The following is a 72089-nucleotide window of genomic DNA, read 5'->3' as shown; positions in this document are numbered from 1 at the left end:
ATATACTAGTCTAAACCGAGACCAAATCCCTAATTTCTAGGGATCCTCCTAGCCGCTGCCGCCACTCTCTCCCGCATCTTCATCGGGATCCTCCCAGATCCATCCCCACCACCACCAGCCTCCGACCCTCTCCCTCTATTTCCCCAGCGAGCCAACTACCGCAGCGCAACCGCCCGAATCCCGCAGCGCCCTCCTTCTCCTCCACGAGCCATGCCTCGTCCCTGGCCTCCTACTCGCCTCGCCGTCCGAAGACCAGCGCCGCCGCCGACAACCACCAGGTCGCCACGCCCTGCCTTCTCTTCATTTACCCCCTGCTTCTCTCCCTCTCAACCTCTCTAATCTCTCTTGCCTCTCCCTTCTCTAGCAGGAACCCGACGCCATGGATGCTCGAGTCCCTGATCTTGCAGCGCCACCGCCTGGAGCAGCAGCGCAGCCAGTCATCCCCGTCGTTGCCGTACCTCGCCACCTCGCCGGAGCCCCAAGACCCCGCGTCAAGCTCCTCTGCTTCGAGTTCGACCTCGCCCCTGCCTCGACCTCCACAGCCACTTCGCCGGGTCTCCACCTCTCCTCCCGTGCACCCTTCGGTGAGATCCACGCCGTTGACCCTTCCCTTTCTTTCTCTGTCTCTCTCTCCTCACACATGTCCCTCCCTCTCTTCAAATGCAGCCATGGCCGCCCAGGGCCTTCTCCTGCCTCAATCCGTCAAGCCCGCCGCCGGGAACGACCTCCACCGCCCAGGGCCCCGGCGACCTCACCGTCCTGGCCTCCTCCGTCGCGCCGGCGAGCGCGACATTGGAGCACCGCAGGTCGCCGTGCCTCTGCCCATCCTTCTCCTCCTCTCGTTCCTTCCTGTCTATCGCTCCCTCTAATTTCTCTCTCTCTTGCCCAGGGAGCTGCCACCGTTCGGATCGGCGTGGATGCACGCCAGAACCGTCGCCATCTTCTTCCCGGAGCTCCACGTCACCGGAGTCCTGCGCCCCTGCTTCCCCTGCGTCCCCTGCTTCAGGTCAAGCAGCGCTCGCAGCGCTCGTCCCCTGCCTCAAGGGCGTTGACCGCGACCCGTGCCAAGGCCCAGCGCCTGCGACCAGCCAGCAGGCCAGATCTGGCCTGAGGTGAGAAGCCCACCGAAACCCACCCGCGTGGAGCGCTTGCAGCAGCTGGCCTAGTTCAGTAGATGCGGCCCGATATGTTTTTTCCTGTGCGCTATGATTTTCCTATTAGTCCAAAAACTGCATATTTACAGATTGACCCTCCATGTTCATGCATTTAATATCTCACAAACCGTGCATCAGATTAAAATGATTTTTATATATATAATGCTTAGAATTTCATCTAGTTTCATAATATGCTACTTTCATCCATGTTAAAAATGTTTAACTTGCTGTTTGTTTAATTTTTCATACATGCCATGTTAAAATGATTTATTTCATAACTAATTAACCGTAGATCCGAATTTAATAAACTTTATATGTAAATGGGGTAGAAAAATGCATAGATTAACATGATGCACTTTATTTTCCTGTTTAACAACAATAAAATTTTGTTTATGGCAGAACAGTACCAAATCTAACATATGCAAATGGGGATTTTCCGGAATTGTTGTTTGTTGTTCCGGCCTCATTTAAATTTGCCTAAATAGTTAGTTTTCATATGCTTCACCCCTTGCCATGTTTAATAACATTTAATATTGTTGGGTACATAAACAAGAGAGAACTAAATAATTGATGTGGTGTTTCTTCAATGTGCAACTTGTTGCGTATTGAGCTCCACTTAATTTGTAGTGTTGTTTGTTGCACTTTGCCATGCCATGCCTCATTAAACCGGACATGCATCATACTTGTTTGTGCATCATGCCATGTGTATGTGGTGGTTGTTTACTATGTTGTTTGTTTCTTTCCGGGTTGCTTCTCTCGTTAGCTTCGGTTTCGTTCCGGAGTTGTGAGGATTCGTTCGACTACATCCGTTTGTCTTCTTCATGGATTCGATCTTCTTCCTAGCAGGATTTCAGGCAAGATGACCATACCCTCGAAATCACTTCTATCTCTGCTTGCTAGTTGTTTTCTCTATCGCTATGTTGCGCTACCTACCACTTGTTATATCATGCCTCCCTTATTGCCATGTCAGCCTCTAACCTTTTCACCCTTCCTAGCAAACCGTTGCTTGGCTATGTTACTGCTTTTGCTCAGCCCCTCTTATAGCGTTGCTAGTTGCAGGTGAAGATGAAGTTTGTTCCATGTTGGAACATGGATATGTTGGGATATCACAATATCTCTTATTTAATTAATGCATCTATATACTTGGTAAAGAGTGGAAGGCTGGGCCTTATGCCTGGTGTTTTGTTCCACTCTTGCCGCCCTATTTTCCGTCATACCGGTGTTATGTTCCTTGATTTTGCATTCCCTACGCGGTTGGGTGATTTATGGGACCCCCTTGACAGTTCGCTTTGAATAAAACTCCTCCAGCAAGGCCCAACCTTGGTTTTACCATTTGCCTACCTAAGCCCTTTTCCCTTGGGTTCTGCAGACCCAAGGGTCATCTTTATTTTAACCTCCCCGGGCCAGTGCTCCTCTGAGTGTTGGTCCAAACTAGAGCACCATGCGGGACCATCCCTTGGCAACTTGGGTTACGTCCGTACCTGTACGCTTAGCTTATCCGGTGTGCCCTGAGAACGAGATATGTGCAGCTCCTATCGGGATTTGTCGGCACAGCGGGTGGTCTTGCTGGTCTTGTTTTACCATTGTCGCAATGTCTTGTAAACCGGGATTCCGAGACTGATCGGGTCTTCCCGGGAGAAGGAATATCCTTCGTTGACCGTGAGAGCTTATAATGGGCTAAGTTGGGACACCCCTGTAGGGTATTATCTTTCGAAAGCCGTGCCCGCGGTTATGTGGCAGATGGGAATTTGTTAATATCCGGTTGTAGAGAACTTGACACTCGACTTAATTAAAACGCATCAACCGCGTGTGTAGCCGTGATGGTCTCTTTTCGGCGGAGTCCGGGAAGAGAACACGGCTTTTGGGTTATGTTTGACGTAAGTAGGAGTTCAGGATCACTTCTTGATCATTACTAGTTGACGACCATTCCGTTGTTCCTCTTCTCGCTCTTATTTGCGTATGTTAGCCACCATATATGCTTAGCGCTTGCTGCAGCTCCACCTCACTACCCGTTCCTACCCATAAGCTTAAATAGTCTTGATCTCGCGGGTGTGAGATTGCTGAGTCCTCGTGACTCACAGATTCTACCAAAACAGTTGCAGGTGCCGATGATGCCAGCGCAGTTTACGCAACCGAGCTCAACTGGGAGTTCGACGAGGACCTTGGTCGTTACTATGTTTCGTTTCCTGTTGATCAGTAGTGGAGCCCAGTTGGGACGATCGGGGATCTAGCATTTGGGGTTGTCTTCTTTTATTTTGGTTCCGTAGTCGGACCTATGTGTGTACTCTGAATGATGTATGAATTTATTTATGTATTGTGTGAAGTGGCGATTGTAAGCCAACTCTTTATCCCATTCTTGTTCATTACATGGGATTGTGTGAAGATGACCCTTCTTGCGACAAAACCACAATGCGGTTATGCCTCTTAGTCGTGCCCCGACACGTGGGAGATATAGCCGCATCGTGGGCGTTACAATAGGTGCTTGTGGCTTCTGGTCACTTAGTCTTGTATTGGAGTGAGCAGTGTTGCGCAGAGACTTGGGAGTAGATGGATTGGAGTGGTGGGTCGCCTTTATTATATGAGAGTCCAAACTGTGTTGCATTCACATCGTCCTGGCTCTATTCTGCTTCTCCAATTAATTCCCTCTGCATGTAATTGAGGATGCATCATTGACCGTTCAACGTCTCGGGAACCGCTACCCTCTCCCTCCTTGGCATTGAAGCACCTACGGACCCGTCGATGACGAGGTGCCTATGGTGACTTCGTAAATTTCAAGATGATAGTACCGTGCGTGTGTGCGTTCATAGGGGTGAGTGTATGCGCGTGTATATGAGCGCTTGCGTCTGTACTGTGTAAAAAAACGTAAATGTGTGTCAAAAAGAGACTAGTCAGTATACTCAATATTGTGCACCTCGGAGAGGAAAACGATAGAACTAGTACATATTTATTTACGGTGCAGATTCACTCATTTTGCTCCATATGTACTCCGTCTCGGTGTAGTCTAGTCACTTGTTGAAATCTCTAGAAGGGCAAATACTCCTTTCTGGTTTACAGGGCTATACTAGCAAGTAGTTGTACGTACTAGTACAATAGTGGGCTCACATAGCAATTTTGTCTCATGCAAGAGCCTGGCTATATGCGTGCTCCAATGTTCGCAACTGCAACGTTCGCTTTGCGCTTGGCTCTTCGCCTCTTCGAGAAGACGAACAATGATGTTACTACTACTGCTTCTACAGTGTCGAATCCACTGCTGCATGTCCGTCCACCGCGAGCGAGACGGATAGCTTGTTGTAGAAGTACTACTAAGCAAAAGCATGTCCTCGTTTGCGAGCAACCGCGCGCATGGGTGAGGGAGAAGGCGTGTAGTAAAATCAAGCTTCTCCTCATTGTACGAGTTGACGCGACACATCATAGCACTGGCCCCACATGCTTGCCTCTAAACTTGGCTGAAAGACCCGCAGTGTACAATATATTTGCTGCAACCTCTAACATTTACCCACCACAAATTAAAATATATGTGGCCGTATGCATCGTTCTGATGCAGAGGCCGGGGAGTCCCCCCTTTTCGAAAAAACAAATTAAAATATATATTCCTGTCTTGACCAGATGAGCGTGCAAACTACAATCACCAGGGTGTCAGGTAGGGCGAGAAGACTATTTTAATTTTTTTTAAACTTCGAGACGGCCACATAGCATGGAGCCGACCCCAACGATTTTAAGCTTACAGGCACGGTACACGCTATCCTAGACTACTCTACACATGAAACTACCACACGAGCGTCCGGGCTGCGCTTGGCTCTTCGCCTCTTCGGGAAGTCGAACAATGATGGAGTACTACTGCACTGGAGGAGTACTACAGTACGCTTCTGGCCATCTGACACCGATTGAACTGTTGCATGTCCACCGCGTGCGGGAGGGAGAGCGTGTAGCGAAAACTTCTCCTAGTCTTGCCAGCCACCACGCTCATGGGCGAGGGAGGGACGCTCCTGCCTTTGCGTGTATGACAGGTGGGCCCGACAGATGTGTGGCCAACCTGTCATACAGCCAAAGGCAGGTGCAGTTAAGTCCGCGAGGGAGAGGATAATCAAACTTCTCGTTGATGTACGAGTTGACGCGACACATCAAAGCACTGCACTCGATATATTTCAATAATTTGCGTTTACCGATGCATTAATTACAACGCATGCATGCATGCCGTGACTCTCCTTTTGATACTTGCATGTGTTGATTTAATGCACCTTGAAGTAGTATAAAATATGTGACGGTAAAGCTTTGTAATACCCCGGCCCAAGTCGAGAGATGGTTGTGCACGAGGAGGGCGAGATCATGCAGACCGAACAGGACCCGACGATGGAGCTCTCTAAGGTCTCGATGGACCTCACCATGCTCCACTGCCCCTTGTGCCTCCGCCCCTTGACGCCTCCAGTGTATGAGGTTCGAATACACCTCGTCCGTTCGGCTGATTGAGCAAGGTGCAGGTTTCTTGATTGATGTGTTGTTCGATTGATTTCTGCAGTGCAAGGGAGGGCACCTGGCCTGCGCGGACTGCCACGTCGAGCGCCCCGGGAACCAGCGGCAGTGCCAGAAGTGCGAGCGCGGCGGTGGCTTCGACATGCGGAACACGGCGGTGGACTCCGTCCTTTCGTCGGTGAGGGTGGAGTGCCCGCACGAAGGCTGTGGGCTCTACGTCACTTACCACAAGCTCGGCGATCACCAGAGCGTGTGTCCGCTCGCGCCCTGCAAATGCCCCGTGCCCGTCTGCGGCTACGAAGGCCCGCCGCCGGCGCTCTACCATCACATCAGCACCGCGCATCCCATGCCCGTGCACAGGATCCAGTACGGCAAGGTGCTCCAGCTGCAAGTGCCACTGTCGGAGCCACGGCTCTTGCTGTTCACGGAGGAGGACCGCCGCGCGTTTTTCTTGGTCGGCGGCGTGCTCGACATCGGCGCGCCTATCGCCGTGTCGGTCGTCTGCATCAGAGCGGGGGCGTCCCCACTGCCGCACTACGTGGCCAAGCTGTGGGCAAACGGCCCGCCGGGGGAGCCCAAAGGCCCGACCGACGCTGTCAAGGTGGAAATGGAGGTGACAAGCAGCAAGGATCCTGGCGACGTTGACGTGCAGGAGCTGACCTTCTTGACAGTTCCGCCCAAGCTGCTGGCCGGGGCTAAGCTTGTGTCCCTCCACATTCAGATTGACAAGCTCACGTCCTAAATGTTTCTACAATGCCTTCTGTTTATCTTAGTAATGTGCTAATATAGGGATTACCTTGGTCTACTTTAGCTTAAGAAATGGTGGGTTTTGGTGGCGATGCAGCAATTACTTCGACATCAGATCAGTAATTTAAAACAGTCGAACAGATATTTTGTGTCTGTTGGACATAAAGTTCCTTTGGGTAAGAAGTACTACTTGTCATCAAAATGGATAAAAGGAGATGTATGTAGACGTATTTTAGTTCTAGATACGTCCCTTTTTATCCATTTTGATGACAAGCACTCCATCCATTCCACAATACATGCCTTCCATTTGTCAAAATATAGATGTATCTAGACATGTTTTAGTATATAGGTACATCCATGATAGAGCCAATCGGATGGTTGAGAACACTACAATTCGTAGCTACAGATGCGTGTGTGACTCCCAGATGCAGAGGCCGGGGGTCATCATCCTCCTTTTCGAGAAAAAACAGACGCGTGTGTGAGAGCTCGCCACCCGGCTATTCCTGTCGAACGCCCCATTAACCGTAAGATATGTATACGACGGTGCCAGTTATTGCACGTACACAGCAGTACTCCCTCCTTTCCGGTTTATAGGGCTTAATTCAAAAATCTCACCAACCAAGATGGTGAGTGGTGGAATATTTTTTGTAGTTTGCAAAAGCACCTAATTAATGCTCTTGTTTTTCTCAAAAAATTATGTTTATCAATGCATTAATTGCAATGCATGCATGCATAAAGTACATGCATTGGTTAATTTTCTCTTAATACTTGCATGCAATGATTTAATGCACCTTGGAATCTGAACATGTGTTGGGGAACAACCAAATTGAGCCTTACAAAATGGAAAAAGTAAAATTTTGAGATAAGTCCTAAAACCGGAAAGGAGGGAGTAGAAAAAGAAGTACTCCATCCGGGAATAGTGCCGCACTTCGAAACTAGAACCGTCAATAAATTTTGAGCTTGCGTCTCGTCACATTCCAAATTACTCCACGCTATATTGAATTGCAAACCTGTTCACACCGATCACAACCTAAACAGTTTCCCACTTAGGAGCGTATTAGTACCACACTATATTGAATAGCAAACCTGTTCACACCGATCACAACCTAAACGGTTTCCCACTTAGGAGCGTATTAGTACTCGGTTATAAATACTAGTATGCCAAGATGACTGCTCATTCCTCCTCAACTCCTCATCCACAAAAACAAACAAGTCATTCAGCATCCTTCCCTTGCATCTGCCATGGCCAGCGTAAGTTCTGGGTCGAGAGATTGCCACCAGGGAGAGGCGAGCATGGAAGCGGAAGCACGAGAGATGTCCCGCCTCGCTGCGAGAGCAGCCGACATGTCCCGCCGCGCGGAAGTAGCAGCACAGAGGTCCCGCCGCGCCGTTGAAGCAGCACGGAGGTCCCGCTGCACCGTCGATGCAGCAGACTGGTCCGGCCGCGCCGCGGAAGCAGCAAAGATGTCCCGTCGCGCCACGAATGCAGCAGAGATGTCCCGCCGCGCCGCAGCGGCCTGGGAAAATTTCTCGCGGGCAGGCGACGACTGTTACAGGCGCATGCATGCGATCGTCCATAGCCAGATGGGTCAGATCTCCGGCTGGGCGAGGTTGCAGGACGACATGAAAGCCTCGTTTGAACAGGCTATCGGCGTCATCCGGCAACTAAGGGAGGGCAATGAGAGGCTCCGGGCCGAGCGCGACTTGCTGAGGGAGAAGATCGTCCGAAGTGCAGACCAGCAGGAGGAGACCAGTGCCTTGTTGAAGAGGACCGGCGTCATCGTGAAGAAACTTATGGACGAGAATGACATGCTCCGCAACGAGCGCCAAAGGCTGGTGGAGGAATCCGTGGATGTTCTCAAGCAGCGTCTTGAGGACACAAAAGAGCTCATCGCCGCTCGCCGCGGAGACTAGTTCCCGCGGCCTGCAGCAACGCATCAAGAAAGTAGAGATCAGCGAGCCAGATCCTTGTCTTCCTTCTTCTTTTGCCCTTGTGTATTTCGGGCATAGCCGCATGTGGATTTTTTAATTATCTTTCTAATTATGTAAGACAATTAATCGTCCTTATCTTTCTATGGAAGATCAATGTTGCGAGGCTGGAATGAAGAAAACTCTTGCTGTGGCGCCCTGGCGTTGCTGTTCTTCTAGTTGCTGCTGGGCTTCCTTCAGTTTCCTGGTTTCTTTTGATGTAATAATCGGTTTAGGATGTGGATTGTGTCGTCGGTTGTGAAATGTTGGGTTCTAGCGCGGATGTTTGGCCTTTGCTGGCCTCTTGGGATGTTGCTATTTCAATCTGGTAGCTTTTAGTCCTTCGTGTTAGGCTGGAGTTGTGCTGAACTTCTTGTGAATTGTGGTGGTTTTTAGTAATGAAAATCGGAAGGGGCAAGCCCTTCTTTGATCAAAAAAATTAATCGTCCTTATATATTCATCAGTCTTGCTATAAGTCACAATAGATGCTATATAGGTCCGTCGGATCTTACATCAAGATCCGTGCTTTCAGATTTTCTTTTTTCTCTCTTAAATCTCAGTCGAGTGAGACATAGCCACGCCATTAAACAGAGGCTCGGGCGCCATTAATGGAGACCTTGGGAGAGAGGTGGACGGCAGATGGAGGTCAAAGGGCTCTCCTCCCGATAAGCACGCGCAGGGGTCTGATCGCACGCCTCTCGTACTCAAATAGCTACCCTGCACGGCGCCTCCTAGCTAATAAAAAATGGGGACGCGTGGCGGCACGTAAATGGTACTAGTAAGTAGAACGCCCACGGTTTCAATAATACTTGTGTTTCCGATTGTAACGTGACAGCACTTGTTCCAAAATGACTTTGTTGATTATTAATGTGTGCGCCTTCGCAAATCGGACTGCAAATTTACCACAGCATGTTGGTGCCATGTCATGGCACCAAGCCAAGTTTCATCATTTTCATGCGTGTTTTGGATTTACAGGAATTAAAAAACTAAGTTTCTCAATGTTTCCAACCCAGCCACGACGCCCAGAATTTTGAATTTCATTCCCATTTCTTGCATGGAACCTAGAAATTTACCCGAGGACACACATGTGATTTTTCAACCAACTTTGGTGCACTGGAACATGTGCTTGTATTTCAAATTTGAATTATGCACACAAAGGTGACACGTTCCCTCCCAGAACCACGAGCCTTCTTGAGAGAAGCTCTGATTTACAAGAAGCTTATACCAAAATTTGTTCCTATTCGGCCAATTTTTTTTACCACGGCATGGTACTACCATGACATGATACCATGCCAAGTTTCGTGATTTTAAAACCAAGTTTCTCAATGTTCTTGACCGAGCCACGATGCCCAGATGTTGGAATTTTATTCTCATTTTTTGCATGGGACCTACTCCCTCCTTCCATCTATATAGGGCCTAATGTGTTTTTCAAGACAGCCTTTGACTATTGACAAGATTAATAGCACATGAGATGTATACTATGAAAATTATATTATTGGAAGCTCCTTTGACATACAAATTTGAAGGTATGCTTTGTGTAAGTTGCATGTCATATATTATTGCTCTAATGTTTGGTCAAAGTTAGCCTCGAAAAACGCATTAGGACCTATATAGATGGAAGGAGGGAGTAGAAATTCACCCGAGGACACAAATGTGATTTTTCAACCAACTTTGGTGCACGGGAGCATGTGCTTGTAGTTCAAATTTGAATTATACACATTAAATGACCAAAAACTCAATTAATGTGTAAATAAGGCCAAACGAAGCCGGAATAATTCCAAAATTTAACAGGGCACTCATGTAGTTCTATGTTGCCTTTGTAAATAAACTCAAGAGGGACAACGTATATCGTTTCGCACTCAAAGGTGGCACGTTCCCTCTCAGAACCACGAGCCTTCTTGAGAGAAGCTTCGGTTTGCAAGAAGCTTATACCAAAATCTGTTGCTATTCGGCCAATTTTTTTACCACAACATGGTAGTACCATGACATGACATCCATGCCAAGTTTCATCATTTTCAGACGTGTTTTGGATTTAAAAGAATTTTAAAACCAAGTTTCTCAATGTTCTCGGCCGAGCCACGATGCCCAGATGTTTTAATTTTATTCTCATTTCTTGCATGGGACCTAGAAATTCACCCGAGGACACAAATGTGATTTTTCAACCAACTTTGGTGCACGAGAGCATGTGCTTGTAGTTCAAATTTGACTTATGCACATTAAATGACCAGAAACTCAATTAATGTATAAAAAACGACAAACAAACCCAGAATAATTCCAAAATTTAACAGGGCACTAATGTAGTTCTATGTTGCCTTTGTTAAGAAACTCAAGGGGGGGCAGCGTATATCGTTTCACACTCAAAGGTGGCACGTTCCCTCTTAGAACCACGAGCTTCCAAATCGGCCCAATTTTTTACCACAACATGTTAGTGCCATGACATGACACCATGCCAGTTTCATGATTTCTAGGCGAGTTTTGGATTTACATGAATTTAAAATCAAAGTTCTCGATGTTCTCGGCCGAGTCATGACGCCCAGATGTTTGAATTTCATTCTCATTTCTTCCATGGGACCTAGAAATTCAACCAAGGACACACATGTGATTTTTCAACCCACTTTGGTGCACCGGAGCATGTGCATGCAATTCATATTTATATTATGCACATTAAAATTCCAGAAACTCAATTAATGTATAAAAAGGCCAAATGAACCCAAAATAATTCCAAAATTTAACAGGGCACTCATATAGTTCTATGTTGCCTCTGTAAATAAAATCAGGGGGGAGGCAGCGTATATTGTTTCGCACACAAAGGTGACACGTTCCCTCTCGGAACCACGAGGCTTGTTGAGAGAATCTCCGGTTTTGCAAGAGGCTTATATCAAAACTTGTCCCAATTCAGCCAAAAATTATACGTATCAAAACAGGGTTTTGATTATCCCAAACATCTCGCTACCTAGACCAATAATGTACTATGATTTGAATTCAACATAAAATGGATACAAATATTTGAATTGGAGAGCGTATGGTACATGTAGTTCATAGTGAAATATGATTACTGCTATATGTATGTTTTTTGTTATCAAGATAATATTTAAATTATTGTATAACTTGACAACAATCGTATTCAAATAAGGAAAATTGATTCAAATTTAGTCCATATGGTAGACGACAATATATATGTTCACATGGTGGAGTAAAATGTTCATATATGATGGAAGATCAAAATGTACGACTACATCAATTATAAACCGCAAGGTCACCTAACGATATATTCGAATTCAACATAACGTGGATTCAAAAATTGAAATTCGAGATCATGGTATCTGTAATCATATAAAAAGGGACATTACTCTTTCTTTGGTGGGAATTGATTTGTTTTTTGTTGTTGTTGAGGGAAGTGCGAATCGATTTGGTACTGTGCAGGGTAATCTTGTTCTCCCGATTTTTTTTTACATTTTTCTTGTAGTTTTTTCAATGGCATCTATAGCAATATAGTAAAAGGGGACATGACTCTCTTGTGTCTTGTATGAATTGTTTTTTTACACGTTAAGTTTGTTCTGCCAAACATGGAATCCGCACCTTGTTATCCCGAAATTTTCAAGCTCGAGTATCTTTTGTCTCACCTACTTTGAAACTCCCGCTTCTTCAACCCGCGCCGCGCCTTGTTATCCCGAAATTTGGACGCGCGCGAGAACTCCCTCCTCATCCGAAATCGCTCCCGCAACCCAGACACGCGAAATCCCCTTCTACCCCTCAGCCGGAAATGAAGCTCCACGTCGCGGTGTCAAAATCAGTGGGGGTACGCTGGTAACTTACCCTACATTTCGGACAAGCGCGTCCCAAAGCTTGGCTCCCCCCTCCCCCTTTGCCCCCCTCCCCCACCATTCGTATACCGAGGCCTGCAAAACCCGCGAAACCCCATGCTCCTCCGTCGGCCTCCCGACCGCCGCCCAGCCGGACACTCTTCCCCGACTACGTCGTCCACCGCAACAGCTCGCCGTCCCTCATCCACCGCACCGGATGAGGATCCACTGTCGATCTCGTCGTCCCGCCGGATCAGCAGCCCCGTCCTCCACCTCCAAGGAGCTTCCCCGACGTTTGCCTCGTCTATCGCGCCACCTCAATCCCCACAGCACCGTCTTGACCTGCCCCACCGGAACCGAAGCACCCTCACCAATTCCTTCGATGAAGCCGAGGCCAACTCGGCGCCACCAAGGAGGTTCTGCACTCACCGCTGCATTTTATCTTTTATTCGATCTCACGGGGCTGCCGGTGCTCGATACCGAGCAGACATGGCATGTCTCCATCGACGGCACCGTCGCCGGCCACATCATCCACGGCGTCTCTCCCCCATGTCGTTGCTTCCTCGGCGGCGACTTCCCCAACGGCACTAGCTGCAGCTGCTCCAGCTCTCGCTCGCGCTGCGGCTCTGTTCTTGATGTTGGTCGCGCTGCTGCACTGCTCCTGCTTTTGTTCGTGCTGCTGCTCTGCTCTTGCTCTCGCTTGCGCTGCTGCTGCTGCTGCACGACCTCCGGCAGCTACAGGAGTTGCTGCTTTAGCACTCGCTCGCAGTGCTACTGCACGACTTGCTCTCTGCTAGTGCGTTCCCTGCTCGAGCGTCTGCTGATTTAGATCACTGCTTCTCTGCTACTAGTGCTCGAACGCCCTAAACATCTATTGCAATGCTCTGTTACTAGTTCAATCAGTTTCGACAGTAAAATTCAGTTTCGACTGTGAAGTTCATTTTCTTCAGTTAAGTTCAGAGTGAACAGTACTTACAGCATCTGTCGGAGCGGCCGTGGCGCGGCTGATGCGTTTTACATCTAGCACTTTTTGGTGATGTATTTTACATCATCTATTGCAGATGATATTAGGGTCCCACTTCAGATTAACGTTGTCTGTCTTGTCATGCTTCAGCCTCGTCGCTGTACACCTTAGCGGAGCTGCTCCAACGACGGAACCGTCCATCACAGCGGAGCAGTACCCTCGGCGCCGTTTCTAGAGGCCTCGGATCTTCTTCCCCGCCTCCGACAGTCACACCAGCATCATCACCATCCTCCACGTCCAACCCAATGATGCTGAGGTCCACAAGGCTATGCCAAAGAGGTTGTACACTCGTCGCATCAGTTTGTTTCTCCATTCCTCTGTTCTTCCAATTCATGTGAGCCAAACACCCAGCTTGACTGAAATCCTATGTTTCCAAATGCTCTGTTTTGCACGTGCATTCCTATCCTATTCCTGTGTTTTTCCTGTCCCTGCGTTTATAGAATCCTCCAATTCTAAGGAGCCCTTACAGATTTACTTCATTTTCAGATAGGCGTCAAAGAAAACTCTGTGTGTTAAGTCCTGCTCCTGCCGTGCCATCATCCACCCCACCTGAGGTGCACCATCGACAGAAGCGTTCACTGCAGCAAAGATCCCCCTGCAGACTTCCTTTCGCCGCCTCAGATTATCTTCCCCGTTGCCGGCAGCCACGCCAACTGCATTACCATCATCGACTGAGCAGATGAACCTGAGGACTACCCAGTTCCGGAAGAGAGGTCGCAGTCTTTCGTGTTTGCTTATGTTATACATCGGTTATTATTACCTGCTACTTTATCGTTCAATCTTGAGTTTTGAATTGCCCATGGGTCTCATATCGAGCCAGCAACGAATAGTATCTGTCTACTATCTGGTTCATCTGGGGTCTTCTATGTGGTTCATGTTGGGTGGGCAACAAACAATAGATGATCCATTGTCTATCTTTTTAAACTGAAGCTATAATCTACCTGCTATCATTAGTTTTGGATCCATCCACTCGTTTGCTACCATCAGTCTTGATTTTTGCATGCACCCCTTAGGCCTTACAAAATCTAACTATTTTTTTTATTATGCATGTCAGATATTGTACACAATCGTACTGAACATGTAGAGAAAAAGAGAAGACCGTTGCGTGCGAATATAATGTCATGCAGACGCCGCTCCATGGTGGGCGAAGTGCCCCCCCCCTCCTGCATTTCCAGATTGTATTCCAGAGGAAGATAACTGTTCAGATGGAGATTCAGAAGGAGACGACCACGCCTGTTTACCACCTGAGGTGTTTGCTCTAACCTGGCATGCTGATGTTGGTCATATCATGCATATGGCGCCTTGCATTGCTTACATTATACATCTTATATGTCATCAGCTTAGTTTAGATTTGCTTTGTGTGAATGCCACCTGTTTGGTTTCTATATCATACTCCCACCATTCCTAAATATTTGTCTTTTTAGAGATTTCAACAAGTGACTACATACGGAACAAAATGAGTGAATCTACACTCTAAAATATGTCTATATACATCCGTATGTGGTAGTCCATTTGAAATATCTAAAAAGACAAATATTTAGGAACGGAGGGAGTATATGGGAATTATGCAATGCCATCTTCTTTAGCCAGGCATCATATACGTGAATCATGCAATGCCATCCTGTTTAGCCAGTCATCGTATATGTGAATTTTATTGTGCCATATTTTTTCCATAATGTATTCCATTTGTCAACAATGTTTATACATTCATCTACTCTTCCTGTGCATCAGCCATTTGAGTCGGTCATGGGAAAATCTGGAGTGAAAACAAGGTCTTCTAAGCAGTCCGTGCTACCTGTCGATGCAGATTTCTTGCTGGTTACAGATAGCTCCTCAGAGGAGGATTCAGAGAGAGATGAACAGTCTTATCCCCCCCCCCCGAGGTGCATGCTCTAACTTGGCTGGGTTATATTGCTCATATCATGCATATGGTGTCTTGCATTGCCATGCCATCTGCTTAGATTAGACATGCTTTGTGTGAATGCCTCCTGTTTGCTTTCTATATAAGATATGTGAATTATGCAATGTCATGTTTTTCAGCCAGTTATCATATATGTGAATTATGCACCGCCATGGAGCCAGGCATCATATATGTGAATTATCTCATGCCATCTTTTTTTCATTACGTATTCCATTTGTCGACAATCTGTGTATATTGAACTACTCTTCATGTGTATCAGCCATTTGAGCCGGTTATAGAAAAATCTGGAGTGAAAACAAGGTCTTCAGAGCAGGCAATGGTACCTGTTGAAGCATATATCTCGATGGTTACAGGGAGCTCCTCAGAGGAGGATTCAGAGACAGATGACCAGTCCTATATCCCACCTGAGGTGTATGCTCTAAGTTGCAATGTTTATATTTCTCATATGATGCATATGGTGTCTTGCATTGCTTAGTTTAGACATCATATGCACAATATTGAATTCTATCTGCTTAGTTTAGAGATCATACATGCGAGTGCCAGCTGCTTAGTATATGAATCAATTATGTCAATTATATCATGCCATCCTGTATACTTAGACAACATGTATGTGAATTATTTCATCCCAACCTATTTTAAAAAGACATCATATAGTTTTGTCATGTCATCCTGTTTAGGTACTCATCATATGTTGAATTATGCCATTATATCCTGTTAAGTTATCCATCATATATCTGAAACTGTGTCATGCTATCCTATTTAGTTAGGCATCATATATGTGAAATTGTGTCATGCTGTCCTGTTTAGTTAGACAACATATATGTGAATTAACACATCTGTCTATCATACAATGTATGTACGTTCAATTTCTTTTTTTTTATCAGCCATTTGAATTGGAGGGGGTGATGGCAGTATCTAAGGGAGCAAAAACCCGTTCTTCACAAAAGACAGTGCTACCCGTCGATGCAGATAGAACCATGGTTGTACTGGCCCACAAACTAGCCCCACCACACATAATCGAGACTCTTCCAGATTGCAAACTTACACCGTTGGGCAGAGAACCAGCTACAACCCATCTAACCGCAACCCCAGCGGATAGTAACCCACTTATAGTTGACAAAGCACCATGTCCACCATAGAGTACCCCCACACGAGCAGTTTGTAAAGCTACTACAGTGCCCAAAGCATGAAGACCACCACAGCTAACCCAAACTCCACGTTTAAAGCAAAAGAGCAACTGTTCTCAGGTCAGATTCCATAGCTATGGTCCATACTCCTTTGCTGTTGCATCACTATATTTACTCATACCAACTACTTTCGAATTTGAAGGATCCAATTGAAACTCCAATGGCGCAACAGGTATGTTTTAAACCTATTTCTTTAACTGGATTGCTGTTCTAACTTCTTGCTCTATGTTGATTTCAGTTTAAGTTGTATAAACAGTTATGTTCTCATGTGATGCACATTACAAGTGTTGCCAATGCTGTGTAGTTTCTCACACTTATATTCTGTCTATGCTGCTGTGTCTTAAAAATATATGAGTTGAACTGTGTCTCTATCTTGATTAGGGAACATAAACTAGAATGATATGGACAATACAGTGACCATAGTACATGGATATATGTTTGTTTCATGCTGTTATCCTGTCCACCTTACTACTGAACCGGTTTACCAAAATGAGTTTCGTATACTACAAGCTAAACCTGTGATGTGTCTGCTTGTTTCTCTTGTAGTATGCAAACAGAATATTGGAGAAGAGCACCCCACTATGCAATGGTAGAGAAAGTAATGCAGATAAGGTTCAAGATAGTGAGACAACCCTGTTGGTCTCCAAGAAAGGTGATAAAAACGATCTTGTAGACAGTGAGAAAACCCCACAGTCCTGCGTTGATGTAGTGTTCGAGTTACTAGCCAGTACCGCTGGCACAAGCTCTTCGAAATCGCTGCCTGAATCACTTCGGCTTCTTCAGTCTTAGCTACAAACTGAAAGGCATCAGTCAGCTGTGCTGCGGCAAGAAGCCGAAGGACTGAGGAAGTCCCTGCAGAATTCAGATGCGTACTTTCTTGTGCAACAGCAAGCGCTGGAGGATTTAAGCGCCAAACAAGAGAAAGTTAATAAGCTTGCTAAGCATCTTGCCAGCATTATGGGTACCCAGGATATTGTTTCTTGAACTCTTCTGAAGTGGTTTCAGTTCTGGACTTGTTTTGCTGCGGCGTTTATATGCTGCTTTGTTCCCTATAGTTGCACTGGTGGCGAACTTTGATGCCCAGTGGATGTAATATGTGTAATAGCCTAGATAGCCTAGCATAAGTTGCTTGCTTATTTATCTCCTTGTTGTCTTGTTTATTTGTTTGCTTGTAGTCAGTGCAGTTCTTTTTCCGCGGTTTGCTAGTGGCTGCAATAACCTATTTTTTAAAACTATGCCACAATAACCATGGGCTAATATTTACTGTAGTGACAATGGGCCTCCTACGGGCCGTAGAAACAATGGGCCTTCTACGGGCCGTAGAAACAGTAGGCCTTCTACGGGCCGTAGAAACAATGGGCCTTCTACGGGTCGTATCATCAATGGGCCTTATACGGGCTGTATGATCGATTGGCCAAACATGGGCCAATAACAGGCCGCATTATGGTCGTAAACGGGCTAGAGTTGGAATCGTCCGTTCATGGGCCGACCATAACGTGCCATCGTTAATAGGCCGTATTTGATGACGCTATGAAAACGGCCCAATGTATTAACGGACCACAAACGGGCCGACTGTAACCACGGGCTGAATTTGGCCCACAAGCAGAAAATGACAGTAACGGGCCATAAGTAAACGAATGCTGGAAATGAGCCCAAGAATAAATGGGCTCTGAGAAGGCCGAAAGATAACATGGGCTGGAAACGGCCCAACGGAATAACGGGCCATTAATGGGTATAAAGTGATACACTGTTCATTACGGGCCAGTTTCACCACGGGTCGTTAATGGGTATAAAGTGATACACTGTTCATTACGGGCCAGTTTCACCACGGGCCGTTAATGGGTGTAAAGTGATACACTGTTCATTACGGGCCAGTTTCACCACGGGCCGTTAATAGGCCAAGAGTTACATAGGGCCTCATATGGGCCGAAAGACGTCATGGGCCATACATGGGCCAGAAGTGAAAACGGGATGGAACCATATTGGATGGCCCAGATGACGCTACTGGGCCTAATTCGGATAGGGCGTAACGGGCCTTGGGTTAGCGGGCTGTAAATGGGCTATATGCGAACAGGCCGTTAACAGGCTTTCCATGGGCCGGCCCGCCACCTTTTGACCAAGTCAAACGGGCCGGCCTTTTCACAGGAATGGGCCTCTGTTGGGCCGTGCCACATGTCGACGTATCATAGGCGCCTTCCATCCAATGAGTGGATGACATCTGTCTCAACGATGAGCCAACATGTGTTTCCTCCAGCCAATGATGATTTTACACGTGGAAAATCCTCATTGGTCGGGGCTGTTAACGGGTTATTGGATCCAAAACCCGACCCGATAGCTTAACGCCGTTCCGTTATGGTGGATGCCACGTGTCGGTCACCCTTGACGAAAGCACTTCTGTGACGCGCGATTTATCGGCATGGAAGTGGACACTTCCGTGATGATAATTTTGGCAATGTCATGGAACACTTCTACGACAGCACAGGTATGACTATCTTGATTCTGTCATAAATTTGTTATGGATGTACATGCATGACAGAAAACGCGACCTACTGTGACAAACACGTATCATCACGGAAGTGTATTTTTTTGTAGTGAACCCTTCTTACTTTCCTTTTTGCAAACCTTGTAATGAAGATCTAAGTGTAGCTCCACCCCCCTCCCTTCCACCCACAAAGTGGGATGGATTTGTAACATAACACTCATGTACAGTTGCTGATTCTTTTATTTAATTAGCAGTAGGAGCCTCTCCTACTGTTTCAGTGGTTCAAAAAAACAGAAGGTTGCGGCGATAGAAATAGGGTTTCGTGGTGCTCTCGGATGTTCTCGGGGTATATGAGTATATATAGGCGAAAGAAGTAGGTCGGTGGAGCCACGAGGGGCCCACGAGGGTGGGGGCGTGCCTACCCCCCTGGGCGCGCCCTCCTACCTCGTGGCCGCCTCGTTTCTTCCTTGACGTCCACTCCAAGTCTCCTGGATTGCGTTTGTTCCAAAAACGATTCTCCCGAAGGTTTCATTCCATTTGATATTCCTTTTCTGCGAAACACTGAAATAGGCAAAAAAAGCAATTTGCACTGGGCCTTTGGTTAGTAGGTTAGTCCCAAAAATAATATAAAAGTGCATAATAAAGCCCATTAAACATCCAAAACAGATAATATAATAGCATGGAACAATCAAAAATTATAGATACGTTGGAGACGTATCAGATTACTACTCTGTTGCAAGGTTGAAAGCCACATATGTGTATGCATTGCCTGCTATGGAGGGAAAACAACAATGGGACATGGTGGACCCTGGATTCAATCTTTGCGCTCCAGTTCTGAAGAGAGAAGCGGGTAGACCAAGGAAGAGTTGAATCAGACCTCGCAGCGAAGGAGCTGGACTTGGAGCGAGGAAGCGTAAGTGCACAAGGTGTGGTGGGTCTGGTCATTTTGGTAAGTATTGTGATAACATAGTAGATCCAGCGTTCGGAGAGAGTTTCGATGAAGGCTTCGATGAAAATGTTGGTCAACAGCTGGTTGCCTCAACAGATGATGAAAATGATGGTCAACAGCCAGTTGCATCAGATGAGGATTTTGACGAGGTTCCAAATGATGATGGTAACAGCCGCATGATTTTGACGATGATCCAAAATATCCTCCAAATGATGATTCAAGCGAGCCTCCAAATGGTGATCATGGTGATCCAAGTGAGGCTCCAAATGGTGATCCAAGTGAGGCTCCAAATGGTGACCAACCTTCTGTTGTTGTGAGTTCTCCTAGGTATGTTAATCTTGCAAATACTACTGTACATTTATCACTTGACATGATCTCATTACCCTTTATGTTTAGCATAGCTCTGTGGTAGGTTTGAAGAAGATGCGCAAGGTACCGACAACCAAGAGGAGAAGAGAAGAAGCAATGAGCACAAGGTGCACAAGGAGCAAAGTGATGGCAAGAAGCTCAAGGAACAAACCGAAGCCCCAACGCTATTTATGAATAATTATGAAACATTATGAATAATGTTGTATTTCTGTTGAATGATGTTGGACCTATGTTAGAACTATGTTTGAATGATGCTGGACCTATGTTAGAACTTCAAATTTGACATGCTATATGGACGTTGGAATTCTTTCGAAACTTTGGTAAACTCACATTCATGAAAAATGTGCTAAAAAGAGCTCCAAAGGTAGGATAAACGGCCTCATTTCTAAGCAAGATGTTTTTGACCTTGTCTAAATGAGCCAAATAACTTTCCTACACATATATTCTATATACACAGACTATGGCGCTGGTTTTGCTTTTTTTGATTTTTTTTTTGAATTTTGTTTTGCTCATTTGAATTCTGGTCAAACCTAACTTTGACCAAGATTTAAACAAGTCTAAAACATCAAAATGTAAAACTAAGCCTAGATCCTTCTTAGTCACTCCAAAATGAAGCTGTGGTGAGGTTTTTGAAATTTTCATGAAAAATGTGCTAAAAAGTGGGGTCCAAAGGTAGGGTAAACGGCCTCATTTCTAAGCAAGGTTTTTTTGACCTTGTCTAAATCAGCCAAATAACTTTCCTACACATATATTCTATATATACAGACTATGTGCCCTGGTTTTTCCATTTTTTTGATTTTTTTTTAAATTGCTCATTTGAATTCTGGTCAAACTTAACTTTGACCAAGATTTAAACAAGTCTAAAACATCAAAATGAAAAACTAAGCCTGGATCCTTCTTAGTCACTCCAAAATGAAGCTGTGGTGAGTTTTTTGTATTTTCATGTTCATTTCCCCAAAACACTTCTCTTCACTTCATACAAGAGAGTTTGAGATACTTGAGATATCACAGAAGACACATGAACTTTTTGTTTAAATGTATGTAAACCTTGTTTATCAGCTTAAATCGTTAGTATATGACATAAGAAGACTATGTGCGCAGGTTTTTCATTTTTCTGATTTTTATTTAATTTATTATGCTCATTTGAAATCTGGTCAAACCTATCTTTGACTGCTCCAAACCCCTCCCAAACCCCGCTAACCCTAGCGCTGAACAAGGACCGTCCATCTAACCTTAGCGGCGATCAAGGACCATCGACCTAACCCTTCTACAAGGAATCTGTGGGGAGGAGGGGGCGATCCGCGAGATGCAATCTGATTGGCTGGGAGATTGTTTTTTCTCAAGAAGTACCGGGCGCGCTGGATGGACCGTTGGGCCGTCTCGCTGTCTGGGCCTGAGACCGCAGTTAATAGCCCGTCACAGCCTTTCCAGGCCTACATGCATTGGTAGGGCGGCGACATGGGTTTGCATGCGCGGGAGGGAGGCGGACGTGCATGCATGCGAGCTAGGCGAGCTAGGTGGCCATGCACGTATTGATTTAGGGTTAGGCCATTGTTTCAGATTACAGCAGTGGTTCAGATTACGGCAGCGAGTCAGATGCACATGCCCAGTCAAAGAGCTTCCCTATGCAGTGATTCAGATGCACGCACGCGCCTCATGCATCGTTTTCATGCAAAAATTTAAGGGTCCAAAACTTAACGGATAGACACACGCGCCCGGATTCACACACACACCGTTCTCATCCCTTCTCTCTTCCTCTCCCACCCATAGGCCTATAAATGGGGTGCCTCTCTTCCTCTCCCACCCACAAGCCAAATCCGATCCATTCTCTCCAACTTCAAACACCCAAGCGACCGAGCCCTCTCCAAGCGACCAAGTGAAGATGCAGTTCAACGGGCCGACCTTCCTTCGTCCTCCTGTCGTGCCAGAGCTGCGCTACCCACCGGGCGTGCTCGTGGAGAGGGAGCTCCGTGTGTGGGCGACTTCAAGGTGGAGGGGGTCCATCGAACTCACCCGCGCCTTCCTCAAAGCCAGCTATGCCCACCTCCCACGGGGCTCGCCTGGGATGTTCACCCTCAACGAGGTTCATGACCGCGGCGGCATCCTCCCACTGCTTACGGTCACCTTCACCAACCCGTTTGACGCGCGCGAGCTCCTCGGCCAAGTCTTTTGGTGCGGCTGCGAGTCCATCTTCTTCACGGTGTACAACATCTTCACCAACTACGAGAGCATCTTCCCCACTCCAGGCCAGATGCACTCCCTTCCCTACGACGAAGAGGAGGAGGAGGAGGTGTGAAGTTGAAGACAGTGTTGAAGGGGCGCGCGGCGAAGGTGGAAGAAGGAGGTCAACATGAAGATGTTCAAGAAGGGGTGCGAGCCCGGAGTCAAGCTCGTCATGTTTTAGTTTTATCGTTTTTATTTTGTTGCTTTTCTATGTCGTGTGTGCCATGTCGTGTCGTGTCGTGTCCGTGAACTTATGGGTCCAAGTTATTATTGCCAAATGTAAGGGTACAGTGTGTTGCATCTTATCTATCCAAGTTATTATGTGTGTTAAAAATATCTGTGCCCAAACATATCATTCTTCCCTAAACCAAGTCATGAACTAACATGCAAATTTATTCCCTTTAAATCCTAAACCAAGTGCCACTCTAACCAAAATCATGTGGCAGTGCAAACATACGTTTCCAACCCTCCAAAATTTCAGTGCAAAACAAAGGAAAACCACTCTCACGCGTGTGCAAACATTCACGGTCTCACTATGTATACCTTCCTTCCCTACCCATGTCAAAGTCTTTCCATCTGTCCTAGTGGTTATCAGCGCAGCCCTAAACGCCACAAACCCACGCGGTCCTGGGTTCGAGTCCCCAGCCACACCAATTTTTTGTGCATTTTCCACCCTTCATTTTTTTAGACAAATTATTTTTTTCTCAATGTAATGCCCTTAAAAAATGTTCATTAAGTTTGGCACCAGGTGTAAACCTCTACCAGAGCTGAGGCACATTTTCCATGACATTTTGGTCTTTGATTTAAATCACGGTGTATTTGAATTGGAGTAAGTAAATTGCTATTAAATATTTAACAGCTCCAAAAATTCTAAACTTAATTGTTTGGCTCTGGAATAATTCAATTAGCTTCCATAAAAAGTTTCAGCATTATGATTTACTGCCTAAATTAAATCAGAACAGTAAACAGAAAAACACGCAAGAGAACCCCCGAATGGGCCTAATTGGATGCAGTTGGCCCATTAGTCTAGCCGGCACTTGGCTCTACGCTCTGAATTTGGCCCACATAGGAACCTTTTTTTGACAGAAAGGTAGAGCAGAGAGCTGCATTTCAGTGATCAAAAGTTTCTGAATTCCTCATTTCTTCTCCCTTTTTTCAACATATTTAAATGTTGGTCACTTCTTCTCTTTTTTTCAACATTTAAACAACTTTGACCAACATTTAAACTAGGTGAATTTCTCATACAACTTCAAGCTTACAAATTCCTCCATAATTCATGCCTTTCCATACAATTACAACCAGTTGGATTACCATACCTATAAATGCCCTGTAGCGACCCGACCTCAGACGGTCAAGTCTCTGTGCGTAAGTGTCATCCCTGGATCGGTATGCTGACACACACAGTACTCGGGGATTTATAACAGAGGTAAATCACATGTATAAAGTAACATAAATACTATTACCTCAATCCATATAGCGGAAGTAACAACAAGGTTGTGGATTCCCATCAACACCAACGGCAAAGTTGAGTGTAGAAATCCTAACCCTAACGTATCCCTTACTCGTCGTAAGATTCCTGCAACATGAGACGTTGCAGCCACAAAGTGAATGCACAGGCAAATTCACACCATAGGATAATGCTGAATAATGGCTACCACTACATGCATATTTGGCTGGTGGCGGCTCTAAGTTTTATTTTTGCATAAAGCCAATTTTTTCCTACAGCAAAGGAATACATTTTTATTTAACTACAAAGTTCGTTGATAAACATTAGGTTCCTCCAACTCAATTTCAATTAAAAGTTAACAACCCAACAAGTTAATTAAGTAAAGTGATGAGATCAACATGATAATTCAAATACCAGAGACTCAAGATGTCCATAACCGGGGACACGGCTAATCATGATTAGTTTGTACACTCTGCAGAGGTTTGCGCACTTTTCCCCACAAGACTCGATCTCCTCCGTTGGATTTCTCGCACTACATGGTGTTTGAGAAATGGATGACCGAGACACAGTCTTTCGGAAGCATTAACTCTAACCCTGGGTAGACAGTACCAACCTACATCACCTACATCTGCTAGCCTACCACTGGAAGAGGTCAAGCTACATACTCAACTATGCTAGAGCCCATAATAGCTTGTGGCTGCACACGAAAGTTTCTAGCTTGAACAATCTTATGATCCCTTTGAGCCTGGGTGGCATTCCATAGGGTGATCACACGGGTACTCCGGGATCCCGTTGGGCAACCACTGGGTTCTCCAGGTGCCCGGGCAAACCACTGGGTGCTCCAGGGTGCCCCAACCATTCCACCCAGATGTGTATTAAAGTATCCACCTTAAGTTAAACCCTTAATTAACAATATCTCTCGCATCTTTCATGAATTCTCTCAAACCAAACCACGTCTACGAGCATAGCATAGTAGTATAAGCATAACGTAGAAGTAACTCCCAAGGTTTGAATGCAGGACAATAGGTTCCTACCTCATCAACTACTTCCCAATACCCACATGTTATCAATCCCTAACCATGCAATGTTTGAGGGTTTGAAACTAATGCATAAAAACTTGATAATAAAGGGATATGATCAAAGTGTTAACTTGCCTTGTACTGTTGATGAAGATGATTCGCACTCATAACTCCTGATAGTTCTACTCGTCACACTCCGGTCAATCTATCGTAATCAAGCAATAGTAACCACACATAAGCAATCATACAAAAGAATCGAAGAAAAGAACTTGGAAAACTTTGAAAACAAGCAATTAACTCTTGCAACAGAAAACAATATCTAACAGTACCAAAATTGGGTGAATTTGGCCTTATGAGAAAGTTTAGGTCAAGAGCTTCGATTTGCAAAAAGGATCAACTCAAACGGAGTTATAAAACTTAAGTTATGATCAAACGAAGTTCAAATACAAATCTGTTTGAATTGAAATTTTAAAACTTTCAAAAACATGTTTAAGTTGTTTTACTGGATAGAGGGGATCGTAACAAAGAAGTGGGCATTGGTTTCGTTGGATTTGGACAAACGAGCAAAAAGTTGTGATAGATTGAAGATCAGGGACTAATCTGTAAGAAAAGATAATTCCATCTGGGTCCCTGGCTACGTGATAGAAAAGCTAACGGACGAACGTCCACTACAGAAGCATATGCGACGAAAACCGTTCACTGCGAAGACCTACCTAGCGAACGTTCGCTAAATAGCACATAACGTTTCAAAGAGAGAAAAAACAGCTAGATCTAATCCGGGTCCTAGGATCTAGATCGGACGGCTGAGGGGCGAAGCGGCTTACCGCGGCGGTTGACGGCGCCGGCGGGGAGGAAGACGGCGGCGGCGGCTTCGGCCTCGGACGGGGACGGCTGCTTTGGGGTCGGCGGCGACGGGCGAAGGCACGGGGAGGTGCGGCGCGAGACGGTGGACCAAATGGCGGTGGCGGCGTTGGTCGAGGGCGGCGGTGGAGCGCGGGGCAGGGCGACGGAGCTGTGGCGGCGGTGGCGAGATCCAACTGCGGCGGCGGCTTGGGAGAAGAGAGGGGTCTGGGGCGGCTATATTTATGGAGGGGAGGGGCGGCGCGATGCGTGGAGGAGGGGCAAGGCGGCGGGAGGTGGCCGGGTCGGGCACCGCGCGGCGACGACGCGTGCGGCGGCCTGTCTCCTGCTCGGGAGGAGGAAGGCGGCGGCGGGCTGGCTGGGCTGGGCCGGCCCAGTCGGAGGGAGAGTTTTTTTTAACCAATTTCTTTTTTTACAGGAAATAAAACAAAATAGAAATGATAATAAAATACTATAGGCATATAATATATCAAAATTTTCAGAAAAAGATTTTCTATAAAGTGAACATTTTTCTAGCGTCAAATAAATTCCACAAGAATTTAAATAAAACAAAGAGTGCTACTGATTTATTTAAAACCCAATAAAATCATTTTAAAAATACCAAAATGATTTCAAATTTATTTCTCTCCAATTTTCTAATGTAGGGAATCATTTTACCCTATTTTCCATATATTTTATTTGTGGAGAAAATAGTTTGAATAAAAACCAAATAACCCCAAATTGAAAATAATTTCAATGGGACTTTGAATTTAATTCTTTTAAAACTTCCAACTCATATTTCATATGTTTTGAAGAACTCATTTTATCTTCTCTCATGAAAATCATTGAGTTGCTTGAAGTTTCTGAATTTGAAATATTTTCCAAATAAAATTCAAATCTTTTCAAAACCCTTTTCATTTATTTAAATGGAAGAAGTCATGTCATCTTCTCTCTAGGGTTTTGTATTTGAAAAGAATCTGAATTCACAGAGATCATAAAAGCAAGATGAAAGTTTGGGAAAGTCCTTTTATTCCTTCTCATTTAACTTTCGAAAAGTTTCGAATTTCACACAAGCAACCACACCACAATCAAACAATCTATCTTTTTTATATAACATTCCAAAATTTAGAATTTTGGGATGTTACATGCCCAAAAGTAATTGCAAATGGTATTGGTATTTGTGCTTGATCTTCAAGCTTCCTAACCTTCTTCTTCGACATCCTAAGCTCAACAGCTAGCTCTCTGTCAGTGCGTGCTTCGCCCTCCATCTCTTCTTCCGGAGCTCGTGCTGCGGCCACTGCCGTTCGTGGCAGCATGCACAACCATTCTTCATGCTCTTCTTGCAGTTCATTCATCAGAGTCTTGGCCAGAGCATTGACTCAAAGAAAGAAGCATTTCACCTGCATGAATGCCAAACAGATCAACCCATTGCTCAAAGATCCCGACCACAAAAATGGTGCAATTGCCCTGATTCTTACCCCATTCTCGCTGCACACGTAGAACGGACGATTCTGGTTCCTCGGTGTGTGAGAAACCCTCCGATCAACGCCCGCCCGGCACCGCGGACAGACGAAGACAGGCATGTCCACCCGCGCCCAGCTCTGCATCCGCAAGGTGGCGCGGGAGCTTGAGGAAGACATGGATCTCGGAGCCGAAGGGGATCTAAACGCCGCCCGCCCTCCACAACTAGCTTCCCACCGCCGCTCTCTCTCTCTCTCTCTCTCTCTCTCTCTCTCTCTCTCTCGCCGTGGTCACCGCCATGCTCTCTGTCACCGTGGTCACCGCCGCTGTCTGTCGCCCGCTTATATAGCACACCCGCAACGGCTCTCTGCTCAATGGCTCTCTGCTGGGTCCCACAAGCCACGCGTGCAACAGTCTGATCGTCTAGGGCGTCTCTGCCGCCTCGTCCCACCTGTAAGGGCCGAGTCAAAAGGTTGACCTGACGGAGACGGCAGAGTTCACAGAACGAGTTGGTGCGCACGGACTAGGGGCAAAACTGAGCACGATTCGCATCTGAGGGCAATACTGAGCACATGGACACCACTGAGGGCAAAAGGATAATTAACCCTATTAAAAATCTAACGTCAGATGTTTAGACATGACAAATCAAACGTTTTTTATGGCAAATTAGTTGTTGCGGGGATGGCAATTTCTTTTAGCAAGCATGGCAAATCATGGCAAAAAACTAAACTTTGACATGATTTGTCATGCTTGCTAAGGGAATTGCCACCTCACGGCCACTAAATTAGCCATGAAATATTTCAGTTTGTCATGCCTAAAAAACGGACGTCAAATTTGTAGTCATGTTCATGGAGTATGTGTGCCTATGATATCAATTTCTCTATTTGTAATACACCTAAGAAATCATTGTTTCTAGGTCGACCAAGTTGAGCATCTCAGAGACCTAGAGCTGCATAAAAAATGTGAAAAACTATATTTTACATCCTTGACTCTTTTTTTCAAGGATACACCATGGAGAGGTGTATCAATATCATAGAAGGAGAGCCAAACGACTGATACAATGTCTTTCGGTAAACAATTCACAACACCACGACTACAACGACAAGAGATCAAAGACCGCATCTCGACCAGCACTGGACACCTAAAAGCACAACCCCGACCACATCTCAGGTTGGGTCAACGCACTCTTCACCCTTCACACCTAGGAGTCAGCAAGTTAACAGCATGATCCAACCGAAATTGAAGAAGGCATCGTCCAAGAGTACTCAGTGACGATGTACATTGCGCCCTAAGAGCCGGTGACTGGCTCTCACAATAACCTAAAGATCACCACTGTTTGCTAGGCTTGTTGCGGAAGATGCTCCTCCTTGCAATTATACGTTCAATGGTCATGAGTACACGATTGTTAGGGCTGCTGTAGGCCGGTGAGGCTGGCTCGAGTTTAGCCCCACCTTGCTTATGGGGGGAGGCCATGACCAGCTTATAAGGGAGAATATCCCTCCTCCTTTCAGTCCGGGCTTTTGGGATGGAGTGGACTCTCCGCTGAATGCTGGCCCATGTGCGCATAAACGTCCAAAACGTGGGTGAGTGTGGGCTAGGCCGAGTTGAACGCTAACATCTGGTATCAGAGCCAGCATCGTCATGCCTTCCTGAGGGGCTTCTTAGGGGATGGGATGTTAGGTCTGCTGTAGGCCGGTGAGGCTAGCTCGAGCTTGGTCCCACCTTGCTTAAGGGAGGAGGCCATGACCAGCTTATAAGGGAGAGTATCCCTCCTCCTTTCAATCTGGTCTTTTGGGATGGAGTGGGCTCTTCGCTGAATGCTGGCCCATGTGCGCATAAACGTTCAGAAAATGGGTGAGTGTGGGCTAGGGTTGGACGCTAACAATGATGGGCCACTACCTTACAGATAATATCTATCCTCCATGGGCCATATTTGTCAAAATAATTCCACAACCAAAATGTAGCAAAAGTTCTCACTTTGCAACACGTCAAGAGTCTACTAGAAAGGATGTGGAGAGAGGTTTCGGTGTGCTTCAGAAGCGCTTTGCAGTCGTTCGTGGCCCTGCGAGTATTGGAATTACAAGTTTCTATGGTAAATCATGACTTGTTGCATAATCTTGCATAACATGATCATTGAAGATGAGAAAGAAATGTCTAAGAACATTCGGTACATCACCAATGGGAATCCTGTTAAGCTAGAGCATGATCCAAAAGGGATTCAAGCATTCCTTAAAGCGCATCGGAGGATCGAGAACCGAGAAGTTCATACCCAGCTCCAGCATGACCTTGTTGAGCATTAGTGACTCTTTAGAACACAATATTAGCCCTCAAATGGCTTGTAATAGCAAGACTCATTTAGTTGATCACTGTCCTATGCTTTTGAAGCTAGGCAATCTAAACATCAGTCATTGTAAAATTATGGATGTATCATGTTCTTCAGATTAATGAAAGGCGCCATCCCTTTGTTCAAAAAAATCTGCCATCGATGTCCAAATTTAATGGATTTAATGACAGTTAAGACCCCCTTCCAGAATCTGGAGACATTTAGGCTAGAGCTAGTGAAAATATTAGGATGACTTTGTTGGTATCTTGCTTGATGATCACCTGCAGCTCAAGAAACGTGTCAACCCGCGGCTCAAGAAATGCATCGACCTGCTAGATGCTTTGGTCAGGACGGCCCTTAAGTGCGCAAGCACAATCAGATCATGATATGCTTTCAGGCTAGTCCTTGTTCCTCTTCTAGTTTGCCAGTGGTAGTTGTTTGCAGTTGAGTGTCACTGAGCACGCATGTAAATTTGGAGGCTGGGAGAAGAATTCACCATGTCAATATCATCACTAGTTGAGAACAACAGTACACACCGAAATCTGGAGTATAATATTTATGCTGTGTTCGCAAGTCAACGAAGAGGCCCGCTCCGTTCGCAAATTTGGATTTGTCTTTTTTTTCATTGTCCATGGCATGGCTGCTCTTGGGAAAATTCGAGGAAGAATCTAGAAATCAAAATAACTGATGTGATGTTTTGCTGGATCAGGTTGTAGATAGAGGAAATGATGACATCGTGGAATCTAAACTGCATAGAAGCAGCACCCTAGCTTTTCGTTTTCTAGATGATGAGTTAAGAAGTAAATATCAGTAGTATATATATCACAACGTTCAGGTTTTGCATCCTCATTAGAAATGGTGCAGTTCCTCCATAATCTGGTGAAACACCATCCTAGCGCTGCACCATTTCATTTCAAACTCTGCGAAGTATTCATCCATTCTAGAGAAGCTTCAATTCATATCTCATTGCTATTTGGATCCCAGAGCATGTAACACCGGTATCGTCAGTGATGATGCTACCATTTGACCTGGTATACTAGTTATGTGGGCCTGCTACTGGTATTCCGTAGAATCTGATTATTGTTGTGGAGGTGCTTGGAGGGAATGAATATATGTTCTGTACACATGTCGGATTGTAAAAAGGTGTGCATGATGAGTGAGCAAATGGTTCAGGCTGTTTGCTGGCCCTGCACCAATTAAGAGACAAAAAGAAAAACACACACACACACACACACACAGGTCGGCTTTGCTCAGGGTAAGCAAGTCACCACTAGTAAGGCCAAGAGGCCAAAGACCAGCTAACCAAAACCTGTGCAGGCAAGCACCAAGCACAAGCAGTAGAGAATACCATGATATATATTCTGATGCTTGGTGACCCCCCCTTCCTCTCACTCTCTCGCCCCCACACACTTGAGAAGATGTGCTCACATACACGCACACCGTCCATGATGTTTTAGATATAGACATGTCTTACACCGTGCAGCTTTGACCATTAAGCTAGTATTCATAGTATGTTAACTCATGGAGGAAAGATTGTGACTAATAGTTTTCCATTTGTAAACTCACGTACCAAGTTACTCCCTCCGTATCAAAATACTCCCTCCGTCCGGAAATACTTGTCGAAGAAATGGATAAAAATGAATGTATCGAGAACTAAAATATGTCTAGATACATCCATTCCTCCGACAAGTATTTCCGGACGGAGGGAGTATAAGGCATTTTTCTGTGACACTACAGTGTCACAAAACGTCTTTTATTTTGATACAAGGGAATATATATTTGATTTTCTTTCTCTTCTATTCTACTATTAGGGCATGCAGCAGCGTGTCCACATGCATGTATATATGTAGTCTGTGAGTATGTATGTGGTGCTGGCGTGGCATTTGAGACTGAAGTGGTAATAATTAATCCTGTGCATCTCGATCGTCTCGCTTTTTCGAGTAAAGCAGAGCCATGATTGCTCCCGGAATCTCTCTATCTCGCGCGCGCGGCGACTAAAGGTTTTGGAAGAAACATTCGCTTGTGGCTGGGTGAATTCGCTGTCGCCTCTGTGCTCCCTGGCTGCATTCCCGGCCGGCCGCTTTGCATATGCCGTAAGCAATGAGCAAGGCATCTATATATGGATAGATATCGGCGAATGGAACTGCATGCGCAGCAACAGTCTAATGATTAGGAACAATTAATCTCACACCCCCCCACACACACACAGGAGTTCACTCAAAAGTTGGTGCACAAATGAAGCCAAACTGGAATTTTCTCTTTCTTTTACTGAAAAAGGATAATCATTAGACTAAACCCTCGGGAGCACATGTACACGTTAATTTGTGCCCACTTATATATCTCCCTTTTCTGAGTCTGAGCGGCGGCTTACCGCTCCTCTTCCACATGACTAAACCCTCGGGTTGGCGAAGGTTTTTCTTTAGGAGAAAAAAAAAAAGAAGGAAAAATCCTTGAGGACTCGTGATTGTTCTTTGCTCCAATGATACTTTCATTTTTTTAATTTTCTTTTCAGGCCTGTCTTTTTAACCTGCAAAGGAAGTAAACAAATAAAAGAATTCGATTAGATGAGATCACATGCATACAGCACCAGACCAGTTTGTCACTGTCAGGTGTAAATATGTGCCATCATCGCAAAAAGAAAAGGTGTCGATCAATATATGTGCCCTCGTTGCTCGCAAACAAGAACAAGTGTAAATTAATGTGCCGTGGGATGGGTTGAATTCACAGGAGATGAGCTAACCATAGTATGATTTGGGCGCATTGCAGCGGAAGCACTCGGTTCTGTTGGCGTAGTTTTGCACGTTACAATCCAGTCTGCATCGCCAAAACGTTAACAGGTGGTTAATTTTCTTTCTTTTCATGCCTGTTTGCATGCATGCACATTCCTTGGAAAGCTAGCTTTAATCTAGGCAGTGGAGCATGATTAACCGATTAGCTAGCTAGCTAGGTAGGTAGATATATAGGGGCCGGAGGCAGACGACGAACCTGGGGCAAATCCAGTCGCCGGCCTTCCAGCCGGCCTGGCCGGCGGCGTTGAACCCCCAGTTGTGCGCCACGGCGACGGAGTCTGTCTTTGCGGCGCTGCACTTGAAGCAGCTGGCGCGATTGGCGTAGTTGTTGACGCCGCAGCAGCCGCAGTACCAATCGCCGGGCTTGACTTCCCAGCTGCCGCCCATGGCCGCGTAGTCCGGCCGCTCGGCGCCCAGCTTAGCCTCGCCGCACCGCTGGCAAGCGTCCCGTTTGCAGAAGTTGAGGTACTGGCACGACCTGCAACTCCAGTCACCCGGCTTCCTGCTCATCATCACCTTCTCCATCGCTATTAATAATCTTTCTATCTATCTATCTATCTATCTATCAGCTCAGTCAATCTAGCGTGCGTGCGTGTGTCTAGTCTAGTTATCAATCTAACCCAAGGAGAAGGTGATGAGAGGCAGCTTAATTAGCTTGTCTTGTGTTGGATGGCTGGGTTGGTTTGGAGATGGGAGGTGGAGCGGTCTTTTATATACGGTTTGGTGCTGCACCAGGAGGAGAGCTGGCTAGCTTAGGCCAGTTAGTTGGGGCCAAGTAAAGCCGGACGGAAAGATGGATGCATTATTGTTCCTTCCACCTCCACCTCCATGCAGATGCAGGGCAGGCTAGATTAAAGCTGTCTATCTGGCTCATGCATCATGCATCCCCTTTTTTTCATTTCTTGCAGCAACTGGGGAATCCCTACGATTGATGGGCCTCTCCATGCTTTGCAAGCTAGAGATCACTGTGCTGTGTGTCCTCCGGTCTCCAGCTTCATCACGCAATCTCTCGTCCTCTCTTTCCTTAGTTTTATTCTTTTGTGTTTGCCAAAAGGACCAAGGACTTATATTAAATAGTACAAACTCTTTCAAAAATTGAAACAAACATCCAAATTTTGGGGTGCCCAAGTCTTCTTCCATCTGCATCATCCACCCACAGTGCACCGTGAGCAAAACTCGTGGCACGCAACCTCTAAATTTCCGTCTCAACGGAACAAACTTTTTTAAACCCAAGAGCTTGTGAAAGCAGCGTCCGACAAGTTGTTGATGTAAAGCAGAAGACGCTGACGACCGCGTTCTGTGTAGCAAATCGACGCCCTGAAGAAGCAAACGTCGGAGAAGTCCTGTAGAACGGCTCAATTCCGACCGAACGGAGTCCGGAAATACAAATATCACACACTCCGCAACAGGCCGAGAATGGCCAGCCTACGTAGTTGGTCAAGCTATTAAAAGTTTAGTCTTCGCTCATAAGTATTTAGATCCTTATAGATGAAATAAATAGTATAGTATGAAGGAATGCAAAAAACATATGTAGATCTTCAGAAGGGTGTATATATGAGAGTATTGTGCACAATCTGAGATTTAACATTATTTCATAAACATATTTAGGCCTGAACGGCAAGGATTACACGAGATTGGGGAGAAAGGTGCGGGGCCTGTCTGGTAACTGTAATCTAGTACTATTTCAATCGGGAGTGTGGCAAACAAAGAAACACATCGAAAGTGCACACTTAATCCCGAGCTCAAATGCTCCTTCAGAAACAATACCATTAAACAAATTAAAAAATCTGACTTTTTTTTGGCTAGAAACGTTGCTTAGTTTCCTTCGTGCATATTTTAGACGTGAAACCATGTTCGTGGAGGTCTTGTCAAAAATAACAAAATCAGCACTCCAACATGCTTTTAAAAATAGTCTTTTTGGAGTATTGATTTTGTTTTCTCTTGACCAGAGCATTAAATCTGTTTTTTATTTGTGTATTTTTCCACGTAATTAAGTAGAATATTCAACAGTGGTTGTTACCGAAAAAAATCCAGGATGTTTTTTTTTCAATTTTAGTGTTCACGGGGCTGCATTTGAGACGGGAGCGGAAACTCCACGTCCAAAACGCATTCACTTTGAATCTGATAAATAGACGTGCACACATTTTTACAGCACAACTAGCTAGTTGGTTGAGTTTATAAGTTTATTGTAGGTGTATTCCCTTAGATGAAACAAATAGTGTAGTGCAATAACATAAAAAAATACAGTGACTGCCAGAAAGGTGTATGATGTGGGCGAAGTATTGTAGTGCAATATCGAGGTTTAACATTTTATGAACATAAATATATTGGCTCAAGCCTCACAGATTTTGAAAGTTATTTTACGTGAAATTACTATTATTTTAAATAATTTTGGCCAAAATTTGAATTTCGACTGAATTTAGGCTAAAATTTTGATATAAAAATATTTCATAGCAACGAAAATTTCAGCAGGACTTCGTTAAAATTTTCAAGCTAAGACTCCCCAAGTTTCAAGTTATTCTCCAAATCCAACCTCTGTAGGAATTGTTTTATTCTTGTATTCATGGCTTCATAGTTTTGTGCTGAAAGTTGATATCGTCGTACAAGTTAAGTGTTGGTATTATATATAATTTGATAACGATTCCTCAGTTCGGAAGTCGTAATTTCAAAGTTGAAAATCGCGATGCTTGAGCTTAAGGTTCTAGGCTTTGTACTTGAAAGCTCTCTTCATTTGTCAAAGTTGAAAGTTTTAAATTCCTGACTACAAACTCGTGATTTCCTGTTTGAAAGCTTTTGTCAAGACACCCGATGAAAGTGTCACTAGAAGCTTTCACCCTGCTGAAATTAGTAAAGCTTTTATTTCCCATTGAAAACTCATTTTTTCGCGGGTAGGGCATGGGTGGTACCTCTTTGGGAAGTAAATTGCTCAAAACCATCACATTTGTGGCTAGGGTACTCCAAAACTACCTCTTTTGCCAAAAATAACAGAAGATTACCACCTCCATGGCGAATGAGTAACAAATCGCATTAATTCAAAACTGAGCTGCGTCTAACAACAGAACTGACGGGTGGGACCTGTCCGTCGGGTTGATTGGTGAAGACTAATCCTAATCAATGTGTTGACCTGCTGAGGTGGATAGGGTCCCACCTGTCAGCCACACATTTTATTTACCCCTCTTCCTTTTCTTCCTCTCAACATGGACAAGAACGTCGACGCACTGCATGCCGCTCACCGCCCTTGCTGGTCAACGGTCGGCCGAGCCCTAACCGTTCCCGTGCTTGCGGCGCCCGTCGAGAGGCCCTAGCTGCGCCCGTGCTGGTAGCCATGACCTTGGCCGGCGAGGAGCAAGGTCGGCGACGCGGATTGCCCAGAACTAGAGAGAGTCAGGGAATAAAGGGGGAGCAAGCCAGCTTGATGAGGCCGGGAAGGGCGGCAGTGGGGCGTCCCTCCCGTCGTGTCTGCCGACGGCGAAGGCGGTTGGGGGAGGCCAGCGTCGGGAGGGAAGGCGGCTAGGGGAGGCTGACGTCGGGAGGGAAGGCGGCTGGGGGAGCTGGGTCGGGGCCGTGGCGTGGAGGGGAGGCGGCGTGGGAGGTAGCTGTAGGGGCTGCGCGGGTTTGTGGCGCGGACGCCCGGTATACCGGCGCGGAGGCAGAGTCACCGGCGAGGTAGAGGGCTCGAATTGGAGCGGCGAGCATGGATCTAAGGTGCGGAAGGCAGAGGCGGCTCAGTTCTTGCAGGATCCAGGCGAGGGCATGGTAACGGTGGCGGCAGGAGGGCTTGTCGGGGTCACCACGGAGGGGAGGGGGAGAGAGGGCCCACCCTTGGCCACCTCAGCATATTGTCCACATAGATATGCCACGTGGACCCAACAGGTGAGCCAGCCCTGTCAGTTTTTGGGTTAGTCACGGCTCAAGTCTGGACCAGTGCGATTTGCTATCCACTTGGTGCAGAAGCGGTGGTCTTGTGTGGTTTTTGACAAAACCGTGGTAAAGAAGTATCCTAGCCATAAATATGATGGTTTTGAGAAATTTACTCCACTTTGGGTGACATTGCCGGTAGTATAGTGGTGTGGGGAGGGGGAGAAACTACATTGGCATAGCGGTAGTTATTTACTTACGTATTTCTTAAGGAAAGTGGTCGTCATTTCTTAACACCTTGTTACACAAACTCCATACAGTTTTTATAACTGATAACTTTAACTAAACTAAGTTTGTGCAATCGTATATTCGTATTCTGCCAGTTTCAACATGCAGGACGGGACTGCACCGACACACACACCTAAACAAGACCCATTCTTACTAATCTTTGTTAAACTATGAGCCACTTCATTAGCATTTATGCTAATATTAAAAATCCTAAAATCGGCAGAGATCCATACCCACCATCTTGAAGCCCATGTTTCTGATGTAAAGGCAGTACGACTTTTCCAAAATAATAGGAAGCCGAAACTCGGATCGATACAAAATCCTTGGATTGCACGCATGAAGCTCCTCCTCCACTGATGTGCAGATTGGGACAACAGCCCCAACAGATTTTCAAACCCGGCACCACCCCACCAATTGTGCCTGAAGATGAGCGAGGATCGAAGCTAGCATCAAAATTTACCTAAGGCTGGTCGTAATGATAGTATCATAGCTAGTATCATGCATGTCAACTAGATAATTTTGATGAGGTGTCATAGAATTAAATGAAGAAAGAGAGTGTTGAGTATATCATATCATTATGTCATATCATAATAAATGTTATGCTAATATGGGTCATGCATGGCAATAAATAAAGTACTACATGATACTAGTATATGATACTATGCATTAGGGAGGTAGTATCATACACTAGTATCATACGCATGATACTAGTATATGATACTCCCCATTACAATCAGCCTAATTCCATCAGGCTTGAGGGGGCTTCCATACTGCAGCCGATCTTGCATGAGGCTGTATACCACTCCGCACTCTCATAGGCTTTCTATTTCTCTCAACTTTCATGGAGAATGCTTTTTACAGCTGGCAATGTACATCGTAACTCAAAATGTTTATTGACATACATCATAACTCAAAACATCCCAAAAACTTTGAATGGATCCAATTATTCATGCTCGTATTTCATCACATAATGTACAGCTGGCAATGTTTTTTTTGAATGAATATACATACTGTACTTGAGATGTAGTAGTACATTTTATTTGTTTTTAATACCGCGTGCATGCACTTTTGAGCATTATCATTTGTTTTTAATACTTACTCCCTCTGATTCATATTAATTATCAGCGACAATTAATACGGATCGGAGGGAGTGGTTAAGTATATTAATAGCATGTTCATAACCTCCAAGCTTCACATCCAACCATTAGCCACACGAGGACGGTAGAGGCTAAAATGTAGATGTGTTAGAGCCTGCGCATATGGTGCAGCACAACATTGATGCTCAAAGCTAGGCCTGAGACGATGAGCCCCGCCTCAAATTATACCCGTGGGGGATTGCTTTATGTGATTCCCACAACTCCATATCTCATGCCCTTTCCAGGAAAGGGCCCCCCTGACCCTGATGGCGAAGCTCCTCTAGCATCAAAATGTTGTAAGACGGGAAAGCTAGCTAGGCTAGACTATGCAAGGAAGGTCTTATGTGGGGGTTGCATATTCTCTCTGGCCACAATTATGGATGCAGGTCCATCCCCAAGGTTTTGATGCCCCTCCTCCCATCCTGTAATGTCCACACAATCTCACAGGATATAGGTAATACTCGTATTGAGATGTATGCATATTGAGCGCCCACATGTATTGTTAGATGCATGGATTAATATATTGTTATGCGTCGTGTTGCACTTAGATTCATGGATTAATATATTGTTATGAAGTGGACTAGACAATATATACTCTAATTATTTGCTGAATTATACAACGTTTATTTCATATTCCTCACAAACAAGCTGACACTATCTCTGTCCTGATTTATTGGTCTCATTCGTATTTTGTGCCAAATTTTAATCATAGAGTTAACTAAGAAAATGTTAATGCATGTCACGAAAAATTATATCGTGGGGTTCATATTTGAACATGGGTTCCGAAGAAATTTTCTACATTTAACTTATATTTTATTAGTTAAATAATGATCAAAATATGATCCTAAATACAAGGGAGACTAATAAACCATGATTGAGGTAGTACCTCTGAAATTATTGCCCTCCGAACGTATGTACTCCCTTCATCTCAGTTTACAAGCCTTGCACGTGTATCTAGGTCATTAATTTAAGATGGAGGGAGTATATAGACGGCGTGATGTGCATTAATTCATGCATATCGATCTGTCACTTTGGTTAAAGCGCTTCTGCACCAACTCCCATTCGTTTCGCCCACTCGTTCGCCCATGTACACACTGGCATCTCTACATGTCACCATGCCTTGGGCGTGTACGTGTAAGGGAATCAAATCTTTCATCTACCCCTGTCGGAAGGAAGAGATATATCGATGCATCCATCTCCATCTCGTTTTCTCTTTGAGAGCCAATTTGGTTTGCCCCTGCTCCCTGATTTAAAGCTTCAATTCCGAAAATGCCACTTCAGGCTTGATTTTGACTACGCTCTTGTTTCCTCTGGTTCCCCGGTGCCATATGCGTTGGATTCTCTTTGCGGCCAGGAAGCCTGAAAAGATCTTTGAGATGGGTGAGAATAGATAACTAAAGGAAGTTGTTGATATCGGATTGGACATTCTCTTCTGAGGACAGGATTCTAAAGCTCAGTGTATAGTATTATATTGGATGTCCCTCTTGGCAAAAAAATTACATGACTTATGTATAAACTAGATGCCCCGGGCGTTGTTGTAGGAACTTTGTTAAAAGAAATGCATAAATAGTTGCTACAAAATAACTAAAACTAGTACTATAAAGCAAATATATGTTTACAAATAATTAAAAAATATGAAGCATACAAAAAGAGAATTTTTAAACAATTGTGGTCAAATAATGTCAAAATGTGAAGGATGCACTACATAAGTATATGGAGTTGCTCAACACATATACGTTCAATACAAAAATGGAATGGAATATAATAATTTAGGACTAACATGCATGTATTGCTGATGTGACAGCACCGGATGCATAAACTAATTAATGCAAAAGGTGTAATTTGTAACTAACATGCATGACTTGTTTATGTGCCATATATTTGCATGTCTGGCAAAAATAGGTAGTTGGTTATAGAAATTTAGAAGGTGTAACTTGTAGGAGTAACTTACATCCATGACTTGCTTATGTGACATGTTTGCATGTCTAGCAAAAATAGTGTGTTCTAGATATTTAGAAATAGAAGATTGGCTAGCTGCCCGGTGGCCGTAGGTGAAATCTTTGTTAGTTTTATTCTGAATCAATTTGCATGTCTATTTATGGATGAAAAAATAGAACTTTTAAAACACAGTCGGCTCTGCATCTATGAATTCGAGGTGTCTAATAATGGTGAGCCGCGATGGATAATGCATGATGATGTGGTTTGGCGTGCTTAGAACAACTCTAGAGACGTCGTATTTGACCGAATGTTATAGTAACCATCCGTACGATGTTCTTGAACAAAAAGATCAGTCTAGCAGAGTCGTCACCTCGCGCTCCACTGAAACACACTGCAAAAATCGTCCCGAAGTCTCCCCATTTAAGGGTGGTGGAGGGAATATAGAGCTATTGATCCAACAAATCTTGGCGCTAGGGACATTTCAAGACGTGCCCGCTCTCCTGACCGCCAGCGCGCACATTGTCATGCCACTCTCATCACATGGCACTGCTCCTCGCCGCTAATCCTTTCCCAGCCCTAGCACACCTCGCCGCAGCCTCACTTCTACTTTTAGCTATCCGGCCGACTACCACCTCGGCACCACGTGAGCTCTATATGGTATGCCTCTTGCATCATTCCTCATTTCCCTGCTCACACGCCGGCAGTGCACCATCGCCAACTCTATCTCGTGTGACAACCATGACACATCTCGCCATCTGGTCTCAACATATTCGACAATTTTCCCCAAGGCATATATTTGCCACAGATTTCTATATGTTTACTTGTCTAACCTCTCATATATTCGTGTAGATGACATAGGATTCACAATATCTATAGATGATATCGGCGGTAGACAAAGAAAATGATTTGTTGGATTCACAATACTTATAGATATAAGTGCATTACCAATGGCATCCCTCAAACTACTCGCAAACGTCTGGACCACTCAGTCTAGAAGCTTTTTGCCATCCAACACGGTGCCGCAACTTTCCATCGATGCGTCCTCGCCTACAAATTCCCACAAACCGGCCACAAGTTGGCAGGAGGTTTGCAGTAGTTCGGACCTCCATCACATAGGACTCCGACACCCCCGACCCACTCAAATCCCCTCTCCTGGACCACTTTCCCCCCACTCGATCCCTTCTCGCTTTGCTCTGTATCCGCACCCTCCTAGTCCTACGTCCCACTATACTACTCTGCTCGCCTCCCAGGCCTTCTCGGGTGTCTGCCCCAACGCGCCTGCTCGCCTAGGACTACGCCGCCATCCACCCTGAGTCCATCCGCAGCCATGTATCTGACGCCCCCTAGCAACGTCGTCCATGCCGGATACCACGTGCGGCAAGTGTTTCTGCCAAATGTCATTGATCTTTTTTAACATTATCATTGTTTGTTTGGAGAAAACACGATGGCTGGGTAATCGGTGATGGAGGACGAGTTGTTGTGCCATGCATGATTGGCCATAAGTGCGGACTTTGTAGGCATTGAGCAAGGGGACGCGGTGTTTTGGCTATATGTGCAATCTTGGTTTCATGATAAAAATCATTTCGCGCCTACAACTTACACGTGATACACATGATCGCAATGTGAAGTTGCTAGCCCATCATTGGTGCATCGACTCAAACTCCGTCGTGAAGTATTGTTGTGCGATTGCACAAGTGGACAGAAGGTGGTATCGTACTTTTTTACTTCTTGTTGTTCTAAATGTTGATCAATCCATTAATTCACTCAACGTTTTAACTTGAAACTTACCATGTTGTATAGCTCGGATGCGCTATTGTGTTGTACCAAACAACAGGTGCTAAGCAACATTGTTGGATGTTTCTCAAGGGGTACAACGTCTGATGACCAACATTTACGGACACTGGTGCATTGTTGGACTTGGGTAATGTTGAATTTCTATCATGAATTTTAAAAGCTTGTTGAACATCCGATTACTTCGGTCATAATATTTATTTTTGAACTATTGGTATCCTAGAATATTTACATTTTATTTATGGATGAATTGTTCTATTGCTATTTTCTTTAAATATTTTGAGTGCTCTGGACATAGGAAAGTAAATAAATAGAGATAAACATTTGATAAATGGGATTAGATGACAGGCTTCCGTATTCATGTCTCCGAACGAATAGGGCAGGTTTGGTTGCCCACGAAAGCTCAACCAGGCCCACTGTATGCAACATCTTTTCGGTGTTGGGCTGTTTGGTTACATGCAAACACTGTTGGGTTTGCATATCATGGTTCTTAAGGCACCTCGGGCCTGTATCGCTAGAAACGCTCAATTAATCGTTTCGAGTGAGTCAGCCCCGAGCGATACTCTCGAGCCCACGTGGGTGGCTCTCACATGTGTGTATGTGGTTTGTGGGTATTTTCTTCTAAGCAAGTCTTTAATCACACTCATCCCTTCTACACAATCGTGCTTCAATTTGCGATAAGTTGTATACGAAAAATATGCACCTCGATGTTCTGATTCCATTCAGGCAATCCGATTGTAGTTTGCTTCACTCTATATGTTGAATTTTGTATTCATATTTGAAGCTTTGTTGGACGAATTTTGACAAATTCTTACACACGGTCGACCGTTTGAAGTTCCCTTTGAGGAGTAGTTTCACCTCGCTGCTTGACACAACTTTCGTGTTGTGTGTTTTTTGTTTCACTAATCATAGACGAGTAGATCTACATGTGACTAATGTGTTGCCGTCGGTGTAGATTAGGGAGCAACCCTCGCTCCTCCAGATGCCGGCGCGCCTGCTCGCGCCGCAGATGGTGAGCTTCTTGGCGGCCGAGTGAGGCACGCCAGGCAGTGTCTCGGCGCTTGGTCGCCTAGGCAGAGGCCGCCGGTGAATGCCCCACCACTGTCGGACTGTAGGGACGCGAATCCCATCGGCGCGACGACTCCGGGTAGAGCGGCCAGGAGCGGCAGGAGGACAAAGAAGAGGAGGGCAGCGAGGATGGTTATGGTGGTGAGCGCGTAGGCGGGCGCCATGGACGTGCGTGACAGCCCCTCGTGCTGGCGGTGACAGTGATAGTGAGCCAGTGGAGGAGAAGTCACCATAGATCAGACTCGGCTCCGGTCGTAGTGGCAGTGAACATTCGAGTTTAACCTCTCTGTTCAGTGTAGTTGTTAACTCCTAATCATCATGCATGTATGAACCAAACACCGGGTAAGAAATGCTTCCACGATGCAACAACATATATGCAGGTAACCAATCAATATGCAAACGTTATATTTTGACTTGTATCTTCCCAACCAGCCTCTACTCAACCTTGCCTTTTTTTCATTCAATCTCCAAAAAATGGTGCAGGTAACGCGCCCATTGTGAATCTGATTTGCGGCAAGGTATTGGAGATGCCCTAAGAACTATGCTGCACCAGGGCAAAGGCTCAGACAAGGTGCGCCACCTGTCGAATTCCTAGTAGCATTTCGTGCAGATTCCCACTACTTCACGCATGTGGGGCTGTATATGCATCCTTAGAATGGGAGAGATAGAGGAAAACTGAAATATTTTATTTATGGTTCATCATAGGTGTGGGGGCGTGCGGGCTTTGCACTTTTGCAGCGCATGTGATGCGGCTGATCGATCGTGCATGGAAAGCACAAAGGGGAACCGAATAGCTTGTTTATGGCCCCCCGCAAAAAAAGCTTGTTTATGGAAAACAGTGTGTTTATGTTGTTATGTCCAAATTTGAGATTAGCTTGTTTCTCTCGTCCTTTCATGTGTCCATCCATGTTCCACTCCACCATTGATGACTTGCTACTTCTACAACTCTCCAAGATCTCTCGAGAGATGAAGACTGCAGAGAGCAGAGAAGTACAGGGACAGAAAACACCTTGGTAAATGGATAGCCTTAAACATAAACTATTATATTTGAATTGTAAAAGCGTCTTATATTTTGATACGGAGATAGTACTAGTCTGCTACACTGTGTACCATATAGTGCATGAGTATTGAGCAAGAATGGAAATAAATGATGTAAATTGACAATGCATAATAATACAACGAAGCAAAGCTAGGACTCTCATCCAGAACACATGATTAAAGGAATAATCAGCACGGTGTGCATGATGTTGCAAATGAATGCAAAGGCCTTGCGACATCGAATGCGGATGTGGAATTGATCGAGAGGGCAAGAAATGAGATGCCCCTGGCTTTACAGATTGGGAATATATAAGATGCCCATTTGCAAGATCGATCCACCACGTTGGCTCCCTCCAACAGTGGGCTGAATTAAAGTACGGGATGGTTTGTGTGACAGGCGCGTGCGGTCGAGTTGATTTATGCGTGCCTGCGTGTGCGCCCTCGTATGGTATCCTGTGGTGGGTCTGGTTGACCTCTCCCTTGTGGAGCTTTTCTCCTATCGCCTCGATCCCTTCTTCGCTCCATTATTGCTGGACATATCGCTCTTTGATCCGTGGATCGCCATCATGGAGATGCGAAGACGATGAGGGAGACATTGGCTAGGAGAATAATAACCGCCATAGAGACAACACGAAGACATGTGCCCGTGCCTATGAAGTATGAACGCAGCACACTCCACACGCAGATGATTCTGTTACATTTCGCCCTTTCAATATGAATATATTTGCACTGCATAATATGATGATTTTGTTACATTTTCCTTACAGTTAGTTTACAACCATCCTTTCCTGGTCCGGAGCTTCAAATGTCTCTTTTACACCTTATACTGAACTAAGCATGTCTGCCCTTCATGACGAACCAATAGTACGTTTTTATTTATTTTGAATTGGCAGGCAAAGTTTTTTTTTTAGGAGATTGGCAGGCAAAGTTAGTGGACAAACTGTTGGAAACTTAGGCAAGTTCAAAATGAATTCCAGTAAATAATTCATGACTAGAACATTAACAGACGGAGAAGCACTGTAATTAACTGGATACAGTGCTCAAACAGTATTTTTTGTATTTTTGTATGTAAACTGGTTGTCACTTTTTTAAGCATGCTAAAGAAGACGCAAATGCATAGCTTTGTCTGCTATGAACAATGTGTAGCCGATCAATGAGCTTCCGAGCCAGTTCATTCTAGAAAGGTGGAAGAACACGATTAGATTTGGCAAAGAGAAAAAATAGTTCTGAGATACACCAAACACTGAATGATACAATCAGGTTGGACGAACACTCTCCCGAAGAATTGAAGCATTGAGAAACACTCTCCTTGACATGAAAAGAAATATATCTCAATGGGTATATCGTAAAGTTATATTGGTTTGTTTCAGTGAAAATTTGGTTGGTGGTACTTTTGTCATTTCTATGATTCAGGTCGTGTAGTGACTTGTATGGAATTGGCGCATCTTTGTTCACGTGGAGAACCTTTGCTATGTTTATTCTAATGTCATTTGGACTTGATGATATTCAGCAAGCTGTACTGTTAAATTGTGCTTATTTTTTATGATGCACTGTTTGCTTGTATTCAGTAATATTCATCGCATTTAGACTTTCTACGATTATAAAAATCTTCTTATAGAAGTCTAGTTCTTTCTTATTTTAGAAAAAGAAGTCTTGCTCTCCTTTCTTGCCTACTTGCGTTGCGAGCCGATCTTCAAATTGTTACGGAGAAGTCGTATTGTTCTGTCTTGCCTTGGTATTTTTGTATGTTTGGCCGTTGTGAGTCTGATTGCCAAAGCTTTTGTTTGCGTATCCTATGATAGTAGAATCTTTCATTTGCATAAACCTGATCATGGCAAGATCCATCAGTTTGGTAATTTTCTCCAACGAATTCGCAACCACATAATCAAACAAAATCAAATTATATTCAATATAGAATATCATACACCAAATGATTACATCAGAAATTAGAAGAGATGCATTACAGGGCTGCAACAATAAAAACAAACAGGCTTGGACGGCAGGAACCTCACAGCCACATAACACAAGAGCTTACATAATCAGGTGTAGTGCAGCAGCAATGTTCTCTGCTAGTACTCTGCTTCAGCTACAGCCCATTGCAAATTCAGTTAGGTACATGACTTTGCAATATTCAGTGAACAGCTTCGAGGCCAAACGCACTTGTTGGCATTTTTTATAGAAGAAACCTTCGTGAGCACCAAACGCTCAAGCCGAGACTTGAACCCTGGTGGGCTGGCTGCAAACTTCCGCGCCTTGCCTAATTTAGAGAACTAGTAAGTATGCACGTGCCACGCACGTCGTGTTAGAATCAATATTTATATGAAGATTACATTTTCATTCAGATATAGCGATACTTAATCTTACATTTTAAAAAGGAGGGAAATACTTAATCTTACATGAGCAATGATTTCGCGTAGATTCCATGTACTATGTGAATTTAATACTGGATGGGACTTAAACAGACTTGCCTAAAGCATATTGAGATTAAATCCGGGACCAGCACTCAGAAATCAAGAATCCTAATTAACAGCCGTAATATTCCTCCCTTGCTAGCCCATACGACCAACTTTTTTGGGCGATTGGATTGTAAAGAAAATATGAAGTGGCGATTCTAGAAAAAGCTGGGGAGGGGGGCGATTCTCCATAGCACTTCGTGGTTATGATTTTATTAGGCTATTTATTACTTCATTTGAACCATTCGGTGTGTTTGAATTTGAATAAGTTGGTTTGTAAACTATGAATTTGTAATATTCATGAATTATGTGGAACTTATTTATTATGTTTGTTTTTTATATGTCTGCTAATATGTAGTTGCAATGCATTATGTAATCTAGAATTGAAACACTTTGTCAAAATCAAAAATTTACATCACTAAATTTAGGATTCGGCTAGGTTCGGCCAAAACTTAGTGGAGTAAATTTACTTTACTATAGTTAACTCGGCGGTTTACTCCTCTACTGTAATTTTTTTAGAGGGGTCGGCTAGAGATGCCCTTACAAAGGTATAGATAGAGTGACCCCTAGATAATACAGTACTAGCAGTATGGATCAAAGGTTACCACAAACGAGTAGTTACACTTAAGAGCATCTCCAACAGGCGCGCTAAACAAGCGGCGCGCCGCAAATTTAGCCAGTTTAGCGCGCGCGCAACCCGGCGGGTGGCTCCAGCGGGCGCGCAATAACCGCGCGCGCGGTATAAGGAGTTGGGCGCGCGGTCGGATCCGCTATCTCGCGCGGTGTATTTGGGGCGCCCGCTTCCGCGCGCGGCACACTCGAGCGCTCGCGCTGCACTCTCTCTTCTCCGCCTCCTACGCCCCGCGCGCGCCGGCGTTGGCGAACTGCACCCCATGGACGCACGCGCCGACACCCCGCTCACCCCATCCTATAGCCGCGACCCCTCCACCGCCGCCGCCGCCGCAAACCCTAGCCCTGGTGGCGTTGGCCTCGCCTCCGTCGGAGCTCCTCCGACCATGGGTGGCGGTGGCCTCGGCGCCATGGGTGGCATGGGTGACTTCGGAGCTACCGTGGGCGGTGCAATGGGAGGCATTGCTGGCTTTGGAGCACCCCCCGACGCTATGGCCACCATGGGAGGCATGAGTTTTGCTTCTCTCATGGGAGGCATGGGTGCACCTCCGGCCGCCATGGGCGGAATGTCTTTCGATGTGCCTCCTCGCACACTTTCCCATGAAGATGCCGTTGAAGATCTTGCCAACACCGTCGGAGCTTCACGTGATGCGGTGCGCGATGAGGAGAGGGAGGAAGATTCATCTTCGGAGGCGGAAGAATCGTCTTCCGAAGATGAGGACGAGGACGAAGACGAGGACGAGGAATGATGTGTCTTTTATTTGTGTATTGAACTTGATTTGCATTTTGAACTTGGTTGGATGAACTTGTGGGCATGAACTTTTCTTCATCAACTTGTTTGTGTGAAATTTTATATGTCATGTTCATTGCATTTTGAATGTTTCAACTTCATTTTGTGTTCAAAATGCCATATATGCAATGCCCCGGTGAGTCACGCGCGCTGCATTTTTTACGCGCTGCTGGAGCGGCGCGCGCGCTGCATTTTAGCGCGGCTGCTGGAGCCAGCGCTGCGCGCCGCGTCAAACCAGGCGATGGGCGCGCGGCAAAGCAGTTTTTTGCGCGCGGCGCGTTCGGCACCTGTCGGAGATGCTCTAACCTTTATAAGATGACATCTCAAAGGGGCACAGGTCGAAAGCTCGTCCGTGGTATGTCTGATAGATCTATGCCTCAGCACACATGACATGATCGCTTCTGGGATAGCAAACAACGCACCGGCATATATTATTATTAGAAGGGTAGAGGAGAAATGTCAAGCTGTAAGAGGAAGCCCGACAGAGGTTACAGCTGCGGCAGCCTGCCATGAACAGGCCGCCATGGCAGAGTCGCGAGAGAAAATTTGCAGTCCAGGGAGCATCCATCCATTGTTTCTCTTTTGTACACAACCTAAGGGGCCTTGTAGTACTTGGTGGGCACGAAGGGCATCTTGGTGACGACGGCGTCGTACTGCTTGCCGCGGACGACCACCTTGAACTCCGTGCCGGCCTTGTGCAGCCCGTTCTTCACGTACCCCATGGCGATGTTCTTCTTCAGGCACGGGCTGAACCCGCCGCTCGTCACCTCCCCGATGTTCTCCCCGGTGCCGCTCACGATCTCGCTGTGGCTCCGCGGGGGCGGCCCCTGCGAGAAGATGCCCACGCGCCGGATCTTGGGGCCTTCCTTGAGCTGCTTCAGGATCACCTCCGCGCCCAGGAAGCCGCCCTCGGCTTTCCTCCGCTTGCCGATCGCCCATGAGAGGCCCGCCTCAACTGGCGTGATGTGCTGCTCCATGTCGTTGCCGTACAGGCAGAGGCCAGCCTCCAGCCGGAGACTATCGCGGGCGCCCAGGCCGGTCAACCTCACCTTGCCCTCGGATTTCTCCAGGAGGGCCTTTGCGAGATCGACCGCGTTCTCTGATGGAACAGAGATTTCAAAACCATCTTCACCGGTGTAACTGAAATGTGAAGTGTTTCAGAGACAGAAGCAAATTGTTCAAAACAATAACATCATCGATGGATAGACACATAAAGGACTATATAATTTGAAAAGCTAAAGTAAGATGGCACTTTATCGATTGTCTTTAAGCAACAGTCACCAAATAACCTCCCATAGACCCACTTTGGCATGCCAGATTGAACAGTAAAGTGATTTTCAGTATTTATGAATTATGATGGACAAGTGATGGTTGGTCAATGTAAAAGTTAGTACTGATGCTCTTAAGGAATTGTCCTGGTATTAAAGAAAGGAGCAGAGTCATAATATGGAAACTGGAAGTAATAATGGATTAAAAGGATTATACCCAGTTCTGGTGAGGAAGCAAGCAGATCCATTGATGTCAATCATCTTGAAATCACTGAAGTACATTTTGCTCAAATCTTCCTTTGTCAGCAACTGGAGAGTTGGTGCAGCAAGAGGACCCTGCTCATGTCAAGGAACAGAGTTACAATGATGTCTTCCTGTAAATTCGGGAAATAGTACATATGTAGGAGAAGTATCAAATATACATAATTGCCACTAAAGTGAAAATTTTATTACTTCGACAAAACCACATAAATAGTGCCAAGGAAGAAGTTCAGAATAGAAAGATCACTTCCCCTGCAATCTAGAATAAAAATTCTACGTCGTGAAGGGCATTTCTATCTTTTATGAATAGATGTGCAAACATTTATCTTCCTCTTGCTGAAACTTGAATTGGGTTGTTATGCACTGCTGCTTTCATAATTTCATAGGACCTCGGAGTTTTTTTTTTTTTTTTGCTGTGAAGAAAACTGGCAGGAGCAACTGTCTTTTCTATTAGGAGAAATGTCTGCTGTCACAATCCAATCTAGGAACCACTGGACTACATCAAAGTGAAACCACATGAGAAACTTTAGCTCGAGATTCCACCAACTGAGAAAAAGACGCACAAACCTGCTCAACTACTACCTCAGAATTCAGACTGAGAATTGCATCTTGTAAGAACTAAGAAGCCAAAACTTGACCAAGCAAGCAAGCACCGCAATTGCCAATCAAGAAATCTCACCAAGCAGCAAGATAAAAAGGAAATCCCTAGATTTTGCCATCTACACACCATGAAAAGAAAATTCTGCCATACTAGCTGAACTCATAGTCTATAGAAGATCAACAACAAACAATAAACTGACATCATCAATGACACTATTAATGCCTTTTCCCTAGTAAAGCTAAATGTTATTCTGAACTAATTACATTGAAACTCAATTTCACAAACAATGAACTCAACCGAATCGCAATGTATCAGCACTCCATCATAATGCAAGTACTTCCCAAAATCTTTCCTGACAGAAATGGGCCATTTATTTATGGTAATACCCTTGTAGCTCCTCCAAGTACTACTGCATTCCCTAATCCTAGAAATAAATATATGTATCCAACCTTGGGAAACTTCAACCCATTGCAGGAATCAATTACTATTAACCAAAAAAGCAGGAAAGGTACCAATCAAGATGAAGAGGGCAGGCAAGGGAAGGAAGCGCCAGCTGACCTGCAGGGCGAGGAGGGAGCGCTCGTCGTGGACGTGCCACTTGACGTCGCCGCCCTTCTTCTGGAACGCCTCCATGTGGGCGCCGATGTGGGCGAGGTCCTTGTCCCTGCACCCGGCGTTGACGACGAGGTAGACGTGGTGGTCGTTGACCTTGGTGACGACGGAGTCGTCGATGGCGCCGCCCTTGTCGTTGGTGAAGACGGTGAGGGAGCCGGTGCCGTCCTTGAGGGCGGCGACGTCGGCGACGACGAGCGACTCGAGGAAGGGGATGGCCTGGCGGCCCTGCAGGCTGAGGCCGCACATGTGGGAGACGTCGAAGAGGCTGCCGTTGGCGCGGCAGTTGAGGGTGGAGTCCATGATGGTGTCCTTGTACTGGATGGGCATGCTCCAGCCGGCGAAGGGCACCATCTTGCCCCCGTGCGCCACGTGGAAGTCGTAGAGCGCCGTCTTCTTCAGCTCCGCCTCGGCCGCCTCCGCCGCGCCCGCGAGGTGGCGGCGCGCGGTGGTTGCGGCGCCGGAGCCCGTGGAGGAGGCGGCGGCCCGGCGGGCCAGCGTGGCGCACGCGAGGAGGCCTCTCATCGTGGCGGGGTGGGAGGAGTGGTGGTGGGGGGGTGGGATGGGGAAACAAAAGATGAGATTTTGAGGGGTGGTGGTGGGTGGCGACGGGGGGAGGCGATCGGGAGTGGGTGGTGGCAGGCAAAGGGAGGGGACGAGCTGCTGCTGCCGCCTCGGCGCGAGCTCGGAGGGGGTTTGGTGATGATGGATCAGTGAGCGATCAGTGCTAGCCTTGTTGGCTATCGGATTATTTTTTGTTGGGTTTTTGTCCGGCTTTGGTGGTGGATGGTGACGGCTCTCCCTCACTGCCGAGCCGTGTGCAAAGATTCGTGTGCTGCTGGTCTATAAAAAGAACAGTTGGCAGATTCTTGTATACGAATGGTAAAACATGTTGCAAGTTTTAAACGGCAAAGAAAATAAGTTTGAGATCGGGGACGCATGGCAGGGAAATGGCTAGCAAACGCCAACAGTGAGACCATCCTGATAGGGATCCAAACGACAAAAGGATGGCCTCATGTTCATGCTTATTCAGCAGCTGCAGAGAGGATGCAACATACATATAACCCACAAATAACAATACCCTGGCAGCAACCACTAGCATATGGGATCGAAAAGCAGAAACACACCAGCATTGCCTTTCCAACAACCAAGCTACAGATTCTTCATTCATATCATCATAGGCCTAAAACCATCAAACCATTCCAAACTGAACCAAGACTTTGGTGGTCAGATCTAGCAGTTCAAGAAAGCATGCCCATGCCATCTGGAAGAGGCTTACAACCAGAACAAAACGCTGCTTCAAAAAATGCCAGGCGAAGACGCGTCTCTATATAGGTATTCACAGGCTTCATCTCGCGGACATGAATTAAGGGTAAAAACGGGTGACAACGTCTTGACCGCACATGTGCGCGAAAAAGGACTCGGTGAATTCTGTAAGTACCTCACTACTTAGACCCTGCGGACTTCTTCGAAGATGATTTCTTCTGCTTCTTCGGTTCCTTCTCGGGTATCTTCTCTGCCTCGACCGTCTTCTTCCTGTCCTTCCTCTCCCTCTTCTTCAAGGCATGCATATGGGCTTTAAGAACCAGGGCATACGAAGCTTGGAATTTCAGATACTCCTTTGCAGACAGCTGAAAGGCATGGCAAGCACGGTAAGGTTCACTGATTGGTCCACAAATGCAATGCAATTGCCAGGACAAATATGTTGAATAAAATACAATATGTGTTTATGCCACCATGAAAATAAAATAAGTCTCGGTCCTCATAACCAAAACAAATTGCAGATGACAGTTCTCTGATGACATTTCAGAAAATATTTATAGTATTGCCAACATATCAGAAATATAGCATGAACATTTACCGTAAGCCCTAAGTGCACATATTTATCCAGCCCTAAGCTAAAGCACTTGGTGGAAAAAATGCCCCTACTTTGGGGAGTTGCAGAAATTTGATATGGCTGGGGGCAAATAGGTATGCACAAAGATAAACAGATTAGTTCATGTGAGTATTTGTTTTGTGTTATCAGGATATGAAATGGGCAGGCATGTTTCCAAATTGACAGCAGACATCATTACTAATTAGGATAGCTAGTAACCCTTCTACATGAACATGAAGGAAATATAAGATAACAGAAATAAACAACAGTTTTGTAGCCATAAATAGGGATGCCCTACATCACCACTTCAACCATCAAAATTAAAAGGAGAAGTAAAACTGTTTAGTAAAACTGTTTAGTAAAACTTAGGTCATGGGAATTAGGAGTCTTAACATGTCAATTCTCCTTTTTTTAGATGGACCGTGATATAATTACTAAGACAGGTTGCACAGATTGCCAGCAACAGTGTCTTGTGGAAAAAGATGCACATAGTTGTTTTGTCGGAGAGCTTAAATGCACGGGTTCACATCGATGCATATCCTTGTCAATGGTAAATGCTCCTTGATGAGGGCTTTCACAATAGCTAGATAAGGTGATACCATGAGGTGCTACGACATGATCTTGGGAAAATATCATTCAGGTGTTTGCAAAGTGGAAATAGATTGTATACACTTTGATAAATGGTGTTCAACTGATGTAAGATGAAACAATTAATGTGGGTCCTCACTGGTTCATGCAATTGAAACTTGGCAATAGCAAGAAAATCTGTCCCATCCTTCAAATTTGCACCAATTGCTGAACTATCTTAACAGTGGTAAGTTCTAGCTCTTTCCCGTTCAGTAATAAGATTGCTAATCAGGACAATTCATTAGTGATGGCCCCCTCTTCCCACTGCCCTATTACTAGTTTGCCTACAGCTGTAGCAATAGAGAGATAATACTGCATAAAAGACTTGTACCACTATGGTCAAAATGTACCAAACGTAAGTGCTTCATTCCTCACTTTATACTTGTCATTATGCTACTAAAAGTTACTGCATATCCCCCATCACTGAGATGATCGCGATATGACACAATGATCATATGTACAGTATATCCTCTCTACATATTCAGGTCACTGAGTTGATTAACCTACCTACCAATTTCTCAATACCAACCAAACCATCGTCAACTGGAAGTAACAACCAACAAACATTCTATCAGCATGTGGGCAAACCTATACAGAGGAAATATGCAAATGTCTGACCTATAATTCACAATCCTTGCAAAACAGGGGCTAATGACAATGACTAACAGCGGCCTGATTACCACCAGGTACAGAATCAATGCAAAACACATTCAACAGCCATAGTGCCGAACCAGCAGCAGAAAGAAAGTGAATAATACCGAGGTGGAGATGTTCCTCTTGCCATCGGTGGCGCGGACCAGGCACCGGTACTCAACAGGCTCCCCCTTACTCGCCATCTTCTTCAACCTAGCCTGACACTTCATCGACGCTGCGCACATCAAACAACTCGTCACATCAGACTTGCTGAACCCATCAAATCCACAACCCACACCACACGGAACCAGCTGTAAGGGGAGAGCACTCACATCGCTTCATGGTGACCCACACGGAGCCCTTCTCCGTGCTCCGCTCGTACATGTTGGTCAGCTCGCTCAGGAACGGATCTGCCTGCATCAGCACCTGCACAGACCACGCAATGCCGCGAGTACACATGGTCAGAATCAGTTCGAGAAAGCAGGGCGGAGTTTCCGCTCCGTTTTCCACCATCGATCTGAACTACGCGACGCCCGGAACTAGTGGAAGCGGCCTAATCGGCTCCAAATTCTAGGGCAAAACCACGGGGAGATCTAATTCTCCGCCGAGTTCCTCGCACCAGATCGCGATTCTCGGCGGGATGGGCATCAAACACGGCGCAGATCGGAGGAACAGAGCATCGGGCAGGAGATTACCATCTTGTGGAGGGTGGTCTCGCGATCGCCGAGGGAGCGGAGGTCTTCCCCTTGTCCGCCGAGCCTTGGTCTCCTCCTCTTCGTCGGCTCCGCCGCTGGGGTTCGGGTCGGAGATGGGGGAGGGTGGGGTATTGTGGGAAGACGGACGGGGGAGATCACGGGGCGGGGGAGATCTGACGGATAAGGTGGCCGGGTGGGACGGCGGGGGCTGTGAACTTGTGGAGGCAGCCTTGGACTGGAGGACGGAACGGTGACGCCGACTTTGGGATGGGAAGAGAGGACCGTCAAAAAAAAAAACGTAGGAAGAGAGGCAGAAACGCCGTGATTCCGTTCCTTGGGCTTGGGCTGAACGAGATAAGCATAATACTCTTTTTTTATTTTATTTTTATTTTTTTATTCTCCGAATTAATTGTGTCTTAAGTCAAAATTTATGAAATTTGGTCAAACTATAAATTTTTACAATAACAGATGTATATGATGTGAAAATATATTCCATGAGGAATCTAACGACACTAATTTGGTATCGTAAAAGTTAATAATGCTTTTTTTTATAAATTTGATCAAAATACAGAAGGTTTGACTTACGATAAAGCTAATATACAGAGTAAATCTATCCCTAATAATAATAAAGCACGGATTGACTCCTTGGGTTCACCGTCACAATACGCTTTCTTCTAATGTCATAATACGCTTTTACGGTTTGTTTAGGCAAAAAAACGTTTCGATCCACTGCCCTTCCGTCCGCAACGAAAAATAAATTGTGGCTTGATCTCCTTCTTCTTCACGGACACAAATACTAGGTGTATCCGTCGAAAAGCTCCTTTAGTGCACGGCGTCTAGTGCTATGTTTATCGGCACCACACCTTTGCATGTGGATCTGCACAGCGCAGTTATGAATCGATGTATATCAACGCAGCGTTTCCATTACAGCATGTAGTACATCACTAGTATAGTCCACGGTTTGGCCCTGGATTCATCTACTGGTAGCAGCAAATGTTCCCCGATCGAGCCCCTTAGTATGACGAATTCTGGCTCAGGTAGTAAGTAACTTGCACCAGCCATGGTACACATGCCGACCACTTGTACCGAATCGGGGGTGTGGTCAAGACCGGCAGAGATGCCAGCCAAATAGTTTGGCCCCACACTACCTGCCTCACCCATGCCCAGCACATAGTTATCATGCACATTTAAGGCGTTTATTTATTATTCCATAATCAGTCATTATATTGATTTTATTCTGTAGTTGCCTCAGATGCCCAAGACAAAATCGTTGTCCGGCGGGTTTAATTAATAAGCACTATATACTGCATGCATTATGTGGAACATGATTAGGCAAGGAGTTATCTCTCCCGCAGGATGAATAAAAACTTTGATTTATTAGCCAGCGTTTGAGCAAGTTCACTTGCGGCACTTTAGCTAATCACGTGGGACTAATCACGGACGGCGTGCAGTGTTATATGAGCCACACAGTTACATGCATGCAGTTCTAACCGGGTTCACGCAAGCAATTTTTTGTTTATGAAACTTAATTATTTCCATTACTAACCATCAGACATACTAATTGCCCCGACACTCGCCCGGTACATAGCATTGTAACCATCTGTTTTGATCAGACCAGACGACCCTTCTCGACTTACCCCCGGCTAGTTAGGATTGATCTCACGCTAAATTGCTAACATATACTCCTACATGATACTAACCGATAGAGCTATGAGATCGATCCTAACCTGCGCAACACGTTTACAACAGCACACGCAACCCTGCACAGTTTATACAACACCGTTGTACAATTTTTAAGAGTGGAAACACTGGACTTATCCCACACAAAGCACCACATTCAGTAAATTTCAAATTAACAGTTTGATTAATCAATCGCCAGGTTAGAGTTCTCACACAGACCGCTAGCTGTCATGGTCCTTCGTTTAAAGACACTAAATACCGGGGCCAAAACTTATGCGAGGCCAAAATTCATGTAGGTCATGCAGACAAACACAAAGTGCCCGGGCCAAAATTAGGGATGAGCCGTTCGTGTGATATGTGGGGCCAAAATTCATTAAATAGGTGTAGGTCTCATGCACTGTTCACCTGAAATGAGCGGGGCCAAGCAGACACGAGGATGCATCCATTGACGCAGGCACATGTTGTGTAGTACGAGCTCAGCGCATAGAAAGTTGGACCTGTGCCGAGTTTGGCATCGGATCCCAACACGATGGCACAAATAGGAGCCGCAATATGGCTGCACTTTATTGTGATCCCGGACCGTACCTTGTGTATATAGCGCTACAATTGGGAACCGGTATATCATTCATATTACACACTGGCACTCATTGTATCCATCTCGAAGCATGCATGACACGGCCTAGATAAAGTGCGCCAATGCCGCCGTGCGCTGAAAGTGCGCTCCGGTGTATCCGTCCTCTTCTTTGTTCCAACTAGATCTCCTTCATCTTCACGGCCACAAGTCCTCCTGAACGCATATCAGATCGAGGAAAAGAAAACGATTCGATTCGTTATTAGGTCGAGAGTAGGGGCTACGGGGACCAAGGACAAAGTGCTTACGGCTGCTGCTCCTCACCTCGCCGATCCCCTATGTTACGCTGCCGCTGCTCCTTGCTTGCTACGCTCGAGCGACGAGGTGATGGGAGGTAGCGGAAACCGACCACCGGTGAGCGGCTCCAGCAGGGTCAGGGTGCATGCCTCGTCGACGCTGAAAGAACATGCGGTGCCCCCATGTTTGGTTTTGGTAATTGATGACAATCTCTATGGACTAATGGTTGCCTTGAGTTATATTTGAAGGATTTGTCCATAGGCATTTCTTGAAGTCCATGTGTTGGTTTCAAGGAGTTTATGTGGTGACCAAGGTGTTATTAAGGAATTATCCAAAGATTGGTCATGTGGGAGTTGAGCTTATTGCAAGCATGTCTTGAAGAAGAAGATTGTGTGATCATTCATGTTTACCTTCAAGACATCATCCAAATGAAGAGAGTTGGAAAGATTCATGGTTGATCAAAACTAAGTCGAGAGTGAATCAACTTGATCAACTCACAAAGCGTAGAAGATGTACCGAGAGGGATCAAGCGATCCCATCGTGTGGTAAGCATTGTCAATTACGCTTTGTGTACTAACCCATGATCTTCGTGAGAGTTCTTTGTGGGGTTAGGTTGCGGTATGCAAGTTCAAGTGAAGCATCGTGAAGAGATCAAATGCTTGAAGCTTGCCGTCCATTGTGGTGACAATGGACTTGTGAAGATGTTGCGGTGTGCAAGTTCAAGTGAAGCATCATGAAGAGATCAAATGCTTGAAGCTTGCCGTCCATTTTGGTGATAATGGACTTGTGAAGATGTGCGGAAGAGTGGCTCACCCATAGTGGAGTATGGGGGAGCAATCAACTAGTCTTCATCGAGCCAACGCAACCAAGAAAGGTGGTCCAACTTGAGGGAGTCAAGATCGTCATCATCTAGCTTAAGTGGACCATGTGCAAGGCAAAGGTTTGCCCTTGATAGGTTTTCTATTTTACCGGTCTCATGATGGTAGTTGGGAGACCGGGTTATAGGATCGATTGCCGTACTATCAAGGGGGGCTCTCCATGAGTAGCTTGATCGTATCATTCGTAGAGAGCTCAAACCATTGCATCCTTGCACCATCTTTATTGGTTCTTGTTTGGTTCTTCTCTTTGTGAGTTTTGGAGCTTATGGTCATCTTGATGACAAGCTCGAGTTCATCGAAAACGGAGTTCACTCGCATCTTCTATGATGTTTTCGATGTTGGAGGTTATGCCGGTTCTTCTCGGTTGGAGGTTTCACTCCTCTATTTGTTGGCATACCTCCCTTGCCTCGCTGTTTTGATGCTACTCGTCTTCCTCTATCCAACAAGCTTGAGTTTGCTCAATTCGGAGCTCATATGCAGAAGTTATGGCAGTTTTGGTTTCCTAGCGGTAGTACCGCGGGCCGGAGCGGTAGTACCGCTTGGGTGCTACAAGCGGTAGTACCGCTCCTGAGCGGTAATACCGCTGGTAGCCCCCAGCCGTAGTACCGTTGCGGTCTCGTGCTAGTACCGCCTCGATTTGAGGGGTCTTTTTTCGTGTCGGGTTTTACGGTACTGGCCACGGCAGTGGGGGCCGTTGTACCGCTCGTATGCGGTAGTACCGCCCTGCCTCCGCGGTAGTACCACTCTGGGCCCAGCGGCAGTACCGCGAGGGGGAGCGGTAGTACCGCTTATAGGGGCAGGCGGTAGTACCGCTGGCCAAGCGGTAGTACCGCTCTCTGCGGGGCTGAAGTGGGGGTAACGGTTGGATTGTTCCCCCCACTATATAAGGGGGTCTTCTTCCCCAATGAACTTTATCTCTTGAGCTCGTGTTCTTCCCCCATTGTTGACCTTCTTCGAGCTTGCTAACTCTCAATCCCTCCATGGATTCTTGCTAGTTTTTGAGGGAAAAGAGAGAGGAGATCTAGATCCACATTTCCACCAATCACTTTCTCCTCTATGTGAGGGGAACCCATTGGATCTAGATCTTGGAGTTCTTGGTGTTCTCCTTCTTGTTCTTCCTCTCATTTTCCTCCCTAGCATTAGTTGCTTCGGTGGGATTTGAGAGAGAAGGACTTGGGCACTCCGTGTGCCCTTGCCATTGCATTTGGTGCATCGGTTTGAGTTCTCCACGGTGATACGTGGAAGTTACAAGTTGAGAAGCTTATTACTCTTGGGTGCTTGGTGCCCTTGAGCTTGTTCCTCTTGGGTGCTTGGGCGCCCTAGACGGTTGGTGGTGTTCGGAGCTCAATCATTGTGGTGTAAAGCTCCGGCCAAGCGTCGGGGTCTCCAATTAGGTTGTGGAGATCGCCCCGAGCAATTTGACGGGTTCCGGTGACCGCCCCCAAGGGTTGCCAAAGTGTACGGGTTCGGTGACCGCCCCCAAGGGTTGCCATTTGTACGGGTTCGGTGACCGCCCTCAAGGGTCCCTTAGTGGAATCACGGCATCTTGCATTGTGCGAGGGCGTGAGGAGATTACGGTGGCCCTAGTGGCTTCTTGGGGAGCATTGTGCCTCCACACCGCTCCAAACGGAGATTAGCATCCGCAAGGGTGTGAACTTCGGGATACATCATCGTCTCCGCGTGCCTCGGTTATCTCTTACCCGAGCCCTTTACTTATGCACTTTACTTTGTGATAGCCATATTGTTTCTTATTATATGTCTTGCTATCACCTAGTTGTTTATCTTGCTTAGCATAAGTTGTTGGTGCACATAGGTGAGCCTAGTTGTTATAGGTTTTGTGCTTGACAAATTAACCGCTAGGTTTATTCCGCATTTGTTCAAGCCTAAACCGTAATTATTTTAAAGTGCCTATTCACCCCCCCCTCTAGGCGACATCCACGATCTTTCAGACGCTGACCACCCAGCCGTAGGAGGAGCCTATGATGCGCGTCGGCTGCACTACTGAGTCGGTCTTACTCTCCAAGGAAACGGCGACGAGAGGGCCAGTACCGTTCGTCTGTCGGAGGCATACTTTTTGTTCCATTATTCAGGTTCTGTCCTAGCAGGGGCGCTTGTTTCGCAGCCGCAACGGGCACTCGCAGCAACGCTCCACGTACACGCGGTGTGGCTGGTTCGGCAGTTTGATCAGGCGGAGGAGTGTGGCCTTGAGCGCGCGGCGCCACGGTGCACAAACGGCGGAGCAGGGCGACATTGTCGAGGGCGCCGGTGTGCCGCGCGTCTGTTCCAGGGCCTCCATCGGCAGGTCGCGGAAGCCCGTGGGCGCCATGGAACGACGCCCGTGTGATCGATGCATGTTGGCCATGTACACATACACGCAACAAGCTTACGCCGACGGTGACGCGCGTACTGAAACTTCGGAGCTGGATCGATTACTTTCCGAGACGATCAATCTTCCGGCAAGACGCGGCAGTACACAGCGATGGATTGATTGATTCACTGCAAAGCTAGCTAAGCCACGGTGCAACACATGCACGCGAGACATCAAAGCGATCTATGGCCGCGGTTCTATATTTCTAAAAATCATGGGTGATTACGCCAAAACGATCTATGGCTGTTCTTTTTTTCTGGCTGCTTTTTCTGAAAACAACCGGTGGTTCAGATCATAGGAGAACTTGATATGGATGTGTATTTTGATGATAGTGCACTCAAGAACTCACATGTTCGTCGATGAATTTACCTCCATAGGTATTGATAAATTTTTGTAATTATTTTTGTTCTCCTTAAGGGAGTTGGTATACTTGATCTTGCTCATGTTGTTTTCAGGATGCATTTTTTTTTTGTTCACGGTTGTTTCAAGATGGCAAAATTTTCTCAACGTGTGCCAAGATATCTTTGAAATTAACGATGACTTTGGGAGATTATGATTCTACTCTCAGACGTTTAGCTCGGAGCTCAGTCAAGATGCCATTGATTGTTGGTGAGAATGCAAGCCCACCATAATGTTTATTTGATCATGATGAGTTTATGACGTGCCAACTATCCTTGTCACTATATCGGCATTCTTGCAAGTGGTTCAGATTTCAACATAATTTTACTCAGTTTATCTTTACAATTTTTGTGTAGTGCACATGTAAAGGATGTTGCACGGAACCTTCTCATCTTATTTTCCAGCACACTTGAGAATATCACTAGACTTTTGCTGCACAACTTACACCCCTTGAGAATGAAATGCGAGCAGTAATGAGGGTGAATTGTAATAGTCCATGTTGAAAGATCGTGGATGTCGCCTAGAGGGGGGTGAATAGGCGCTTTAAAATAACTACGGTTGAGGCTTGAACAAATGCGGAATAAACCTAGCGGTTAATTTGTCAAGCACAAAACCTACAACAACTAGGCTCACCTATGTGCACCAACAACTTATGCTAAGCAAGATAAACAACTAGGTGATAGCAAGACATATGACAAGAAACAATATGGCTATCACAAAGTAAAGTGCATAAGTAAAGGGCTCGGGTAAGAGATAACCGAGGCACCGGAGACGACGATGTATCCCGAAGTTCACACCCTTGCGGATGCTAATCTCTGTTTGGAGCGGTGTGGAGGCACAATGCTCCCCAAGAAGCCACTAGGGTCACCGTAATCTCCTCACGCCCTCGCACAATGCAAGATGTCGGGATTCCACTAAGGGACCCTTGAGGGCGGTCACCGAACCCGTACAAATGGCAACCCTTGGGGGCGGTCACCGAACCCGTACACTTTGGCAACCCTTGGGGGCGGTCACTGGAACCCGTCAAATTGCTCGGGGCGATCTCCACAACCTAATTGGAGACCCCGACGCTTGCCCGGAGCTTTACACCACAATGATTGAGCTCCGAACACCACCAACCGTCTAGGGCGCCCAAGCACCCAAGAGGAACAAGCTCAAGGGTACCAAGCACCCAAGAGTAATAAGCTTCCCAACTTGTAACTTCCACGTATCACCGTGGAGAACTCAAACCGATGCACCAAATGCAATGGCAAGGGCACACGGAGTGCCCAAGTCCTTCTCTCTCAAATCCCACCGAAGCAACTAATGCTAGGGAGGAAAATGAGAGGAAGAACAAGAAGGAGAACACCAAGAACTCCAAGATCTAGATCCAAGGGGTTCCCCTCTCATGGAGGAGAAAGTGATTGGTGGAAATGTGGATCTAGATCTCCTCTCTTTTTTCCCTCAAAAACTAGCAAGAATCCATGGAGGGATTGAGAGTTAGCAAGCTCGAAGAAGGTCAACAATGAGGGAAGAACACGAGCTCAAAGGATAAGGTTCATTGGGGAAGAAGACCCCCTTTTATAGGTGGGGAAAAATCCAACCATTATGGTCACAGCCCGCACCGAGCGGTACTACCGCTCCAAGGAGCGGTACTACCGCTAGGGCGGTAGTAGCCCTTTGAAACACAGCAGCGAGGAGGCAAAAAAGCCAGAAGAACTGTCGGAGCGGTAGTACCGCTTGACTTCACGGTACTACCGCTAGGGGTAGCGGTAGTACTGCTAAGGGTAGCGGTACTACTGCTTGCGAGCGGTACTAAAAAATTACATCCGTGCCTACCACCGCTGGACTTGTGGCGAGTTTTTGTCCCGAGCGGAAGTAGCCACGGTAGTACTGCTCCAAGCGGTAGTACCGCCCCCAAGAGCGGTAGTAAAAAATTACATCCGCTCCTGTCCGCGGTAGTACCGCTGCAGCCTTTTCAGAACACCAAAACTGACACAACTTCTGCAAACGGACTCCGAATTCGACGAAACCAAGTTTGTTGGAAAGATAGCGACAAGGGTGAGAACCCTTCCTCGGATAAGACCGACAAAACCTCCAACATCGAAAACATCATCGAAGACGCATGCAAACTCCGTTTTCAATGAACTCGAGCTTGTCATCAAGATGACCATAAGCTCTAAGACTCACAAAGAGAACCAAACAAGAACCAAGAAACATTATGCAAGGATGCAATGGTTTGAGCTCTCGACGAACGATACGATCAAGCTACTCACTTGAGAGCCCCCCTTGACACTACAAAAAAATGCACTTCCGTGATGATACGTGTTTGTCACAGTAGGTCGCGTTTTTTGTCATGCATGTACGTCCATGACGATTTTATGACAGAATCAAGATAGTCATACATGTGCTGTCGTAGAAGTGTTCCACGACATTACCAAAATTATCATCACGGAAGTGTCCACTTCCATGACGATAAATCGCGCGTCACAGAAGTGCTTTCATCAAGGGTGACCGACACGTGGCATCCACCGTAACGGAACGCCGTTAAGCTATCGGGTCGGGTCTTGGATCCGATAACCCGTTAACAGCCCCGACCAATGGGAAATTTCCACGTGTAAAATTCTTATTGGCCGGACGAAACACGTGTCAGCACGTCAGTGGGTCAGATAGGCGCCTATGATATGTCGACACGTGCCACGGCCCACCACTGGCCCATTTAGCTTACAAAGCCGGCCCGTTTGACTTGGTCAAAAGTTAACGGGCTCGCCCATGAAAAGCCTGTTAACGGTCTCTTCGCAAATAGCCCATTTTACGGCCCGTTAACTCACGGCCCGTTAGGCCCTAAAGGAAATCGACCCAACAACGTCATGTGGGCCGTCGAATATAACACCAGCCCATTTCACTTTCGGCCCATGTATGGCCCACGACGTCTTTCGACCCATATGAGGCCTTCGTATCTTTCGGCCCTTTACAGGCCCACGGTGACTCTAGCCCATAATGAACAGTAATTTTCTTTATACCCGTTAACGGCCCGTGATTTACATGGGCCGTTTCCAGCCCGTGTTAGCTTTCGGCCTATTGACGGCCCATACGTTCTTGGGCTCCTTTTTGGCCCTCGATTACTTCCGGCCCGTTACTGGCCTGTTCCCCTAATGGGCCAAATTCGGCCAATGGCAAGAGTCGGCCCGTTACTGGCATGTTCCCCCAATGGGCCAAATTCGGCCGATGGCAAGAGTCGGCCCGTTACTGGCCTGTTCCCCTAATGGGCCAAATTCGGCCCATGGCAAGAGTCGGCCCGTTACTGGCCTGTTACCCTAATGGGCCAAATTCGACCCATGGCAAGAGTCGGCCCGTTTCTGGCCTGTTAACCCGTTGCGCCGTTTCCAGCCCGTCCTATATTCTGGCCCATTAACGACCCGTTATGCCCGTGACAGAATTAAGCCTTTGCTGTCCTACGGCCTGTTAACGACATGTTACCGTGCTGGGCCGATACCAATTACGCCCGATTACGGCCCATGTAGACCCATTTATCCGATGGCCCGAGGCCCACCGATTACAGGCCCATTTATCGACGGCCCGGAGGAGACCCATGGATCCTACGGCCCGTATATGGCCCATGGTAGTTGCGGCCACTAGCAAACCAGGGAAAAAGAAGACTAGAAAATAAATAAGGCCGAAACTAACGCTAGGCTATTAAGGCGATTGCACAGATTACATCCACTCGGCATCAAAGATCGCCACCAGTGCAAATATAGGGAACACCCTACACTATACAAAAATGGCTTGCTGTTTTCTTCAGCCGGTAGCTGCACGTTAAGAATAAATTTTGTATCGCACCAAAACAAATTACAACTATATAACAAAAAGAAGGTTGGCATAAAACTTAACAGTCTAGCACATAAATGCACCACCAGAAGTTCAAAAGCTCAGTTCATTTGACCTGACTGTTACGTTTTCATGATGTATTGTCCGATGGAGCACCATAACCCTCGCCTTCATTTCCCCTAGGCTCCTGAACAACATAGCAAATGTCTGATAGTCTGGTTTCAAAACCATGCATATCTTGACGACATTGAGCAATGTTTCTCCTTATTTCACAAAGGGTCTCTGTTAGGGAATGGACTTGTGTCTGGAGCGCAGATACAACATTGCTTTGAGCTTGCATATCTTGATCATGAGGCAGTTTGGACGATATTGCCTTAACAACCAACCCAGTATTACGCAGGAACGTGCTTTTGGCACTGTTAGTGGACAGGTACTGACCCACTGTAGCAAGAGCTGACATTGCGGTTATAGTTGCCTCGCCACCTTCAGAAGGTGGCGGTTCCACCATTTTTTCCATAGCTCGCTGAAAAGTTGAGGTTTTACATTAGTAGTACCAGAACAGAAGATATTAAGGAGGCAGCAAAACCAAACAAAATAGCTTTGGTATATATATAGAACTTATTCTGGTGAACCCATGTAAAATATTAGTTGTATTTTATTGCAAAGTACATAATAAAACCAGGTTCCAAACATATGACCATGTACCATCGCTAATGTATTGTCTATTTCTTCACATTGTATTGAGGGCTAAGGATAAAGAGACGAAGTTTATAATACGGTAAGCATAGTATGACATCATTCATATCACAAAACAACTGAGAACAGACAAACAGGCAATTGTAACGTTGTGTGGGCAAGTCCAGCACGGAACTAGATTACGGGTCAAGATCAAAGGAACATCACTCCTCTCTTTTAAACCTTGTAAGGTGCAATGATACGCTAAGACAATTGTGTATAAAATTGAAAAGAGTAATAGACATTGGCTGCAAACCATGCAGTTCAAGGCACAAGTCAGAGTAAGTAGTAGTTAAAAGGCATGAGGATTAAGGACTTACAATAGCGGCTTTGACTGGTGTAGTCATGCCCTTCTTCTTGCTGGTGTGACAGTCCTTGAAGATTTCCACAGCATTTGGTTCAGGTAATTTTTGGTCCTTGCGGGATTTCCTCTGCATTTCGAACAAGTCAATATAGATCTGATAATATGGTACAGCGAAAAGAGTGAAACAACAGCTAATTACAAGAGCCTCGCAGTGTGCAATATAGCTACGAGATCCTGTCGTCTGTTGGAATTTCACTTTCGTACGGTTGGCCTTGTTCTTTGAACAGTTCACCTACAAGAAGATAGATTTGTGTGGCACATGCGTAAATAGGACTTCAACATGTGATCTGATCACATATATATATATATAATGTACCTGATACTTCGGATCAGACCAGTGTTTAACAAGGCCCCTCCAGTCTTCATCCGATATATTTTCCACTGAAGATGTTTGGGAAAGTTCACTGTTAGCCTTGCCTTCAAAGTGAGTTTTCCTCAAGTTATACCGATACTGTCGCGGAGCAGACTTGAAAACATGGGTGCAAGCTTGTCTGGTTGCATCATCTTGGCTATCCAACTTGAACCTCATCTGTTGAAAATTATGGGAGTCTCATTATCAGCAACCTAGAAAGTATGGGACAGAGCAAGACGATATTACTAGTTTCCATACATAACCATACTTACAGATAAATGGTCGAGGAAGGTGTTGAACTGGGTTTCGTCTTTGTCATTCCTGTACTGAATCCATGTTGGGAGGATACGTACATGACACCTAACGGCAACCGCTGCCTCTGATACTAACTTGGCTGACTCTGTAGCATCACGTGGCCTTTTTAAACCTGCCTCAAAATGGATCTCCATTCTTCCTCCTCTAGATTTAGTTAACCTATCGAGCATTATCCCTGATGTTTGTTTCCTTTTGCGCCTAGGTGCTAGTCCAACAACGAACATAGGAAGTGTTAGTGTACATCAAACTGTGAGACTACATATAAAGAAGCATGCAACTGTAACTTGACTCCAGCAACTACCTTCTTGCTGTTGAAGCTCACAAGGTTCATCTGATATTGCCAACTCATCTTGTGTCAAGAGTGCTTGGGAAGTAGTGTCAGGTGGCAAGGCAGCTTGGGAACGTGCTGCTAGCTCAGTTGACGCACGAGTAAGTCGTGCAGCTGGTAGTACTGTGGTAGGTGTTGCAAGAACTAGGGCTGTCTCTGCTTGTTTGGTGGCAGCTATTTGTTTTTGTTTGGCTTTTTTTTGCAACTCGTGTAGCATGGGATGCCGTGTTTGTAGAATTTTCCGCTGGACTTTGACCTTCTATTGCACCATCAGTACCAGCAGAATCTGCAGGATTCATCCGCTTCTCATTCCCTGCCATTCTGTGTTTCTTCCTCTTTCTCGGTGCCATGTTAAGTCAAGCCGACAAGAAAAACGAATAACAATTTAGTTCTTCAGAACAAATTGATGCGTGATGCAGACGAACTGCTTTGATGTTAGACAACCACATGATAGGTGGATGTAATATGTATGAAAAACAGGACGGAAGAGATAACCAGAACTATGATGTGTAAACTAAGAAGAAGACATTTCACCAAATTAGAAGCAATGCAATGGAAGGTAGACACCATATGAAAGATGCTACAAATATCGCTCTGCCAAGTTAACAGTGTCTCATCATAAATGGCGTTTAAACAAATGTGAAGCAGTACAAGAAATAAATCATATGCAAGATGCAAACAACATCACACTACCATGTTAGAGGTCTCTCGTCATTAGTGCCATTGCATATTCACAGCATTGCATATTCACAGCTTATGATGTGTAAACTAAGGAGAAGGCATGTCAACAAATTAGAAGCAATGAAAGCTAGACACCATATGAAAGATCCAATGAATATCACTCTACCAAGTTAAAACTGTCTCGTCATAAGTGCCATTTCAACAAATTAGTAGTACAAGCTAGAAAAGAATGTGAGATGTAACCTATATCACGCTCCGAAGTCAAACGTGTCTTATGATAAGTGATTGTTGCAGGTTACACAACAGTAGTAATTTGATGTAAGAACATGGTGTGATAGACAGATATTGTATGTTCTAGAAACAAGAACACGTGTCTTATTCAAGTATAATGTGTAAAGTAAGCAGATGGAATTCAACAAAATTAGAAGCAATACAAGCTAGACATCACACATAACATGCAACCACATATAACAGTGCCAAGTTAAGGGAGCACCGGTGATGCTGCACTAGGGGAGACGTGCTCATCATAAACACAACTTTGTTGAGTGTCTATGCATGTGTTGTCTTGGAAATCATCTTGGGGGTGTGGAGGAGTAGAAACTGTAGAGGCCCTCCGTTCGGAAGGAGCACCTTTATCCGCTGCCTTGCTAACTTCCTTCCGCTTTATTGATTTTGAATTGTCAAGTAAAACCGACAAGAAAAAGCAATAAAATTCTCTCTTCAGAACTCATGCATGCATGATATTGACAATCACTACTTTGATGTAAGGCAAACACATGATACCAGGATGGAATATGTACGAAAAACAGGACGGCATGGCATGTTCACAACTGTTTGTGTAAACTAAGAAGAAACCATTCCAGCAAATAAGAAGCAATGCAAGCTAGACACCACATGAAAGATGCAACCAATATGACTCTGCCAAGTTAAAAGCATCCCATCATAAATGGAATTTCAACAAATTAGAAGCAGCGCATGCTATAAATCATATGAAAGATGCAACTAATATCGCACTGCATATACTAAAGGTGTCTCGTCATGTTGCTTGATGCGGGATACAAAAAAACAATAGTTTTATGTAAGGACATGCTTAATAGACAGATGTACTATGTACTAAATACAGGAAGGCATGTCACATTAACAGGTATAATGTATAAGCTAAGCAGACTAGCACATGCAGTTTAACCAGATTGGAAGAATTACAATCTAGACACCATATGCAACATGCAACCACATATCACGCTGCCAAGTTAGAGCAAGCACCTGCGATGCTAGTGTAGGAGAAATGCTGTAATCAACTACAGAGCTATGTTCACTATCTTCATCTAGCATTTCTGTTTCTTGAGAATCATGTCGGGAGGCTGACGCTGCATTCTTTAAATGAGGAGTAGTCCCCTTGCCTGCCTGCCTCGTCATAAGTGATTGATGAGGGATACACAAGAACATTAGTTTGATGTAAGAACATGGTTAATACACAGATGTACTAGTATGTACCAAAAACAGAAAGGCATGTCATATTCAAAGGTATAATGTGTAAGCTAAGCAGATGCAATTTAACCAAATTGGAAGCAATACAAGCTAGACATCCGGCTGGAGTGGCGAGCATGATCATCTAGGACCTGAGAGCCTGGTGGGAGGCGGGCTGCTTCGCCACCACCGCAGCTTTTTAGTTGGCTTCCAGGTGATGCCTATCTTTGTTGGGCTTGTCACTGGCTCGGCCAGTGCCCTGACTAGCTATTTGTCTTCTGGTGCTCACGGGATGGTGGTTCATGTAAAAAAATATCTTTCCTTATCTTACCGACTTCGGCCTTTCGAATACAAGCTAGAACCATATGGAACATGCAACCACATATGACACCGCGAAGTTAAAGCAAGCACCTGGGATGGTGGTTCATTGCGAGCGAGGTCATCAACTCCAGAGCTACGTTTACCGTCTCCATCTGCTGACACTGCACCCTTTATAGCGTTGTAACGTGTCTTGCCTACCCGCATACGAAGCTGGAGTGACTTCTCTCTTTTCTTTTTGGCTTCTCTCATGGCAGCAGAGTCTGAAATACCCTTGCATAAAAACACAATAGTGAGAGTAAGGGTGAAGTGTGTGCAGAACTAGTGCACTGTAAAAGTAGCAGATAGCAGGTGGCTGAAAAATAAATGACAGGAGACATATGATAGCTCTACAACATTGCATGGCAAACAAAATTAGATTCTATTCCGTGTGGTTTTGTAATATATGAGCACAGGAAATGCAGGTACTCCTCCAGCACACCACCACATGTGGTCATATCTAAGATAACAGTCGACTGAAAATAAATAGGTCAGTCAATTTTTTTAATGAACCGTCTGAGCTATAAGGAACGGGCAGATGGCCTTCGTCTACCTCCCGCCAGTCACTGTTGACGATCTTTCTCGAACCGCCAGCGACCACCGGCCCAGACCCCTGCCTCCGCCGCCCCGCCCTCCCATCGACCTCACACCACCGCCGTGCTTGGCAGCGCCCCCAGACCATCCCTTTAATCCCGGCCGACCTCCAGATCGGGCGCCAGTAGCTCTAGGCTGCACACGCCCCTAAGATAAACACTAAGGCGCAGCTTCCCCGGCGTAATAGGCGTACTAGCGCCTGTTACGCCGGGGAATGCTTCCGTTAATTGGGAATCAACTGGCCAGAAATTGAAATTCAGGGGGGCGACGGACCTCTAGCTAAGGTGAAATAGTATATGAGGAGAAACCTTGTGCATCGCGAGTTACTAGGAACATCTAGTATCAAGAAGAAGCGGTCAACTAGTGTCTTCTGTGGGATGAATACCGTGCAAGCAGAGACGTAAGATTTGCACGAATAAGGGAAGAGGAGTACCTTTTTCGGTTGCCGGTGTGGTCACCTCCACATGTCGCGCCGATCTTCTTCTTTTTACCGGGGAAACCGATGTTCTGGAGGGTGCAGGCTTGGACGAACCCATGGCCAAATTGTTGATTGTGTTGCCGTGGCCGTATGTCGGCGGAGGGGAAGCAGATCTGAGGCGGCGAAGGACGGCGTAGCAGGAACAGCTCCGATGCGGTGGAGGGTGGCGAAGTTGGAGCGGCAGCGGTGAGGCGCAGGACGGCGTGGTTGAACTAGCTCGGGTACGGACAGCTCGGCCTCGGCTTCAACTACTAGCCATGGAGGGCGTTGTGGTTGAGGTTGCGGCGGACGACGACGTCGGGGTATCGGCTCCGGCATGATGGAGGAGGGCGACGGTTGATGGGTGGGATGGGGTAGCGGACGGAGGACGCCGGGGTTTCGCGGCTGGTGGAGAGGTAGTTTTGGCGCCCACGGAGTATGAATGGGGAATCGGACGGGTGGGGGGAACCATGTTTCGGTCTGGGACGCGCTTGTTTTTGGCTTTTTTGAACAGAAGATGGGACGTGCTTGTCTGAAATTTGGGGAAAGTACAAACTTTGCCCCCCTCTTAAATTTTGGACCTACTGCGGGTCGGGGGTAGGATGGTAATCCCAGGTGTCCCAAATAGTGGGCGAGAGCGATTTCGGCTGCGCGCATGTGTGCTTAGGCGGCCATTGTGTATGAATGTTTTTTGGATGCGGTTGCGTGGCATCTAGATGAAGCTACAAACCTACCCCGGTTTAGACCTTTGGACGTCGGGCCGGTAGGTTTCACGGGTCGGAGTTATTAGAAAAGTAATTTCCTTGTACTACCAAACACTGGTCTCACGCGGTTTCGGGCGAGTAGAGGCTCTTTTGGCGCTTCGTTCGAAATTTTGAAACACAAGCATTCACGTTTAGAGTACTCTTGAACTATGAGGATTGACCTAAATAGACAACGTTATATTTGACCTTGTATGTTTGAAAACCTCATTAAATTATCCGCTTCTTTTTGAAATTTTGACACTTGAAAATCCTATAACTACGATTATTTTGGAATGGAGGAGCTAAATTTGAATCTATTTTGTACACGACTACATATGCTATTATGTACAAAATCAGAGCAAAGATTGGTGCCCCCATAATTTAGGTATGGTTTACAAATGCCATGATATCAAATTCAAATAATTGAATGGACTTCATGTTGAATTCGATTTTTTAAACCACCTTAAGTTGAATTCAAATGTATGCTAGTTCATAGGTAGCTATTTATAATGTCCATTGTGTAACTTTCGTATGTATAATGTGCTTTACACACACAACATGAACTATACTCACGTTTATATTCGATTGCTAAAGCGATGCATTGTCTGGAGTTCAAAATACTAACTATGTGGATGAATTGTGTCGAATAATAACATAGACATGCTCAAATTCGATAGAATCTAGATGTCTGATGGATCAATGGCCGCTCCTTACGCGAATTGCAAATATCATGATCCCATCCTAACATTTGGATACAATTTATATCTTTAATCAATGTGTAGAGCAATCTTTTACGTGTAGTTTCACTCTCCATCGGTGGTCTCTCACACATGCTCACACACTCTCTCCCGAGGTGTCTTTCTCGCACACATGCTCTAGATATAACCCTCCCTCCCTCTCGTAACCATTTACAACTGTTTTCACTAACCTTTATCACAAGCACTCTTCCTCTCGCAAACATACACACGCACAATCCTCATCGACCCTTTCGATATACATGGACCTGCCTACGTGTCTCATGTACGCACATTATCTTTACGCCTGTCTCTCACGCATTGTCTCACACCTCTCTTCCTAATCGACGAGTATGATTCTAGCAGAGCATGTTGTAGGATGCCCCTTAAAGTTAGGTTGGATGAATAGTAATATCAGAGATAAAGGGGTTACCTTAGTCCGAGAACCTAGGGTTACAAATCCTAGCCGGCTTTGTCAGTGGACACAGAGTCCTTCACAATTGTGCTATCTTTGTCTTGTACGACTAGTCATCCATGGGTCTTCCTAAATGCGTCACGGGCCGAGCAATGTGGCGCAGGACGGAACCGAACGAAGGGCCTCACCTCGACCCACCGGACCTCACGCGGTGACACACCCTCTGCCCCCACGTCTCATTATCTTCTCACACCCACACATACCAACACAAACACCACACACACAGAAAATTTCTCCTGGTGCCTCTATTCCCCCCCCCCCTTGCATATACACACTCAAGGGAATGGAATCTCTTGTCGTGATGTCATATTCGTCTCTCTCTCTAGACCACTCTCATTTCTCGTGCTATCTCTCCCACGCCCCCCCGTCGACCCCTCTATCCATGCCTCTCTCGAATACGTAATACACACACATACCTCTCTAGGCCCCGCCAAATGCATCAACTACACATTCACACATGTTACATCACGTACCCCATTGATCTAAAAAGCCCTCTCTTCACGTTTATTTCGCATACAACATTCCTTTTGAATAAAGTGTGGCCAAAAAATTATTTTAGAGTTTCTACATATATACAACATTACAAAGTTATATGGAGGAGTACGAACGCTAATTTGCATTGCATGGTGCCCACAATGATATTTATTCTGCAATGTGAATTTGTATATTTTTATACTATATACAAAGTTAGTCATAATAAAGAGAAACGAAGAGCATCTCTCTCTCCATCGCATACCCCCCTGTACGC

General features: G+C 45.7%; 3 protein-coding genes across 5 annotated transcripts; all 3 read right to left on the bottom strand.

Moving 5' to 3' along the window:
* Positions 1-31623: 31623 nt before the first annotated feature.
* LOC109734310 (uncharacterized) lies at positions 31624-32871 on the bottom strand. Of its 2 annotated transcripts, XM_020293519.4 has the most exons (3): positions 32373-32870; positions 32128-32201; positions 31624-31914 (listed from the first exon to the last, which is right to left on the bottom strand). In XM_020293519.4, exons 1-3 carry the CDS (start codon positions 32699-32701, stop codon positions 31910-31912), a joined length of 408 nt encoding a protein of 135 aa, XP_020149108.1. In that variant the 5' UTR covers positions 32702-32870; the 3' UTR covers positions 31624-31909. The 2 variants fall into 2 exon arrangements, with proteins under 2 accessions (XP_020149108.1, XP_020149109.1); XM_020293520.4 differs by lacking the exon at positions 32128-32201 and having other exon boundaries at positions 32373-32871.
* Positions 32872-47573: 14702 nt separating this feature from the next.
* LOC109734312 (aminomethyltransferase, mitochondrial) lies at positions 47574-50991 on the bottom strand. The gene is made up of 3 exons (XM_020293521.4): positions 49855-50991; positions 48652-48770; positions 47574-48306 (listed from the first exon to the last, which is right to left on the bottom strand). Exons 1-3 carry the CDS (start codon positions 50431-50433, stop codon positions 47760-47762), a joined length of 1245 nt encoding a protein of 414 aa, XP_020149110.3. The 5' UTR covers positions 50434-50991; the 3' UTR covers positions 47574-47759.
* A 54-nt stretch (positions 50992-51045) lies between these two features.
* On the bottom strand, positions 51046-53955 carry LOC109734313 (signal recognition particle 14 kDa protein). Of its 2 annotated transcripts, XM_020293522.4 has the most exons (4): positions 53740-53955; positions 53377-53470; positions 53170-53279; positions 51046-51539 (listed from the first exon to the last, which is right to left on the bottom strand). In XM_020293522.4, exons 1-4 carry the CDS (start codon positions 53740-53742, stop codon positions 51354-51356), a joined length of 393 nt encoding a protein of 130 aa, XP_020149111.1. In that variant the 5' UTR covers positions 53743-53955; the 3' UTR covers positions 51046-51353. The 2 variants fall into 2 exon arrangements, with proteins under 2 accessions (XP_020149111.1, XP_073365149.1); XM_073509048.1 differs by lacking the exon at positions 53740-53955 and having other exon boundaries at positions 53377-53572.
* Positions 53956-72089: the final 18134 nt, after the last annotated feature.

Source organism: Aegilops tauschii, chromosome 2 (genome assembly GCF_002575655.3).
Source record: "Aegilops tauschii subsp. strangulata cultivar AL8/78 chromosome 2, Aet v6.0, whole genome shotgun sequence".
NCBI classification, from domain to species: Eukaryota; Viridiplantae; Streptophyta; class Magnoliopsida; order Poales; family Poaceae; genus Aegilops; species Aegilops tauschii.
Note: the sequence above shows the minus strand (reverse complement) of the source record. Positions and strands in the feature narration are given on the sequence as shown.

Excerpts from the sequence above, each read along its gene's own strand:
- LOC109734310 (XM_020293519.4), bottom strand. The coding sequence starts at position 32,701 with ATGGAGAAGGTGATGATGAGCAGGAAGCCGGGTGACTGGAGTTGCAGG. Across the intron at positions 32,202-32,372 it reads GGCGACTGGATTTGCCCCAG|ACTGGATTGTAACGTGCAAA; the intron begins GTTCGTCGTCTG and ends TTGGCGATGCAG.
- LOC109734312 (XM_020293521.4), bottom strand. The coding sequence starts at position 50,433 with ATGAGAGGCCTCCTCGCGTGCGCCACGCTGGCCCGCCGGGCCGCCGCC. Across the intron at positions 48,771-49,854 it reads GCTCCCTCCTCGCCCTGCAG|GGTCCTCTTGCTGCACCAAC; the intron begins GTCAGCTGGCGC and ends TGACATGAGCAG. Across the intron at positions 48,307-48,651 it reads TGCTTCCTCACCAGAACTGG|TTACACCGGTGAAGATGGTT; the intron begins GTATAATCCTTT and ends TTCACATTTCAG.
- LOC109734313 (XM_073509048.1), bottom strand. The coding sequence starts at position 53,557 with ATGGTGGAAAACGGAGCGGAAACTCCGCCCTGCTTTCTCGAACTGATT. Across the intron at positions 53,280-53,376 it reads GTGGGTCACCATGAAGCGAT|CGTCGATGAAGTGTCAGGCT; the intron begins GTGAGTGCTCTC and ends TGATGTGCGCAG. Across the intron at positions 51,540-53,169 it reads AGAGGAACATCTCCACCTCG|CTGTCTGCAAAGGAGTATCT; the intron begins GTATTATTCACT and ends CATGCCTTTCAG.